Source organism: Salvelinus fontinalis, chromosome 10, assembly GCF_029448725.1.
Source record: "Salvelinus fontinalis isolate EN_2023a chromosome 10, ASM2944872v1, whole genome shotgun sequence".
NCBI lineage: Eukaryota > Metazoa > Chordata > Actinopteri > Salmoniformes > Salmonidae > Salvelinus > Salvelinus fontinalis.
Window position 1 is genome coordinate 28165438 of NC_074674.1, and position 72089 is coordinate 28237526.

At 42.9% G+C, this 72089-nt stretch overlaps 2 protein-coding genes and 1 pseudogene across 4 annotated transcripts; 2 read left to right on the forward strand and 1 right to left on the reverse strand.

Annotated features, from left to right (window-relative positions):
• The first annotated feature begins 14045 nt into the window (after nucleotides 1-14045).
• Nucleotides 14046-32671, forward strand: LOC129863923 (WW domain-binding protein 1-like). Its single transcript, XM_055936352.1, has 4 exons — nucleotides 14046-14286; nucleotides 23420-23522; nucleotides 23770-23937; nucleotides 26551-32671. The coding sequence occupies exons 1-4, from the start codon at nucleotides 14224-14226 to the stop codon at nucleotides 27057-27059; spliced, it is 843 nt and encodes a 280-aa protein (XP_055792327.1). The 5' UTR covers nucleotides 14046-14223; the 3' UTR covers nucleotides 27060-32671.
• Nucleotides 32672-33960: 1289 nt separating this feature from the next.
• Nucleotides 33961-38910, reverse strand: lman2la (lectin, mannose-binding 2-like a). 3 transcript variants are annotated; one of them, XM_055936351.1, is made up of 9 exons: nucleotides 38683-38910; nucleotides 38323-38441; nucleotides 37945-38062; nucleotides 37772-37854; nucleotides 37345-37377; nucleotides 36880-37041; nucleotides 36055-36169; nucleotides 35599-35721; nucleotides 33961-35024 (listed from the first exon to the last, which is right to left on the reverse strand). In XM_055936351.1, exons 1-9 carry the CDS (start codon nucleotides 38810-38812, stop codon nucleotides 34942-34944), a joined length of 966 nt encoding a protein of 321 aa, XP_055792326.1. In that variant the 5' UTR covers nucleotides 38813-38910; the 3' UTR covers nucleotides 33961-34941. The 3 variants fall into 3 exon arrangements, with proteins under 3 accessions (XP_055792326.1, XP_055792324.1, XP_055792325.1); XM_055936349.1 differs by having other exon boundaries at nucleotides 33961-35130; XM_055936350.1 differs by lacking the exon at nucleotides 37345-37377 and having other exon boundaries at nucleotides 33961-35130.
• Nucleotides 38911-54096: 15186 nt separating this feature from the next.
• Nucleotides 54097-66308, forward strand: LOC129863268 (mitochondrial fission process protein 1-like; annotated as a pseudogene).
• Nucleotides 66309-72089: the final 5781 nt, after the last annotated feature.

Consider the following 72089-nt stretch of genomic DNA (forward strand, 5'->3'; position numbering starts at 1 on the left):
ATTTGACTCAGTTTGTTTCGATGTGCTACGTGCATGCAATTTAACAATGCCAAAGGAACACCTCGGAAACCAGGTCACTTCCCTACGCCAAGAGGACCATTTGTCCATCTTGCCATGGATTTGATAGATCTTGCAGAAAGACAAGAAAGGAAAAGCCAGACAGTCTGAAACAAGAGGCAGAAGCAGATGTGAGTCGAGACCAAAGACTTGAAAAAGATGAAGGGCAAGACCAAAGACTTGAAAAAGATGAAGGGCAAGACCAAAGCCCTGAAGAACAAACTGTTTTACATGATCAGCAAGGTTATGTTGTAAATAAACAAACTGTCACGTCTGCTCCCGCTCCCCCCCGGCACTTGAGGGCGCCAGCATGCCCTGCATCACGCACTCCTGCCATCTATTACACACACACCTGCACTCCCTCGTCACGCGCGTCAGCGATATTTTTTATTTTTTATTTTACCTTTATTTAACTAGGCAAGTCAGTTAAGAACAAATTCTTATTTTCAATGAGTTGGGTTAAACTGCCTGTTCAGGGGCAGAACGACAGATTTGTACCTTGTCAGCTCGGGGATTTGAACTTGCAACCTTTCGGTTACTAGTCCAACGCTCTAACCACTAGGCTACCCTGCCGCTAAAATCACTCATCACCTGTTTATTACCTCCCCTATATTTGTCAGTCCCATTGCTCTGCTCCCCGCTGCTGCATTAATACACTGCTCAAAAAAATAAAGGGAACACTTAAACAACACAATGTAACTCCAAGTCAATCACACTTCTGTGAAATCAAACTGTCCACTTAGGACGGAACACTGATTGACAATACATTTCACATGCTGTTGTGCAAATGGAATAGACAAAAGGTGGAAATTTATAGGCAATTAGCAAGACACCCCCAATAAAGGAGTGAGTCTGCAGGTGGTGACCACAGACCACTTCTCAGTTCCTATGCTTCCTGGCTGATGTTTTGGTCACTTTTGAATGCTGGCGGTGCTCTCACTCTAGTGGTAGCATGAGACGGAGTCTACAACCCACACAAGTGGCTCAGGTAGTGCAGCTCATCCAGGATGGCACATCAATGCGAGCTGTGGCAAGAAGGTTTGCTGTGTCTGTCAGCGTAGTGTCCAGAGCATGGAGGCGCTACCAGGAGACAGGCCAGTACATCAGGAGACGTGGAAGAGGCCGTAGGAGGGCAACAACCCAGCAGCAGGACACTGTCTCGTTCCATGTTCGTTCTATATTAAATGTTAGACTCCCCATACCTGCTTCGTCACTCTAGCGTCATACATGTGACACAAACCCTTAAGGGGTATAAGAGAGGGAAGATGACAGCATGTGGTCGTTGGTGGTTGATTGTGTTGGCTCTATCCACACTACTTGTTTGTGTGGGTGAAGCCGGCCCTGTCAACACGTGGGTAAAGTTTGTTCGAGACTTAGGTAGAAAAGTGTCCCCAAACGGGACTGCGGTGTTAATTTTGTCTAAACCCAAATCCATGAGAGAGTTGTTTGGTTCAATGAGTAGACCAATGGCAGAGACAGATCAGGCCTGTGGAATGTTGTATTTTATGAGGAGGGCAAAAGACAAGCTGAGCCAGAGTAATTGTACCATAGGACTCTTTAATGGACATGAGCTAATTGATCAAGGTAATAAGAACGTATCGAAAGGGACTGGGGGATACAAGATCTGGGGAGGGTGTTTGACAAATGGGAATCCAGAATCTGTGGATAGAATAGGGACTGTAACTCGTGGGTTTTGGCCACAGCATAATCCCCGGGATGATGATAACTGGAAGAGTTAGGAAAAGGCTTATATGTACTCACCCAACAATGTATGGTTGGAGTGAAAACCTGGGGACCACTGTGGCTGAACCAATTTTAGAGAATCTGAAGGAAGAACGTGTTCCACCACTATGTATCTGTAACAATGTGTGTGTAACAGTGTGTGTGGCTGTGTGTAACAGTGCATATCATATGCAGGCTACCTCCCTGAAGAAGAGCGCAGGCAAAATTTTAGCACACCCTATGGGTGGCATTTAGTGGATGTCTCATATTTAATTACTAGAGTGATCTATCTTGCTCTAAACGATGGTATGGGATCACCCTGGGGGTTTATGTGGATTTGCGGCGGTAGAGGTTATCTGGTAATTCCAAATAACTGCAGCGGGTGTTGTTTCCTCAATGAAACTCTTACCAATGCTCTCAGACCCCACATCTGCTATACTAACTAACCGTTCCACTGATTCCATTTCCACACGTATGAAAAGGTTGATTCCAATTAACAATGAGGCGTATGGCCATGTCCTTAAACCAGCTGAGATATTCGGTATCTCCATTATTCCTAGCATTGGTGTATCCATTTTAGGTAAATGGATTAATAATTTGACTTACTTGCTACAAGCTCATATTAATTTGACCTGCAAGAGTTGTAGCCAGTACTGCCTAGATGTCCAGAATCTTAAGGCAGTTACGGCTAGGCACAGTTTGGCTTTGGATTACCTGCTGGACCTCGATGACGAATGCGTAATGTTACTTCCTGACTCCCCCGATAACATGACCAAAATCCTGCTTGATATGTCTAAAGTCTCTAATACTCTCAGCCCTAGTGACGATGATGTTCTGACCAGGATGGGTAAATGGTTCACTGTGAAATTTGGAAATGTTATGGGCATCTTATCATTTGTAGTTCCTGTGTTAATAGGCTTTTGCCGTGTTCAGATTTTTTGTTGTCTTGGTAAATGGGGAGTGAAGAAGTCTGCCTGGTTTAACCTCTCTGGGATATGTGGGACGCTAGCGTCCCGCATGACCAACATCCAGTGAAAATGCAGAGCACCAAATTCAAATAAATTACTAGAAAAATTTAACTTTCATGAAATCAATACACCATTTTAAAGATACACTTATTGTGAATCAAGCCAACATGTCAGATTTCAAAAAGGTTTTACGTAGAAAGCACACCAAACGATTGTTAGGTCAGTACATCGCCACAGAAAAACACAGCCATTTTTCCAGCCAAAGAGAGGAGTCACAAATAGCATAAATAGAGATAAAATTAATCACTAACCTTTGATCTTCATCAGATGACACTCATAGGACTTCATGTTACACAATACATGTTTTGTTCGATAAAGTTCATATTTATATCCAAAAGTTGCAGTTTACATTGGCGCGTTACGTTCAGTAATGTTTTGCTTCCAAAAGATCCGGTGATTTTGCAGAGAGCCACATCAATTTACAGAAATACTCATTATAAATGTTGATGAAAATACACGTGTTATGCATAGAACTTTATATAAACTTCTCCTTAATGCAACCGCTGTGTCAGATTTCAAAAAAGCTTTACCGAAAAAGCACACCATGCAATAATCTGAGTACGGCGCTCAGAGCCCAGCAAGCCAAATAGATATCCGCCATGTTGTGGAAACAAAGTCAGAAATAGCATTATAAATATTCACTTACCTTTGATGATCTTCAATCAGAAAGCACTCCCAGGAATCCAAGTTCCACAATAAATGTTTGATTTGTTCGATAAAGTCCACCATTTATGTCCAAACACCTCCAATTGTTTGCGCGTTTAGTACACAATCCAAACTGACGACACGCTGGCAGGTCCAGGGGAAAGTTCAGACGAAAAGTCATATTACTGTCCGTAGAAACATGTCAAACTAAGTATAGAATCAATCTTTAGGATGTTTTTATCATAAATCTTCAATAATGTTCCAACCGGAGAATGCCTTTGTCTTCAGAAATGCGATGAAACGCAAGCTACCTCTCATGTGAATGCGCGTGACCAGCTCGTGGCACTCTGCCAGACCTCAATCACCGCTCATTTCCCCCTCCTTTATAGTAGAAGAATCAAACAAGGTTCTATAGACTGTTGACATCTAGTGGAAGCCTTAGGAAGTGCAACATGACCCCATTTCCACTATCTTGGATAGGCAAAGAGTTGAAACACTACAAACCTCAGATTTCCCACTTCCTGAATGTATTTTTTCTCAGGTTTTTGCCTGAGATCATTCAAACAGTTTTAGAAACATCAGAGTGTTTTCTATTCAACTCTACTAATTATATGCATATTCTAGCTTTTAGGACAGAGTAGCAGGCAGTTTACTCTCGGCACCTTTTTATCCAAGCTACTCAATACTGCCCCCCTGTCCCAAAGAAGTTAATGGTTTTGGCTTTACCTGCCTCCTATGATGAATACTATGATGCCACTGGTGTTGACCCCATCTATGACCCTCTTGCTTGCCCAACTGACCCAGAGGATGATTACTATACTACCTATATGTGAATGGTTAACAGTTCTAACACGATAGCAAATTTCAATTTACAAAAAAAAAAATGGCGTTTTCATCTTTTGAGCTTCTAGTCATGAAATCTATGCAGCCTACTCAATCACTTTTTATAGCTACTGTTTACAGGCCTCCTGGGCCATATACAGCGTTCCTCTCTGAGTTTCCTGAATTCCTATCAGACCTTGTAGTCATAGCAGATCATATTCTAATTTTTGGTGATTTTAATATTCACATGGAGAAGTCCACAGACCCACTCCAAAAGTCTTTCGGAGCCATCATCGACTCAGTGGGTTTTGTCCAACATGTCTCTGGACCTACTCACTGCCACAGTCATACTCTGGACCTAGTTTTGTCCCATGGAATAAATGTTGTAGATCTTAATGTTTTTCCACATAATCCTGGACTATCGGACCACCATTTTATTACGTTTGCAATCGCAACAAATAATCTGCTCAGACCCCAACCAAGGAGCATCAAAAGTCGTGCTATAAATTCTCAGACAACACAAAAATTCCTTGATGCCCTTCCAGACTCCTTCTGCCTACCCAAGGACGTCAGAGGACAAAAATCAGTTAACCACTTAACTGAGGAACTCAATTTAACCTTGCGCAATACCCTAGATGCAGTTGCACCCCTAAAAACGAAAAACATTTGTCATAAGAAACTAGCTCCCTGGTATACAGAAAATACCCGAGCTTTGAAGCAAGCTTCCAGGAAATTGGAACGGAAATGGCGCCACACAAAACTGGAAGTCTTCCGACTAGCTTGGAAAGACAGTACCGTGCAGTACCGAAGAGCCCTCACTGCTGCTCGATCATCCTACTTTTCCAACTTAATCGAGGAAAATAAGAACAATCCAAAATTTCTTTTTGATACTGTTGCAAAGCTAACTAAAAAGCAGCATTCCCCAAGAGAGGATGGCTTTCACTTCAGCAGTAATAAATTCATGAACTTCTTTGAGGAAAAGATCATGACCATTAGAAAGCAAATTACGGACTCCTCTTTGAATCTGCGTATTCCTCCAGGGCTTAGCTGTCCTGGATCTGCACAGCTCTGCGAGGGCCTGGGATCGGGAGAGACACTTAAGTGTTTTAGTACTATATCTCTTGACACAATGATGAAAATAATCATGGCCTCTAAACCTTCAAGCTGCATACTGGATCCTATTCCTACTAAACTGCTGAAGGAGCTGCTTCCTGTGCTTGGCCCTCCTATGTTGAACATAATAAACAGCTCTCTATCCACCGGATGTGTACCAAACTCACTAAAAGTGGCAGTGATAAAGCCTCTCTTGAAAAAGCCAAACCTTGACCCGGAAAATATAAAAAACTATCGGCCTATATCGAATCTTCCCTTCCTCTCAAAAATTTTAGAAAAAGCTGTTGCGCAGCAACTCACTGCCTTTCTGAAGACAAACAATGTATACGAAATGCTTCAGTCTGGTTTTAGACCCCATCATAGCACTGAGACTGCACTTGTGAAGGTGGTAAATGACCTTTTAATGGCGTCAGACCGAGGCTCTGCATCTGTCCTCGTGCTACTAGACCTTAGTGCTGCCTTTGACACCATCGATCACCACATTCTTTTGGAGAGACTGGAAACCCAAATTGGTCTACACGGACAAGTTCTGGCCTGGTTTAGATCTTACCTGTCGGAAAGATATCAGTTTGTCTCTGTGAATGGTCTGTCCTCTGACAAATCAACTGTACATTTCGGTGTTCCTCAAGGTTCCGTTTTAGGACCACTATTGTTTTCACTATATATTTTACCTCTTGGGGATGTTATTCGAAAACATAATGTTAACTTTCACTGCTATGCGGATGACACACAGCTGTACATTTCAATGAAACATGGTGAAGCCCCAAAATTGCCCTCGCTAGAAGCCTGTGTTTCAGACATAAGGAAGTGGATGGCTGAAAACTTTCTACTTTTAAACTCGGACAAAACAGAGATGCTTGTTCTAGGTCCCAAGAAACAAAGAGATCTTCTGTTAAATCTGACAATTCATCTTGATGGTTGTAAAGTCGTCTCAAATAAAACTGTGAAGGACCTCGGCGTTACTCTTGACCCTGATCTCTCTTTTGACGAACATATCAAGACTGTTTCAAGGACAGCTTTTTTCCATCTACGTAACATTGCAAAAATCAGAAATTTTCTGTCCAAAAATGATGCTGAAAAATTAATCCATGCATTTGTTACTTCTAGGTTAGACTACTGCAATGCTCTACTTTCCGGCTACCCGGATAAAGCACTAAATAAACTTCAGTTAGTGCTAAATACGGCTGCTAGAATCCTGACTAGAACCAAGAAATTTGATCATATTACTCCAGTGCTAGCTTCCCTACACTGGCTTCCCGTTAAGGCAAGGGCTGATTTCAAGGTTTTACTGTTAACCTATAAAGCGTTACATGGGCTTGCTCCTACCTATCTTTCCGAGTTGGTCCTGCCGTACATACCTACACGTACGCTACGGTCACAAGACGCAGGCCTCCTAATTGTCCCTAAAATTTCTAAGCAAACAGCTGGAGGCAGGGCTTTCTCCTATAGATCTCCATTTTTATGGAACAGTCTGCCTACCCATGTGAGAGACGCAGACTCGGTCTCAACCTTTAAGTCTTTACTGAAGACTTATCTCTTCAGTAGGTCATATGATTGAGTGTAGTCTGGCCCAGGAGTGTGAAGGTGAACGGAAAGGCTCTGGAGCAACGAACCGCCCTTGCTGTCTCTCCAGGGCCGGTTCCCCTCTCTCCACTGGGATTCTCTGCCTCTAACCCTGTTACTGGGGCTGAGTCACTGGCTTGCTGGTGCTCTTTCATGCCGTCCCTAGGAGGGGTGCGTCACTTGAGTGGGTTGAGTTACTGACGTGAACTTCCTGTCTGGGTTGGCGCCCCCCCTTGGTTGTGCTGTGGTGGAGACCTTTGTGGGCTATACTCGGCCTTGTCTCAGGATTGTAAGTTGGTGGTTGAGGATATCCCTCTAGTGGTGTGGGGGCTGTGCTTTGGCAGAGTGGGTGGGGTTATATCCTTCCTGTTTGGCCCTGTCCGGGGGTTTCTTCGGATGGGGCCACAGTGTCTCCTGACCGCTCCTCTCTCAGCCTCCATTATTTATGCTGCAGTAGTTTATGTGTCGGGGGGCTAGGGTCAGTTGGTTATACCTGGAGTACTTCTCCTGTCTTATCCAGTGTCCTGTGTGAATTTAAGTATGCTCTCTCTAATTCTCTCGTTCTCTCTTTCTCTCTGAGAACCTGAGCCCTAGGACCATACGTCAGGACTACCGGGCATGCTGACACCTTGCTGTCCCCAGTCCGCCCGGCCTTGCTGCTATTCCAGTTTCAACTGTTTCTGCCTGCGGTTACGAAACCCCTACCTGTCCCAGACCTGCTGTTTTCAACTCTTAATGATCGGCTATGAAAAGCCAACTGAGATTTATTCCTGATTATTATTTGACCATGCTTGTCATTTATGAACATTTTGAAAATCTTGGCTCGCTCTAATTTTCTCCTTCTCTCTTTCTCTCGGAGGACCTGAGCCCTAGGACCATACGTCGGGACTACCGGCCGTGGTGACTCCTTGCTGCCCCCAGTCCGCCTGGCCTTGCTGCTATTCCAGTTTCAACTCTTCTGCCTGCGGTTATGGAACCCCTACCTGTCCCAGACCTGCTGTTTTCAACTCTTAATGATCGGCTATGAAAGCCAACTGAGATTTATTCCTGATTATTATTTGACCATGCTTGTCATTTATGAACATTTTGAAAATCTTGGCTCTCTCTAATTTTCTCCTTCTCTCTTTCTTTCTCTCGGAGGACCTGGGCCCTAGGACCATGCGTCGGGACTGCCGCCCGTGGTGACTCCTTGCTGTCCCCAGTCCGCCTGGCCTTGCTGCTATTCCAGTTTCAGCTGTTCTGCCTGCGGTTATGGAACCGCCACCTGTCCCAGACCTGTTGTTTTTCAACTCTTAATGATCAGCTATGAAAAGCCAACTGAAAATTATTCATGATTATTATTTGACCATGCTTGTCACTTATGAACATTTTTGAACATCTTGGCATAGTTCTGTTATAATCTCCACCCGGCACAGCCAGAAGAATCTCTGAAACTGGAAACACCTATCTCCCTCACTAGCTTTAAGCACCAGCTGTCAGAGCAGCTCATAGATTACTGCACCTGTACATAACCCATCTACAATTTAGCCCAAACAACTACCTCTTTACCTACTGTATTTATTTATTAATTTATTTTGCTCCTTTGCACCCCATTATTTCTGTCTCTACTTTGCACTTTCTTCCAATGCAAACCAACCATTCCAGTGTTTTTTTTAGTTTTTATTTTACTTGCTGTGTTGTACTCACTTCGCCTCCATGGCCTTTTTATATTTTTATTTATTTATACATATATCTGTTTGCCTTCACCTCCCTTATCTCACCTCACTTGCTCACATTGTATATAGACTTATTTTTTTTTCTATTTTTTTTTTTTTTCACTGTATTATTGACTATATGTTTGTTTTTACTCCATGTGTAACTATGTGTTGTTGTATGTGTCGAACTGCTTTGCTTTATCTTGGCCAGGTCGCAATTGTAAATGAGAACGTGTTCTCAATTTGCCTACCTGGTTAAATAAAGGTTAAATAAAAAAAAAATAAAAAAAAGAGGACTGGCCACCCCTCATAGCCTGGTTCCTCTCTAGGTTTCTTCCTAGGTTTTGGCCTTTCTAGGGAGTTTTTCCTAGCCACCGTGCTTCTACACCTGCATTCTAGCTGTTTGGGGTTTTAGGCTGGGTTTCTGTACAGCACTTCGAGATATTATCTGATGTACGAAGGGCTATATAAAATAAAATTGATTGATTGATTGATTGATAACATCGATTTCTGTACATGGTTATATGAGACTACCTAGTGTTGGGGGTTACCCTGGGGGTCAGGTGTGGGGCTACACCAATGCCATGATTACTGTATATATGTGATAACCTTATATGCTTGCAATGTGCAATGATGGAAAAGTACTGGGTAATGGAGATGTACTGCTTTAGTTCTCAGGCTGAGAACTGCCTGCACCTGCTGATAGTCATGCAGCCTCAAGGCCGAGATGTTCCGAAAGTAGCAAAGTGCCTGAGACTACACAGGTGTGGTTGATGGCTTATAGTAGAGCGAGAAACCACAGTCCAGACATGTTTTTCTCATCTTAGATACTTTGTATCTAATCCAATGCAACAATGTTAATGTAGGATTGACGGTAGGTTATCCACACCAACTAGTATAAAGACTGTTGTCTCCTGTTTCGCCACACAGGTCTTTACTATGGATTGAGGTATTCTGTATGTGAATCTGTCTGCAATTGCATTTTATTACGAAATAATTTTATACCAAGGTTCTTGAAGGAAACTTACATCACCCCAAGCAAAGGACCACCCAACAGCAAGCAGTAAGAGGTAAGGCGTAATTGAGCAACCTTGCCTAATTCCCTTTTTCAAATCTAGGAGAAGTGCCATGCTTTAATTTAATGGTACTGTTCCCATTCATATAAAGAGTTTTAATAGTACTACAATAATTCCCCAAAAACAAATTTCTCAAGGGAGAGAAATAGAAACTCATGTTCCACTGTATCGAAAGCTTTATAAAAGTCTAAGAAGACAATAAAACTCTGAGGATTAGATCAGAATAGTCAATAAGGTCTAACACCAGTCGGATATTATTAGATATATGTCTATTTCTCGTGAAGCCAGGTTGGGTCTCTTCTATTACTGAGTCCAATACTGCCTTCATTCTTTTTGCGAATATAGAGGATAAGATTTTGTAGTCATTATTGAGCAGACAGATTGGACACCAATTATCGAGGAGAAGCAAGTCTTTCTTGGGCATAGATATTAATATAATCAGACCTTGAGTCAAACTGGATGGGAGAGCATTATTTGCAATGCTTTCAGAAAAGACCTGCAACAGAAATGGGGCCCAACTGTTGAGAAAAGGTTTTGTAAAACTCAGCAGATATACCATCAGTCCCAGGAGACTTATTCTTTTGAAGGTGTTCAATAGAATAAATGATCTCTTCAACTATAATAGAGTCATCACACTGTTCCCTCTCAGCTTCCCAAATTGATTTCACATCCCCCAGAGAGTAAAAAAAACTAAATTGTTGAGGAAACCTCACAATACGAACTATATAAATTACTGTAGAAGTTGCAACTAAAGTTATAGATTAATTTGGGATCATCTGTGATGAGACCATTAATATTTAGTTGTTGAATTGTATTATTTTAGAGTGGTATTTTTCTAACAGGAAAAAACAAGATTAATTTTGTTCACCCTCCTCTAGCCACTTCTTCCTAGATCTGACAAAGGCTCCCTTCTGCTTTCAGTTTATACATATCATCCAACTTGTTTTGTAACTCAGAACAGATTAGTCCTCCTCAGAGACTTTCAACAGGCTTTTGAACAAGAGAGGTGATCTTTGTAATCACACTTTCTTCTTCAGCTCTCCTCATCTTGGCAAGAAAACTTCCATATTTTCTTAAATATTTTCCATTCTCATATTTAATGTATGAATTGTCATTTATAGCTTTGTTCCAAAAGTGTGTAATGAAATTGTTTATTTCCATCTTGACCAACTCATGTTTTAATATAGAGCTATTAAGCTTCCAGTAGGATGCTCTGCCAAGGCCATTACCAGTGATAAAAAGTTCAATGTCAATATAAATAGCTCTATGATCAGTAAGGGGAGTGGCCAGGATATTAACAGAAATACACTGTTAATCAAAACATTTAGACACCAGCCAAAAATCTATGATTGATTGTCTGGAGCGTTCCTTATTACTCCAAGTGAAAGACTTGTCATTAGGAAACTTTACTCTCCAAAGATCTATAATATCAAACCTTTCCATAAACTGCCTAAAACTTGTATTCATAGAAGTGGACTTTCCCGGAGGCCATCTATCAAATAATTATTTGTAGAAATATTAAAATCCCCACCTACTTTAAGTAAAGCATTAGGCAATTTGGTTAGCCAATGGAGAATACGCTTTTCTAAGGATTCAAGTCAGTGATCAATTTCAAGTTTGGAATTGTACCCATAAATGTTGGTAATAATAATGATAATGTTGTTACAGTTGATAACAAGACAAAGAAAGTGACCGGAAGGTTCAGAGTCAGAGTGCAAAATACTTCCATTGAATTGGTTCTTTAGAGTGGTAACTCCAGCAGAGAGTTCAAAACCATGAGATACATACTGCCCTACCAAGCAAAAAGGCAGTAGCTGCTCATTTGGTCAAAAAATGAGTTAGTCATTTTTGCTACATTAAATACATGCTTAATCACCTGGACAAATATACTGCCTCTATTGTATTGTGTTTTGGAGAAAATGGCGGTAATGTTAGCAGTAACTGCATAAAGTTACTGTGAAACCAAGGTAAATAAAAGCCATTTTTCTCAGTTCCACGCTATGAGCAGTTAATGGCTTTTCGCTTGGTAGGGCAGCATACATCATTACCCCACTGAGATCTCCAGAAGTTGACGTCGGTAGCAACTGAATGAGACTCTTGAAAAAAACAAATCTGTTTTATAAAAATAAGGCTTTGCGCTTTACAATATTTCTTAACCCCCTAGCACTGAGTGAAACTATAGACAACGACAAAGTGGAATTTTGAACAAAGTACAACGAGCTAAACAACAATCGCAAATCAAATAAGAATGAAAGGAAACCAGCGTTGCACACCATATAGATATAAATGATTGAGTGAGAGTAGTTCAGCATAAAAGCTAACCGCCAGAACAAAAAACAACAAAGAGCTTGCTCACGGACTATACTGCAGGTAAAAAATATCAGAAGTGAGAGAACAAATGAAATAGTAAATATCCAATACTCCAGTAGTACTGTGCAGTTAAAACGAAGGTTATATCACCTTAGAGCCGGGAGTGGGATCTGCTCACATCAGAGGTAGACATCTAGGTAGCCTATGTTGACCAACAGTTCAAGGAGTAAGGTTGATTTCGGATCAGTTGATGAAAGCTCGCCCTACGATGAAGTAAGCCGCTTTCACTTCTTTTCATGCTTTTTCCACAGCTGGCCAGAGTTTCTCTCTCCTTTCTCTGTCTGCTTTCGAGAGGTATTCAGCAAACCGCAGATTGTTATCGCTTAGGAAAGTAGATTTCTTGTCTGCTTTCCAAATGGCATCCCTGTAGATCCATGATGTGAACTGGAGAATGACACCTCTGGGCTTGGAGTCACCCTGCCTTCTCGTGCCGAGACGATGTACAGTGTTGACAACATCTGCTAGCTTAGCCTTCTCCACAGGTAGGATAGATTGGCAGACTTTAATTTGCTCTTGCAGCACGTTTGATGGTCTCTTGTTGCACGCCTCGGGAACTCCATACAGTCTTAGATTCCACCGTCTGGAATAGCTTTCGAGTTACGCGATTCTTCTTTGGCACAAGTCCATCTTTCGACATGCTTTTCAATGTGGGCGACCTTCTTCTTAACGTTCTTGATTTCCATGCATGCGAAGTCAAATGTTTTTTTTAAGCCCTCGATTTTCATTGCGTTGTCGCCAACCATTTTCTCTATGGTATCGGACCTTGCATTGATGAGCCTGGAAAGAGTGGCGATAACATCATTATTGGCAGCGGCATCTGGGCCCAGTTCAAACATGCCTTTCTTGGAAGCTGGAGGTTTGCTTGGGGTTATAGGCAAAGAAGGAAAATCATCATCTGACACGCAAAGTGTCATAGTCTGTCAGACCAGTATAGTTGTGACAGTTGTCAATCAAAGCATTTGCCTCCTGTGTAATGACATTAGATGATGCCTGAGCATTGCTAGCTGAGGAGGTAGCCATAAGATTTCTCTTTGTCAGCGCGCTGTGACATTTTGGAAAATATCATCTTAAATCACCAATAACCTGGTGTTTACTTTCAGGAACTCACCTGGTTTTCTAGGCCTTAATTTAAAGGGAAAACCTGCAGACACTCTGCTCACCATGGAATGAGTTTGACAACCCTGCCCAACTCCTTGAAGTTTTCAATTGTCAAATTTGTTGTTGTTGTTATTGCTTAAAACATATGTGTTTACCCTTTAATGTGTGTACTTTACTGTAATAAGTTTTCAACAGGAAAAATAAATAAAAATATTGGAGGACATCATATGTACTGGTAGTAAAGTTCATGATTTTCAGACAAGCAACAATAATAGCAAATGCTATGGAAAAAAATCCCCAAATGTTAGCGTTACCTGTAGACCAAGGGTAAGCAACGCTGGTCATGTTTTTGATTTAATCAACTTGGAAGACCAGGTGTGTTGAATTTAGGAAATCACTGAACTGATCAATTAGCTCAGTTGATCAGGTGTGGTAGCTAGTTGGAACAAATCCGAGAAGGGGGTAGCTGCCACTCAATATGGCGACCGGAGTATGGGCGAGTCGAAAGGAAAGTTGAGTTGACCTTAATTCATCAATCAAGTACAAGGGGGAGAAAAAAAAAACACATACTTGGCCCTCTGTGAAATGAGTTGGACACGTGGAGTAGGGCATTCAAGGAGTTGGTTTGATGGGAAGTCGTAATGCCATCGGCCTTTTTCCCAATATGTCAAGACTTAAATGGACCACCTATTGAGATGTTCATTTTGTTACACACACCTTTTAAGTAAATCCGACTTATCACCTCATGTTAAACACACCTTTTAAGTAAATCACCTCATGTTAAATGAGGTGAAAAGGGGACAGGAGTGCCACTTCAGAATTTGCCCAAAATACTTCTCCAGGTGTATGACAACACCGCCACCCAGTGGCTAGTGCAACATCCCTGTTTCTGGTTCAGGTTTGAGTCACTGAACGCCTTCCGACAGAGACAAAACATGTCACGTACGTAACGGTTTGAATTAGCTGTTCATTTCACAAGTTGTGGATCAACTGCTATATGATTCCCGTCGTGTTGTTGGCCAACAACCCAGAAAGATGCCACAGAAAACACTGGGATCCATTGTAGGTCTGCTTTGCATCGGGACCTGTTTGGTACAGGTAAGCTGCAGTTTGCGTTCATAGCGCGGTAAGCGCTTTTAACCAAGCCCGTGGATCGCAGCTGGATCCTAGGCCTTCTATTGTGCCTTTTTGTTTCCCCACAAAGGAACTTGGGCATGGCTCGCTAGCAACTCCAACTTTGGGTGACGTCAGTTTGGACAAATCGTGTGTTTGTTGATATATTTATAGCTTCTATGTTTATAGCTTGAAATATTTAAGATATTATCCGAAGTTCTGAAAGTATTGGTAAGATTAGTTGATAAACCACCCATAGCTAGCTACCCTAACGTTAGGTTATTTTGTCTGGTAGAGCACCGCAGTATATTTTTTTTGCTTTCGATATTTTGAATTTGCTAATTTGTAATTTGTTCCAAGGATGATGCCAGTTCGAATCAGATGATGGTAGAGAAGAAGGTTCACACTTTGTTTTTACCGATAGTTGGGTTTTTCCTTAAGAGGGTAAAAAGAAGAAAATATGCTGTTTTCTTGCGCTCCGGTGGTGTAGGGGACCTTAGTAAAAGTACAATACCGGTGATTGCGTGAAAGTAAAAAAAATATATACATTGTGTTCCAATTCAGGAGAATTAGACCTAATATAAAGATTATACACACTGTTTCGGGCCTCCAGTAGCTGAAGGCCCAATATTTTGTTGGGATTACCTTTTGGTTACTAAGAGTGTTATATTTAACCCCCCCTCATCCATGCTGTATTAATGATATTTCTAGTTCACCACTTCTCAGATTTATTAAAAAAAAGAAAGATGTTTTTTTTTTTTTTTGGCATATTTCTTGTGATAGTTCTAAATGTTAACTCCCTATTCATATGATCTACAGACAAGTGTGGTGGGTTCCTTTACCTCATATGAAAGGTACACTTAATTTTTCCAAAATTCCTTTCCTTAATTTTTTAAAAGCAATTTATCCTGTTATAGCTGTGTTTTTTTGTTTGCATACAGATTTAATTTTCAATAGTTTCTTATCCAAATGACCTATGTGTAAAACCACTTGACGTTAGGTCAGTCCCTCTTACAGGCTAGGTGGAAGTTTCAAACTGCTTATACCAGTCTCCACAAGCTTTGATCTCCACAAGTGCATATGTTTTAGGTGTTATTTTATTTTTTATTTTACCGTTATTTTACCAGGTAAGTTGACTGAGAACACGTTCTCATTTGCAGCAACGACCTGGGGAATAGTTACAGGGGAGAGGAGGGGGATGAATGAGCCAATTGTAAACTGGGGATTATTAGGTGACCATGATGGTTTGAGGGCCAGATTGGGAATTTAGCCAGGACACCGGGGTTAACACCCCTACTCTTACGATAAGTGCCATGGGATCTTTAATGACCTCAGAGAGTCAGGACACCCGTTTAACGTCCCATCCGAAAGACGGCACCCTACACAAGGCAGTGTCCCCAATCACTGCCCTGGGGCATTGGGATATTTTTTTTTTTTTAGACCAGAGGAAAGAGTGCCTCCTACTGGCCCTCCAACACCACTTCCAGCAGCATCTGGTCTCCCATCCAGGGACTGACCAGGACCAACCCTGCTTAGCTTCAGAAGCAAGCCAGTAGTGGTATGCAGGGTGGTATGCTCATGACATTCCTGTGGAAGATGTAGTTTTTCAGTTTTTCAGAAGGGGCAAGAAATTGGTATCTTGGCTCTGGTTATTGAATAGCTTAACATGGTAGGCCTACTTCTCGTGAGAGAATAGGTTCTTACCCCGGTGTCTTGGCTAAATTCCCAATTTGGACAATACCATAATGTTTGTAATCATTCCTCTGACAACTAATTATAGCTCATTCAATCAACTCTCCACCCTATGCAACTAACACTTGTGTTGGATGCAATTTTTTAAATTTTATTTAAACTACTAATAAAATATTTACGTTTCGGGCTTCATCAATGGCGTTCATCAAAACAATGACAGACGGAATGGACAAGTACATAGGGATTAGGGAAGACAATCAGCTGGTGGTGCCAGTGAGAGGTCTGTCAATACAAGTAAGTCCACAGGGTAAGAGGTATTGTGGTCAATGGCTCCACCTAGTGGTGTATATACATGATGTGAAGTATGTGCAATATTGAAAATATTTTTCAGCTTTAGATTTCAAAACCATCTTCATATAGAGCTACAGAAATGTTGATCTGTATGTGAACAAATATCCACAGCTGTAATAGTATAAATATCTGTAAAAAAAATAAATAAAAGGTGTACCCTGAAAACAGGTTATAGCTCATGGACAGTGAATTATTGAAAAAAGGACCAACAATTGGAAATATTCATGAAATCAGAGCAATGGAAATTCTAATGGGTGTACTATGAAGGAGGGAGGTCTGTGACTTAACATCAAGTGGTTTTACAGGTACAGTGCCACAGACAGCGGTTCACCACGCTGTCTGTGTAGGTGGACCAATTCAGTTTGTCTGTGATGTGTACGCCGAGGAACTTAGATATAATGTTTACATACCCTACATTACTCTTCTCATATGTATATACTGTACTCGATACCATCTACTGCATCTTGCTTATGCCGTTCTGTACCATCACTCATTCATATATCTTTATGTACATATTCTTCATCCCTTTACACTTGGGTGTATAAGGTAGTTGTGAAATTGCTAGGTTCGATTACTCGTTGGTTATTACTGCATTGTCGGAACTAGAAGCACAAGCATTTCGCTACACTCACATTAACATCTGCTAACCATGTGTATGTGACAAATAAAATTAGATTTGATTTAGTAAAGTATTCCGACCCTTTGACTTTTTCCACATTTTGTTACAGCCTTATTCTAAAAGGGATTAAATATGTTTTCCTCCAATCTACAAACAGTACCCCATAATGACAAAGCAAAAACAGGTTTTTAGAATTTTTTGCCGATTTATTAAATATTACATTTACATTCAGACCCTTTTGCTATGAGACTCAAAATTGAGCTCCGGTGTTCCCATTCATCATCCTTGATGTTTCTACAACTTGATTGGAGTCCACCTGTGGTAAATTCAATTGATTGGAGAGGATTTGGAAAGGCACACACCTGTCTATATAAGGTCCTACAGTTGACAGTACATGTCAGAGCAAAAACCAAGCCATGAGGTCGAAGGAATTGTCCATAGAGATCCGAGACAGGGTTGTGTCGTGGCCCAGATCTGGGGAAGGGTACCAAAACATTTCTGCAGCATTGAAGGTCCCCAAGAACACTTAAATGGAGGAAGTTTGGAACATTTAAGTCATTTAGCAGACGCTCTTATCCAGAGCGACTTACAAATTGGTGCATTCACCTTATGGCATCCGGTGGAACAGCCACTTTACAATAGTGCATCAGATCTTTTAAGGGGGGGGGGGGGGGGGCAGAAGGATTGCTTTATCCTAGGTATTCCTTGAAGAGGTGGGGTTTCAGGTGTCTCCGGAAGGTGGTGATTGACTCCGCTGTCCTGGCGTCGTGAGGGAGTTTGTTCCACCATTGGGGGGCCAGAGCAGCGAACAGTTTTGACTGGGCTGAGCGGGAACTGTACTTCCTCAGTGGTAGGGAGGCGAGCAGGCCAGAGGTGGATGAACGCAGTGCCCTTGTTTGGGTGTAGGGCCTGATCAGAGCCTGAAGGTACTGAGGTGCCGTTCCCCTCACAGCTCCGTAGGCAAGCACCATGGTCTTGTAGCGGATGCGAGCTTCAACTGGAAGCCAGTGGAGAGAGCGGAGGAGCGGGGTGACGTGAGAGAACTTGGGAAGGTTGAACACCAGACGGGCTGCGGCGTTCTGGATGAGTTGTAGGGGTTTAATGGCACAGGCAGGGAGCCCAGCCAGCAGCGAGTTGCAGTAATCCAGACGGGAGATGACGAGTGCCTGGATTAGGACCTGCGCCGCTTCCTGTGTGAGGCAGGGTCGTACTCTGCGGATGTTGTAGAGCATGAACCTACAGGAACGGGCCACCGCCTTGATGTTGGTGGAGAACGACAGGGTGTTGTCCAGGATCACGCCAAGGTTCTTAGCGCTCTGGGAGGAGGACACAATGGAGTTGTCAACCGTGATGGCGAGATCATGGAACGGACAGTCCTTCCCCGGGAGGAAGAGCAGCTCCGTCTTGCCGAGGTTCAGCTTGAGGTGGTGATCCGTCATCCACACTGATATGTCTGCCAGACATGCAGAGATGCGATTCGCCACCTGGTCATCAGAAGGGGGAAAGGAGAAGATTAATTGTGTGTCGTCTGCATAGCAATGATAGGAGAGACCATGTGAGGTTATGACAGAGCCAAGTGACTTGGTGTATAGCGAGAATAGGAGAGGGCCTAGAACAGAGCCCTGGGGGACACCAGTGGTGAGAGCGCGTGGTGAGGAGACAGATTCTCGCCACGCCACCTGGTAGGAGCGACCTGTCAGGTAGGACGCAATCCAAGCGTGGGCCGCGCCGGAGATGCCCAACTCGGAGAGGGTGGAGAGGAGGATCTGATGGTTCACAGTATCGAAGGCAGCCGATAGGTCTAGAAGGATGAGAGCAGAGGAGAGAGAGTTAGCTTTAGCAGTGCGGAGCGCCTCCGTGATACAGAGAAGAGCAGTCTCAGTTGAGTGACTAGTCTTGAAACCTGACTGATTTGGATCAAGAAGGTCATTCTGAGAGAGATAGCAGGAGAGCTGGCCAAGGACGGCACGTTCAAGAGTTTTGGAGAGAAAAGAAAGAAGGGATACTGGTCTGTAGTTGTTGACATCGGAGGGATCGAGTGTAGGTTTTTTCAGAAGGGGTGCAACTCTCGCTCTCTTGAAGACGGAAGGGACGTAGCCAGCGGTCAAGGATGAGTTGATGAGCGAGGTGAGGTAAGGTAGAAGGTCTCCGGAAATGGTCTGGAGAAGAGAGGAGGGGATAGGGTCAAGCGGGCAGGTTGTTGGGCGGCCGGCCGTCACAAGACGCGAGATTTCATCTGGAGAGAGAGGGGAGAAAGAGGTCAAAGCACAGGGTTGGGCAGTGTGAGCAGAACCAGCGGTGTCGTTTGACTTAGCGAACGAGGATCGGATGTCGTCGACCTTCTTTTCAAAATGGTTGACGAAGTCGTCTGCAGAGAGGGAGGAGGGGGGGGGAGGGGGAGGAGGATTCAGGAGGGAGGAGAAGGTGGCAAAGAGCTTCCTAGGGTTAGAGGCAGATGCTTGGAATTTAGAGTGGTAGAAAGTGGCTTTAGCAGCAGAGACAGAAGAGGAAAATGTAGAGAGGAGGGAGTGAAAGGATGCCAGGTCCGCAGGGAGGCGAGTTTTCCTCCATTTCCGCTCGGCTGCCCGGAGCCCTGTTCTGTGAGCTCGCAATGAGTCGTCGAGCCACGGAGCGGGAGGGGAACCACCAAGACTCTTCCTAGAGCTGGCCAAACTGGGCAATCGGGAGAAGGGCCTTGGTTAGTGAGGTGACCAAGAATCTGATGGTCACTCTGACGGAGATCCAGAGTTCCTCTGTGGAGATGGGAGAACCTTCCAGAAGCACAACCATCTTTGCAGCACTCTACCAATCAGGCCTTTATGGTAGAATGGCCAGATGGAAGCCACTCCTCAGTAAAAGGCACATTACAGCCCGCTTGGAGTTTGCCAAAAGGCACCTAAAGACCATGACCATGAGAAACAAGATTATCTGGTCTGATGAAACCAAGATTGAACTCTTTGGCCTGAATGCCAAATGTCATGTCTGGAGGAAACCTGGCACCATCCCTATGGTGATCCAGGGTGATGGTAGTATCATGCTGGGTCTGAATACTTATGTAACTGACATTTCAGTTGATTTGTAATTAACAAAATGTTAACTTTTTTTGCTTTGTCATTATGGGGTATTGTGTGTAGATTGATGTGGGGGGAAAATCTATTTAATACATTTTAGAATAAGGCTGTAACATAACTAAATGTGGAACATGTCAAGGGGTCTAAATACTTTCCGAAGGCACAGTATGTCATTTGGATAAGAAATTATTTAAAAAAATATCTGTATGTGAACAAATAACCACAATTGTAATAGGATTAAATATGTATAACATCTAAGGGGAATTATTTTTGGGGAAAAACTAAGGTGTACCTTTCATGAGAGGTAAAGGAACCCACCGCTCATATGGATAGGAAGGTATTCAATGTTAGGTATAACTTAATAAAAAATGGCAAGTTACAACGTATATTTGTAGAAAACGGTGAGCACTGGCGCAAATGAGAGCCATGAGCGTACAGCCGTCGCTTGCGCCTCATCTCCCTACAGTGCTAATGGTGTGCGTCAGTTATTTCAGATGGTGTCAACGTAATGACATTTTGAGAGTAGAATGTTTTTTTTAAGTCACAAGAAGTGACCTTGTCAGTCGTTCTATTAAAAATCTCCCCCAGCAAAGAACCCACCCCTAACTTTCCCACCGCTGCTGAAAAATATGCTAGGGGAAACACTGAAGATCATAGGCAGGGGTGGGTTCTTTGCTGGGGGAGATCTTGTAATTTTTACATAACACATTCAAAATAAAGTATCACATTTAAAAATGTAATTGTTGTGGGGGGGGACAAAGTTGGCTTAAGTGCTCTAGATCATTTAAGATGCACTATACAGAAATCTAATAGTTTGCCTACAGTAATTTCAGTTTGTAACAAAACAAGTAAGTATAGTGTAGAGAATAATTGTGCCATCTAATCTGCTGTGAAATATATTTTCCATAACAAAAAAATATTGTATTTCCAACTATTTGAAGCTGGTGTACAAAAGTGAGACGGGGAAAAACTAAACGGGAAGCATAGAAATAGCGCACTTAACAGATCTACGGCTTGGTTTCAATAAGAATGACAGATCTATAACTCACTTTTCTATGTGATTTTTCAGTTCTCCAAAAAGAACATTATTGCAGCTTTAATTGATTAAATCCTGTAAACACCAGGTTCTGCTGATGGCACTTTTTTAAAGATGGTCCTTTAGCCTCAAATGTATAATATTCCCCCTTTTTTTTTTTTTTTTTTTTTTAAACCAAAAAATGGGATGGATTTGAAAAAAGGTTTACCCTTGCTCTCTACCGTCATCTGATTCTACTTACCACTCATCGTCCTAGGACCTTCAGTGGGCGAGGTACTGACGAGCAAACTTCGAATATCCAAACTGAAAACAAATTTGATGTGGCGGTCCACTAAACTAGCTAGCTAATGTTTGCAAGCATAAGATTTTGTAGACATACAGTGAGATTTTATCTGTAGCTACTGGACAATTTACTATTTTGAAGTATACAAGTAACTTCGATAGCTGGCTGTTAGCTACCACCAGTAAACACAGCGCGCAAAATTACTGGTTAGCTGGCTAGCTAGCTTTCTAGCTAAGTAACTGCACTTTTCCTTTTATGTATTTGTTGGTAGTGGTGCATATAACTTGCTGTAACTGTTAGCTAGCTACTGGCCACAAACCAGTTTTATTTAGCCTATTACAGTACCTGGTTAAAATGCTACTCCGCTAGACTTAGTTAAAACAACTTGAGTGCATTTGGTAGCTTCTATGATATGTTTGTATAATCAGGGGATGTCACTTACCTGTCAATGCAACACCTACAGTGCATTTGGAAAGTGTTCAGCCCCCTTGACTTTTCCCACATTTTGTTACATATACAGCCTTCTCCTAAAATGTATAAAATTATTTCCCCCCCTCACCAATCTACACAATACCCCATAATGACAAAACAAAAACAGGTTTAGAAATGTTTGCAAATTTATCAAAAAGAAACAACTAAAATATCACATTTACATAAGTAGTCAGACCCTTCACTCAGTACTTTGTTGAAACACCTTTGGCAGCGATTACAGCCTCACTGTCTTCTTCGTATGACACTACAAGCTTGGCACACCTGTATTTGGGGAGTTTCTCTCATTCTCTGCAGATCCTCTCAAGTTCTGTCAGGTTTGATGGTGAGCGTCGCTACACAGCTATTTTCAGATCTCTCCAGAGACGTTCGATCGGTTTCAAGTCCGGGCTCTGGCTGGGCCTTTTCAAGGACGTTCAGAGACTTGTCCCGAAGCTACTCCTGTGTTGTCTTGGCTGTGTCCTTAGGGTCGTTGTCCTGTTGGAAGGTGAACCGCCATCCCAGTCTGAGGTACTGAGCGCTCTGGAGCAGGTTTTCATCAAGGATCTCTGTACTTTGCTGTTCATCTTTCCCTTGATCCTGACTCGTCTCCCAGTCCCTGCCTCTGAAAAACATTCCTACAGCATGACGCTGCCGCCACCATGCTTCACCGTAGGGATGGTGCCAGGTTTCCTCCAGACGTGACGCTTGGCAGTCAGGCCGAAGAAATCAATCTTGGTTTCATCAGACCAGATAATTGTTTCTCATGGTCTGAGTCCTTTAGGTGCCTTTTGGCAAACTCCAAGCGGGCTGTCGTGCATTTTACTAAGGAGTGGTTTCCGTCTGGTCACTCTACCATAAAGGCATGATTGGTGGAGTGCTACATGAACTGTGGGACCTTGTATAGACAGGTGTGTGCCTTTCAAATCATGTCCAATCAATTTAATTTACTACTGGTGGACTACAAGTTGTAGAAAAAGGATGATCAATGGAAACAGGATGCGCCTGAGCTCAATTTCGAGTCTCATAGCAAAGGGTCTGAATACTTTAATGTAAATTGGGTATTTCCGTTAATGTTTTTATTTGCAAAAATTGTTTAAACCCGTTTTCACTTTGTCATTATTCAAAATTTTTTTGTATATATATATATATAACTAAGCAAGTCAGTTAAGAACAAATTCTTATTTGCAATGATGGCCAAACCTGGGCGACGCCGGGCCAATTGTGCACCACGCTATGGGACTCCCAATCACGGCCGGATGTGATACAGTTATGGGGTATTGTGTGTGGATTGAGGCTTTTATTTAATCAATTTTAGCATAAGGCCATAATGTGGAAAAATGGAAGAGGTCTGAATACTTTCAGAATGCACTATTTTCTCATTTGATTTAACGCATTGAATGCTATTTGAATGTTCATCCACAGTGAAAGTGGGTCTGTGACTTTGCAGGCTTGCTTGTTAGTGTTTTGTGCAGTAAATGCCAATGTAACTTTGTCAAACAGCTGAGCATGTTTGCATAATCCTGAGATTTTCTCCCAGTTGTGTGTGTGTGTGTGAGAGATGTCACTGAATTGCATGCCTGTGTGTTTGTGTTTAGGGTAAGGAGTTCTGTTTTGGAGTGAACAATGAGCAATACCGGTGCGAGATGGGGTACTGCTGCGGGGAGACGGAGTGCTGCACCTACTACTACGAGCTGTGGTGTATGTTCGGAGTTTCCTCTTCTATCCTTGCCTTTCTAGCACCACTCTGTCCCTCTTCCCATTATTTATTTTCCTCAGATTTTTACATGATGTATTCTTCATTATGGGAATCTCTGAATTTGTCACTTTCATTGAGTCACTCCAATTTGACAAATAATCATGTAGTAATGCTGAAATCAATAGCGCTGAAACAAATTAGCATTGGCCAAAATGAGTTGATTGAATGTAACTACATGATTTTATGCAGGGTTCTGGCTGGTGTGGACCCTCATCATAATGCTGAGTTGCTGCTGTGCCTACCGTCACCGTCGGGTCAAGATGCGGCTGCAGCAGGAGCAGCGCCAGCGCGAAATCAGCCTTATGGCCTACCAGGGTGCTTCTAGCTCCTTCATCTCCCCTCCACCCCTCAACCTAAGTGAGTTTCTCAGCACCAACTGGATACTTATTGCACCTACTACATCCCTGAAATGACTTCACTTGTCCCTCGTGAGTTAACTGTTTAGAGTAATTAGGCCTGGTGGCTTGGAGATGCTTCTTATCAGATTCAGAACCACACCTGACAATTAGTTATTTAGTTCAACACCAGCTAATCCTATCTTGACCGTGTTAACCCTTTACACTTGTGGGAATTGGCCTAAATGGTTAGGGCTAAATTTAAATGTTCTTACAAAATAAATATTAAATGCATAAGCATGGTAGCATTTGAAAGGGAACAGTTTGGAGATTACAGGAAAATTATTAGACCAAAGTTGAGGACACAACAGATCACTTGAAACCAGACTGAATCCAAACATTATACTGTTGATTTTATGTGCATTTTGATATTTACTTTTTTTCGCTGCATTTCTTGATAATGAAATCTGAAAATACTCTGGATACATTCAGTAACGTGATAAAAATATTCCTGGAAAATCTGGGGTAGGTGCAACAGACAAAAAAATGACAAGGATTTGAGTGAGAGGATTAACTGGTGTCTCCATGTGGCCACACACCTCTCCAAAGTGTGAACAGTTCCTAGGTAATTTCAATGCAATTTTGACTAAAAGAAGAGTCTTCCACTAAAAAGTTATATATTTTTTGCTGTGCTGTTGAACTAGAGCAAGCACACTTCTAGTTGTTTAGAATACTGCATCCCCGCCATCACACAATTACTTTTTACGCAGTCCAAAAGCAGCCCATTTTTATAAATCACAATGGGGTCAGGTGGGCATCATTTGAAAGCTTCTTCTATTACCAAAATGACAAGTTTATAGGGTTGTCACGATGGCAGAATTTTTACTTGGATACCAGGTTTAGTATCGCAATACTCGATAGCATCATAATTCCCAATACCAAAATGATACCACAGCAAAAAAACAAGGCATATTAGCCAAAGTCACGGGAATGGTACTTGATCTAGACAGATTAAGTCAGCTACAGCTCTGTTCAATCATTGCATCTTTTGAGTTTAAAATCATTGCAGTTGCATTTAATTACGTCGACATTTGAGACGTCTGTGTATGCATTAATGAATCAATTATACAGTCAATTTGACTTAGTTTTTACCAATTTAACGACATAATGGGAATCATTTATTTGAATGGTAAATCTCTATTGATAAACTAGGTACATCAAGATGTAGCCTAGGCCTATCCACAATACAGGTCAATTTATATTCAATAGGAGTGTGCATGCATTGAGTTAGAGCTTGTTTTGGCTGATTTCATGGGGCAGTTGACAAGCTGTTTCCCTTCCATGTGGCATTTTATTGTACTGATCAGCAACATTTGCCTAGACGTAGCTTATTTTATAAAACTGTGTGCTGTCTCTTTAGCTAGTAATGACGTCATTTGCGAAGCAAGAGGGGGGCGGCCTGTCGGAGCACAGTCAGTTCGCTGAGGCAATAGATCATCTTTGGGAGAGACCGAATAAGTGAATGAATGAAGTTTTTGGTGGCAATCAGCATATTTTGCATTATGGTTTGCAGATTATGACAAAGTACTAGGGTAATGAATTGATTTTAGCTGTCAGCTAGCAAGGACATTTAGCCTACAAAGCTGGAAACTACGGGTATCTTCGTCCATTGTAAAGGGTTGTAGCCTGTATGGACATTGTTTTGCGAACAGTAATTAACAGTTCTACATGCTGTGTCACATTATTCAAGCGTGTCAACTTCTGTGGCGCATGAGCGGGGAGCTAACATGATGCAGCCCAGACTCCCAGTGCAGGCTAGCAATGAAGTGGAGCAGGTACGGTACGCACTATAATAGGGGTTGGCTGCGCTGATAGACAGGCTTGACACGTTTGACGGAAGTAAAAAAAAAAATAAAAAAAATAATAATAATCTGGTACCGAACCATTTTTCATGTTCTACTATCAAAAAAGTACAGAAGTTTTGGTTTACTGAAAACACCAAGCTAAGTTATAAAATACGATCTTAGTGTCAGGCTTTTACAGGGCAATTCAGAGAAACAGATTGTCTATTGTGAAGAAAATTTGCAGCAGAACATGCACGAATCCTTTCTACGCGTATCAAAATTACAAACGGGCTCATTCTGTTCAGAACAACCCAGGGTAAGACGCCATGTCATCTTGTAACTGTACATCAAACATAGCGATCAGAGACGTTGACACGGTATATGATATGGAAATGTGAAGTTCGCATTTGGACTCATGGCTGTTTGGCTTGATTGTATGACATCGAAAACGGGATTTATTATAATCAACGTCTCATCTTTCAAAATACAGAGTCCTTTTAATTTACAGCTTTTCCCTCAGACAACAAAATGTTGCAAAAGTTGCCCAATTTGCAGTAGGGATGGGGGCAACTTGTCATGTGCTGTGCTCAAGTTTCAGAACGGCGGTCAGTCAAAACCTATACAGCGTAGAGCTTGAGCTCTGCTGTCATTTATAGCATATTACTGTACAGCCACTTCAATCCAATTCAGGTGGTATCGGTGCCCAAATCTGCAATTTTCAAACCATATATGGGTATGAGTGTAAAGGGTTAAGATGGTTGACTCCTTTGTGTTTGTTTATTTACACCCAGGGTTCTGGACAGACTGCAAGCTTCCTGACTATGAAGAGGTGGTGGGTCATCCCCCGACTCCCCCTCCGCCTTACTCCGAGATTCCCCCAGAGACCACCACTGCTATCCTGCTGCCCTCCATCCAACCAGAAGCGGTCGTGGTGCTGGAGGCCCCAACAGAGGACGCGCCTAGAGAGGAGCAGACCGCCAATTCGTCATCAGACGAAGAAGCCGCGTCTGTGCCCAGCCAATCAGAGCGACCGGTGGAGGTGGACCCTGAAGGCCCATTGGAGGAGCTGCTGACCCGGCGCAGGCACGTGACGGGCGACTCAGGGATTGAGGTGTGCGTTTGCCAACTAGATGAGGGATCTGGGCCGGAGGAGGACGAAGAGCGGGTGTGTCAGGGGGCCACGGGGGACTGCTGCTCTGCCTCTGATCACCACCACACTCTCAGACACAAAGCGAGAACCCCTGAGCCCCAACCTCAGCCCCAGGGTCAGACCACCAGCACCGGAGACCGCCTGGTCTGAGTTCCATCACCTACCATCCCAGAGGCTGCTGTTGCTGCCCGATCTGTGCTTTAGGGAGGGAGACCCAGGAGAGCTCTTGTCATTGTCATCATAACAATAACTCCGACACCACCAGCAAATGAAATGCCCCACAATAACTCATCAAATTAACCAGGTTGTCCTGTTGGTTAACATCTTTCTCAGTTATGATCCATATAATGACGATGACAAAAAGAAAAGCCCTTATTTGAGAAATATGATTTTTCGTGTGGCTAATTGTTTAATACCCATGGTCCCTCTGCTTTGTTTAGTTCTTAACAAGGGGATGATGAGGAAAAATGCTAAGTCTTCCTGTATGGGGGAGGGGCTGAGACTTCTAGAGAGACCACCAGGTGGTAAGAAGAGGTTGACGCTGGCACAGAATTGACTACATCTACCCACCCCCACTGTCTGGCCTGGACATTTTCTTCTGGTCCTTCTAACATTTCACCTACGTGGGGACAGGACAGTATACCGCAACAGTCACCAACCCACAGGCCTCTAGGCCCCAGCACATAAGGGTCAAAACAGAAGATAATGCTTCAAGACACAATCCTGACCCAAGGGGACTGAACAAAGTGTACGAACTGTGACAAATGGAACTTGTTTTGTTTTTGTAAGGGTGTGTACTGTGTAATCTAGGAGACAGCTGCAAAGTGATGTCACCCCTGAGTCATCTTAGCCTGTGCCTGGTTTCCTCGCGGAGGGACAGCAGGGCTATTTGCATCCAGAGAAGAGGCTGGGAAGGGGAAGTGAAGATGTGCCTGTCTCTTATAGGCTCTCCCTCTCTGGACTGTGTCCCAGTAACATCAGACTCCTCCCCCTGAATCCCCCCCGCTTCCCATCCCTCGTGACTCCTCCAGTACTCGGGTCAACACTTGGCCAGACTGAAATGTATTGAATGGACTGGAACAGACGTTTTGATGTGCGGCCAAGTTCTGTCTGTGGCCAAGTGAACTCAAGACTGTAAGCTGTGACATTATCCCATCGCTGTGCCTGCAACTTGGTGTCTATAAAAAAGCCTCGTGGTGGTTGACCGTGTGTGTCCCAGCCCGGCAGTGATATTACCAAGAATACTGAAGGTTCAGCTCTATAGTACTTTGCTCCTTTATCATTTTCTTGTCATTGTTTTACTTCTCTCTAAAACCAGCTTTGGCTGAGGCCATCTTACCCACATTAATAGCAACACAGCTCTACCAAGGTGCTGCTGTGGGTGTATTGTGTTTTATAGGATGTGTAGAGGAGTAGTCTTATTTAGCGTAGCCACAAAGTGCCCTGGCCCCTGGTGTAATGCACTCAACTCACCAGGCTTTAGACCACTTTTATAAACAATGCACTAGGATATTGCATAGAGTCATTTGTTTGTGTCTGTGTGTGGGTAGTGTGTTTTGATTCGTCGTGTCTGAAACATAAAGCGACACACACCCAGGCCATTGGCCCCAAGCTGGCACTTATGAATCGGCTGCTGTTTTGATCCAGCAACAGCCAGAGCCTGATAGTGACGCAGCTTCACCACGAGTCTCCTGGTCGTGTGGGGCTCAGACTGAGTGAACCAAGGTTTTAAGTATAGACACCCTGTACCTAGTTTCATCATGTTATGACTGCACTGGGCCTGCAGTGTGCTGTTGCGTTCACCCTTGGCTTGCGGTGGTGTGTGAACCCTATAGGAGCAATGCTAGGGATTTGTGGTGGTATTTTCCATTCAGTGGGGTGGGGGTGGCTTTGCTATGTGTGTAGTGTTAGCATAGCTGCACACTGATAAACTGCATGTTCCTCGGTGTTGTGCGTCGCTTGCCTAAGCATGTGTGTCGAAGCGTAGTTGTAGAATCGGGTGTGGAGTGCATGTGATCTTACTGTTCCACCAAGAAGAAGAAGAAGCACCACAAGTCCAGCTGCTTTTTTGTTGGGGGGGGGGGGGGTTGTTTAAATGGCAGTTATGTTTTATTATTTAGGGTATTGATTTGCTTTCATACAGCACTGATCAATTAGGTTATGGACTGACGCACTGTTTATTATTAACATCTAATGAAAAAGGAAATTGACAGATTTATTCTGAATATCTATCCATAAATATGTAGGATCTTAATTTGATCACTCTGTTGCAGGTTAACTTTCCTGCAATTCAGGAAATGTAAAACATTTGGTGCATTTGAGATTTTAAAATTCACATGGCACTCACACATCTGAGTTATCTTTGTTGCAGGTGCATGGTAACAGTTGAGAAAAAATAAGAAACCTGCACACTGCTCTGGCTAGTAACACTGCTCTTTATTAAGCTTTATGTATCAGCCTTAAGGCCTTTTGTACTACAAACTTTAATAGAATACTTATGAAATGCACATTGTTATATTTGGTGACATGTTTATTTTCCCTCGACTCCAACCCCATTCGATGCATTGTACTGGGTGGAGTGCAGCAATGTCTACATAAGGGTGCAAATTAAAAATACAAAAGCTCTGGGGAAAAAATTGCCTTGAGGCAGATATGTAAAGCTTAATAAAGAGCAGTGGTACTTTTTTTTCTTTCGTGTATTTGAGATTTAAAAAGGATTCTGCAGTTTTGTAATTTTCACTTTGAAATTTCAGACATGATTGTATCAACCCCTACAAAAATGTCCATGAATTATATTGTCACATGTCCTGTTGCTGAATGATTATTTTCCTGCTGTAGCAAACTTGCTCAAATGTAAGATCCTACACCTAAGTTGTATGTCTTCAACAGTGTGAAGCCTTGATACTGTAAAAGTAATGTTTCAAAAGTCGTAGAGCATTGTCATGCACACAGTCCTGTTCTCATTCTCACATTAGGACAACATGTTTTCTATAAGACACCTTAAGCTGCCTTGGTAGGTTGCTAGGGAACAGACATGAGGATCGAGCTGCAGAAGGCCTATGAACAGACTCCATTTAGAGGTCATTCTGAGGCATAGGGAAATGCCTTACTACGGTGGTCAGTTGGGTACAGGTAGACTAGATGTGTTTTAGGCTTCTGTATTTGATGAGTAGGCGGTTATATTTCAGACCTATGCTTTTTGAAGATGGCAAAAATGTTTGAGCATGTATTTTTTCCCCCCTGGTAGTCCGGAGGAGTCCTCTATACAAATGGAGTCGGAAGTGTAAGCGTCTAACATGTATTGGTCAGCGCAACTTGTTGTTCTAGGATGTGGTAAACTCAGTGAAACCACAAAACAATATCATGACTCCCATATGTCGCAAAAACTGTGGCCTGTAGAATACGCAACATTTATTTAGTCAAACGTGTATGAGAAATTCCCTTATCTGTGGTCATGTAGAATTTTTATCTTAGGTACCCCTATTTTGCGTAGAAAAAAAAAAAGTTTAGTTAAAGGATATGATGGAAATTAGTTTGATATTTGAACTGACCTGAAAGCATGTTGAATTAGTAAATGGAAGATTTATTTTTTTCATGAATGCTTGTTTTGTTTTCTTGTGATTTCATATGGGTTTTTTTAATGGTTGGGAAAAATCTCCCAACTGCAAATGTAGAGGCTAAAGTGCATTCATTTTGATGCAGTATAGATGAAGGTAATGGAAATTGAAAAGGTGTTCTTGTTTTTGAAATGAGGATAATGGGGACCCATAGTTTCAGTCCCATTGCGCACTCTGCTTACTGGTCAAGATTATTGCCAAACAAACTTCTTTGGCTTTCACATGTTTACCTAGATAAAGGGCTATCAGTCAATCATGGACAAACATCCTTCCATTCATCTGTTCTGTAATTTTCTTCTTTGCCTACAGTTGCAGACACGGTAATATCTGAACATAATTGTTTGGATATCTTTTCTGTAGTAAATAATAGGCTATTTGTAAAAAAAACTTTCTTTACAAATAGCCTATTTTTTCTTTTGGTTTCAATGTTCAGAAGCGGTTATCTCTCTTTTCCTCTCAAGCCCCCCACCTGGTCCACATGGCCTCTCCAGTATACCAGCAAAGAGGGCACAAGCTAGGTTCAGTGGCAGGTTGGGTATATGGTCCCTGGTGAGGTAACTATCCCCAGGTGTGATGATTGGGGGGGCTTAAGTCATGGCTCATTGAATCCCTCTGGATCACGAGGAACCCCTCCCCCTCCAGGGGGCCCGAACATGGTAACAGAGTGCGTGGCAACCCTCACCAATGTTTGTCTTTTTTGAGGCAGGGTTCTTGCCCACGCATGTACTGCAGGCACAGTGCACAATTTATATTTTGGAGATTGTTTGCCAGTACCAACCAATTACTGTACTCAACCCACACGTGACGTCTCACTTACATATGCATACTGTCCTATTGTCATGAATAGCAAACATGTGTTTTTTTTATGGACATCTGTATTTGACACTGATCAGAAATCTACTATTGGCACCAGTGCCATCAGTTGTCAGCTCAAGTTTCATTTACCTTGCTCACTAGGCCAAAGCTCTGTCATTGTATAATATCCTCCTTTTACCTGAAGTGTTCCTCTTCATTTCAGCTACACACGCCTCTGTAATATACTGTACCTGACTAGGCTATGCAAAAACATAAACCCACTGATGTATGCTGCAATAACTCCTGTCTGTAGTTGCCAGTACAAGCAATATCTCTGTCACAATGTACCTCAGTTGGTATGTGTAATGTCTTTGTTTAAAAAATATATATTTAACAAAAATGAATGGTTATTATTGCTACTGTCATTTGTGTGTGTGCTTTAAAAGTAAATGTGTATCTACATGTTACCTCTTGGTGTGTGGGGAGAAAAGATGAAGCCATTCTAGTAAATGTTTCACCTTTCTGTTCATCTTTAGTGACAGTGGATAGAATGTGTTGCTCTCATTCTAATCTGCTAAGAATATTACTCTTGCTTTTATTATTATGGGGGATACATCTGTTTTGGTTGTTAAAGTAGTGTTTTGAATGCTTTTTGTGAGATTAATGCCATTTTTAATCTTTCCTCAGACTAACATTATTCTGTTTGCTCTGTGGGTACTTTTGCCACTGGTTCATCCCTTGTGTGTTGCATTGTCATGGCGCATTGGGTGTCTTTGTAAACCGCAGCACATCTGTCCTTTGTTTTTAGTGTTTGAGGAATTTAATGACTAAATAGTAATAAGTTCTTGCCTTTTTCTCCTCGATTGCCCGACCTTTTGATATAGATAGCGACTGCGACCTGTATCAAGTATGGAAGCAAAGATAACCCAATGCTAGATGGCAGAGTGGTGACACCTCCAGCTAGCTCAGAAGGTTTTTAATTTTTAGATGGTCACACTTAGGGGTGGGTTGCACTTGAATTATACGGCAACAATGTACTTGCCCCATAATCAAGGATGCCCTGTAACCCAGATGTTGCTTACATTTCTCCCTCAACCATAGTTGGATAATGTTAAGCGGATATTGATTCGCGTGGTAAGACTTTTCCAAAACGGCACAAATACCGACGCTTGAAAAGGAAGTGGTTGTCCAGAAGTGCATATCCCTTTCATTATAACAAGCCAAAAACAATTGGGGAATGCACTGAAATGTGTGGTACATTTGAATGCTTTGGTTTAGTGGGGGTCTGCTGTGTACTCTCGGGGTCATTTGTATTTTATTTTTTATAATAAAACAAACATTGGCACTCAACTGAAGTTGTACTGTCGTTTTTTGCTTTGAACTTTCTAGTTGATTGCTGTTGTTTCTCAAGCCTATAGTGTTGGCGTTTTGATATGCTCTCAGGTAGTCTAACATACTCCACAGTAAGCGGTTCCCCACCCAGGCATCTGAACCAGTTGAGCTATTGCTCTTGAGGAGCATCAGAAGGCAGAGTGAGATGGTGCCTGAGGCACGTGGCTCAGTCATTATTGAGGAGTACCCAAGACAGCCTCTAACATGCTCTTCTTTAGGGACAAAGTCACAAATGTAGTAGTCCCACATTGCCAGATATGCCTAAACGGATGGGGGCAAGAGTTCCAAGCATAATATTAGTGCAGAACACAAACTTAACCATGTGTGGTTTCATGATATACAATCGCATGACTTGAGTAGAATATTTCCTTCAATCTTCAGTGAAGGTAATACAACATTACCTGCTATCATTCCTACTTTGACACCCATTTGGTTGAAACTAGGCCAAAGATATGATGGGACTCGTTCGTCTCTACAGTATATGTTAATGATCATTATCCATTTTATTTACCTACTTTCCCATATCCCGAGCCGACATCACTAAGGGTTGTAACTTAATGGCAAGAAAAACAAGTTTACCATCAATATAGTAAACAAGCTCCTGTATTTTACATAGTGGAAAGATGAGGCACAGACCCGAGTGGCTTAACAGGAGTAAAAGACTGCCATACAGTGAAGACTGGGGAAAAGGCAGCATGTGCAATGCACTGTCTTCAAACACTGCTCATGAGACGAGACAGTTTAGATACAGTGTGAGGCGCAGTGGATTGTCTTGTTTTTCTCAGAACGTGGAATTAAAATGGATTGTGCAGTATCCCGTTTAAAAACTATCCATTTCAGAGGGACGCTATAATTCAATGTTCCCAACCTTTTTTGGTTACTGTACCACCAACTGAATTTTGTTCTGCCCGGAGTACCCCCTCTTGCATTTTACCAGTAGGCCGATGGTCTCATGAGTTAAGTACCCCCTCGGGGTCCAAGTACTCCTGGTTTGGAACCACTGCTATCATTTATTGAAATTCCTTTGAAATGTTAATGGTTAAAATTCTGAGGTCAGGTCTGGGGAAAAACAGTAAAGTACACATTGGTTTCGAATCGAAACCACTGGCGAGGGTGCTCTGGTAATATGCCACAAAACCAAAACAGTTTGGGTGGGTGCAGAAAAGCAAAGGGGCACACCCTAACTTGAAGTTAAGTCTAAGTCTGTAAGATCAGGCAACTCAAATAAATGAATGCAACCAAAAGGAGAGGGATTGGTCACCTTTTCATTTCATATACAGAATAAAAGAAAAATGACCTAATCAATCTTGACATAAATAATGGTAAAAAAATGACTAGTCTAGCACCTTCATGCATTCTACTTTAGATTCAGTTTGACAACAAAAGCATATTCTCTGCAACCATACATTTTTCAAACTAATAAAATTGAGTATAAGAATTAATTGAAACCGTCTGAATCAATTGAAATGCACAAAGACTTACATTGATTGCAAGCACCATAGAAATATGACATGATGCTGTTTCTAGAGCGAAGCAGAAAAGCGACGGATCAATTGCCAGATTGGCCCCTGAAAACATCTTTGGTGTGACACGGTTCAAGAGCTGATGGGACCTGGTCATGTGGGCTGTAGAGTTAGAACACATTGGTTACTTTGTCCCTTTGACATTCAAAACCCTAAAACTGAGTATAAATCCATCTCCCAAGACCCTTAAAAAGACAACCAAACTATTAACCAGCAATGGCACTGTCTGACAACACAGAGGTCATTTTCACACAGTAAGTACATAATGTAATGAAACAGGCAGGGAGCAGGTCTCGAACCCTCGACCTTCTAGCCCGAGGTCCAGCGCGCTATCGACTGACGCAAAAGTATGCTCGTGCAGCAGAGTCGATTTACGCGCTTATAAACCCAGGGTCGTTACAATAATAATAATAATAATAATATGCTCTCTATATTTGTGTAGAGTAAGGCCTGGTTGGTGAGAGTAGGCGTGGGGACAGACAAACGTTCTGTATGTCTACTCATGGCAGGGGTCAGTGTGGTTGGCTACTGTAGTTGAAATGCATCCTTCCGCTGCTCAGTCTTTCCCAGGATTCACTAGTGTTGTCCCAAGGGTACCTCTGTCCGTCAAGCATATTGGTCTACATTGGGAGGTCAGTTACATTGTCTCCATCTTGCCAGTCATTTCAGTGTCTCAGTGCAGTTGTCGTCAGACTACAGTAGTGGTTATGATGGGAGGCCTCCCTCCCGCTCTTTTTCCCCTCTCTCCGTCTCAGTAGAAGCGTTTGCGTCTGTTCTCGTTCCAGTGGCTGTAGACGATGAGGCCAACCACGATGAGCAGGAAACAGCCCAGCATGGAGAAGAGGATGGTGAAGAACATAGCAATACTACTCCACCCTTCTTCATTCTCACCCACTGACACAGAGAGAGAGATGTTAGTATGGATAGAAAGTGAAAAATAGTGACAAGGAGCCATAATAAGTAGGCCTTGTCTGAGCCAGAACAGCCCATAGGGGCAGTAGCCTATCTCCTGTTTCTGTAGCATGAGGCAGCTTGATGTACAAGTACACCCCCTGGACAGGAAGGTAGTTTATCACATGGCCTTACCCCCAATCCATCTCTTTAATGCTGAATGACAAGCAGAAAGGCATCCGGTCCCATTTTTAGTGTCTTTTTGGTATGACCAGGGATCGAATCCCCAACCTTCTGCCAGTCTCAGGGTAGACACTACATGCCACTGAGTTGGTTAAAGAGCCCTAATAGTATAACATCATTTGATAGTATAAGTATTTGAGCTTTTTATCAAGAATAACTATGTTATTTGAGTAGAGTAACGCCAATGAAGTGTATGTTCTTCTGTTTGTGTGAGGTAGTGAGCCTTACTCTTTAGTAGGTCCATGTTATCTACACTGGGTAGAGTGATCTCATCTTCCTCCTCCTTTTCCTCTGTCTCACTGCGTAACACAGTCAGCTGGTACAGTTTCAGGGAGATCACATCGTGATTGTCTGTGGAACAGACCGTTTCAGTCATTCAAAGAAAACTGCAGCAAGAACACCTTCAAATGGACCAAAATACAATATCTTAGTTCCCTATTAGACCACATGCCCTCAATTTGCCTTATGTGTGACATGAATTTCATTCTGGGCAGTGTAGACACAATGAGTACATCAAAATAAATGATAGTGATAATCTGGGATGGTCACGTCTCACTTGAAATTAGAGACCTCAATGAAATACCACGTAGATGAAGTAAATGAAAACTAGGCGCTAATTCATAGCAATAAAACAGCTGATTTCATTAATGCTACTATGTAAAACACAGTAGAGGGGAGTACTACCAGAGAGATCTCCAGTGACGGCCGAGGCTCCAAAGTAGTAGCCCTGGGGCAGCCGTACCCCCGGTATGTCCAGGCAGTCCCTCCATTCATGCTGCCCATCAATGTCAATCATAATCTAGTAGAGATAGAGATTAGGAGTATGGTTAACAGGGTCAGCCAGGTTACCCGTGATACAAGTCAGTATTCGACATCCATCTATGTCTGACGACGCAGGAAGATGACGTGGAAACCGACCACTAGGTTCAAGTACAGCGTAGGTCTTGGTTTTGCTAGGGTGCTGTGGACAGGGATGTCATACAAGCAAGCCAATACAGCAAGCATCTGCCTCTGGTGCCAAAGGTTGTAGGTTCGAATCCAGCAATATAACATATATATATTTTTTAAGCCTATCCCAAACCTTAACCATTCAGACTTAATGCCCAAACTTAACCCTAACCTCAAATGTTAGTTAATGCCTAAACTTAACCTTAAACACATTGAAATTTGACATTTGGAACAACTTCGAAATTTTACATTTTGAGAAACATGGATGAACATCTAATTCTGACGTGAGACTGTGAGAGCTAGTTGAACAGAGTATGCCCAGGCACTACCTAGCACAGTCAAAGCATCATATCTCTGACATTCTCTTGCAAAGTTGAGTTAACGGGTGTGAATGAAACAATTCACTTCAACACAACAGATTTCTGTTTGTATAGAAGTGACCCAATATGCATCTTGGATGAAATTAGGCATTACATTATTATTTAGTTAATACACAATAACTTGGATAGTGATAACATCGTAGAGTCGTTAAAATGTATGTGTGTGTGTGCCTGCTCTCACCGTGAGCCTGCGACGGACATATCTGATGAAGATGAAGGTGTCGTGGTTGAGGTTGCGCACCATGGCGTTGCAGCCGCCCAGCTCAGTGGGACGCCCGTCTCGTTCGTGGTCGTAACTAATGCTTCCGTTCCCCACCATGGCCAACACGAAGGGGAAGATCCTCTGGTGGAAGGTGGGAAAAAAGAAAGGAGGTACCAAATAGAGAGAGATAGAATCAGAACAACAGGTAAAAGATGCAGCATCCACAACAGTACAATACTGCTGGTAATATTTGCCTGAGTGACCTCATTCTCTACCTGATCCCCTACTCATTCAAATGCAAATTTTAATTCAAGGTGCAACCAATTGTTAATAGGTAGTAAACAACAACAACGTGGGGCAGCATGTTCATTAGGGGGTTGATGAGAGTAGCTAAGGAGAGGGGTATGGGGGGCATTTGGTATGGGTGGTCCAAACATGGGGTACCTGTGTGCGTGTGGTGTACCTCGTCTTCTGTGCCTGTCTCCATAGGGATGCACAAAACAGAGAAGCACAACACAAGGCCCATTACACAGGTCTGTGAGCCCTGCCCAAAACAAGCCCTCCCAACAAAACCTCATAAATATTCCACTGTATTGGCTTGCTTGTATGATTCAGGTCTGTTTTGAGGTGGGAAGTGTTGGTTGTCAGTTAGCTAAGGCCCCTCTCAGAGCACAGGAAGATCATGACATGTTGACCCAGATTTGACAGGATATGACACAAACATTGCTGCCAGACAGTACAATAAAATAAAAAGGAAGTGGTTGAGATAAAGTCCTATAATTTGTGACATAACATGTAACAGTATTGTAGCTACTCCTTCCCTCCACAGAAACACATAGAACAGGTTGACAGGTATATGCACATACTGTACCTCAAGGTGTTTTTCCTCATTGGGGTACGTGTCCACAAATACACCCAGCCCTGTGAAAAGGTCCTGATTCCCAAACACAGGACCTACACAATGACAGAAATGCATTTATACAGTTGCATTGCATTGTACCAACACTCTGGTATTTCTGTTGGAACTACATTGTGGGACAGTACCTTTCTGCATGCGCTCCTTGGTGTACCAAATTGCCAGTCCATCCCCATTCAGATTCTTCTTGCCTTGGCCATGAATCTTAAAGTGCACTTGTAACTCCCAGTCCCTTAGGTGACAGGGCTGGCCACACAAACATACATAGATAAGACCATTTTGGCAAAGCCATGCAAAATGTGACATGCATAGAGAGCAGTGGAGGCTGGTGGGAGGAATGGCATCAATGGAACGGTATCAAACATATGGAAACCATGTTACACTCTGTTCCATGAATGCCATTACAATAAGCCCATCCTCCTATAGCTCCCTCCACCTGCCTCCTCTGATAGAGAGAATCAGTATCAGTGATGTAGACTTAACAGTATGCAATGTTCTGTACTCACAATGCGACTCCACACTGCCCCCTGCTTGCTCTGCATGTCTGTTGTGAGGCGCACCTGCTCTGTGGTTACCATGGCATCGCCCATCAATTCCCAATGGGAGGAGCTGGACGACCCCACACCTAAGCACACATTATTTGTAACACACATAGAACAGAAAAGACGGAGGGTCAGTTGTCATATTATATAAAACAAGTTGTACATAGCGTAGAGCCTTGATGTAGTGGCAGCAAAAAACGATCTTACGAGTATCAACACTCCACAGTCAGTATAACATTGTTGCAATGTCGAATATACAGCATTCATTTCAGCGTTCTCACATTATACTATAATAAAAGGGTGATACAATGGCGCTAACGTTACCTTGATAGGGTTTTGACAATGAATGCTCCCTTTTCAGAAACTCCTCCATTTCATGATTATCATCGTCGGCAAAAGATCGACAAGTTGTAATAAGAATAATCACAAACGTCCAATATGTTTTTAGAGCCATGGTCTGACGAAGAAAAATATCGGAGAGAATATTAATATCTGTCAGTTGTTGTTTGTGGCGGCGGCCATTTTAGATTACGACTCCTCCCATTCAACCAAACAACGCCCTATGGCTTGTGATTGGTTTGTAGGGCTGCATTGCGTCTGGTTATTTGTTCACTCTGCTGTCAATCACTTTCCACTTTCCAAATCAAATACAATTTTATTTATCACATGCGGCAAATACAACTGGTGTAGACTTTACAGTGAAATGCTTGCTTACGAACCATTCCCAACGATACAGAGTAAAAACAATACACATATATATAATAACTAACACGTGGAATAAAATTAAATACACAAGAATGGCGCTATATACAGGGAGTACCAGTACCAGATCAAAGTGTAGAGAGAGGTACAAGGTATTTGAGGTTCACTCTTAAGAAAAAAAGCGTTCCAAATGAGTTATTCGGCTGTCCCTATAGGATAACACTTTTTGGTTCCAAGTAGGACCTTTTGGGGTTCATGTAGAACCCTTTTGGGTTCCATGTAGAAACCTCTGTGGAAAGGGTTCTACATGGAACCCATAAGGGTTCTACCTGGATCCAAAAACGGTTGTTCACCCTATGGGGACAGCCGAAGAACCCTTTTAGGTTTTAGATAACACTTTTTTTCCTAAGAGTGTAGATACAGTATGTACATGAAGGCAGGGTAAAGTGACATTGTGATAGATAATAATAAGAGTAAAATAAACAGAGCAGCAGCAGCAAATGATGAGTGCAAAAGTGTATGTGAATGTACGTATGTCATGTGTATATGTGTTGTGTCGGTCTATGTGTGTGTGTATGTAGTGTATGGGTTTTGTGTGGGAGTGTCAATGTAGAGTGTGTGAGTGAGTGTGTATATAGTTTGTACACTGAACAAAAACAAAGATTTTACTGAGTTACAGGAAATCAGTCTATTGAAATACATTCATTAGGCCAAAAATCTATGTAATTAAAAAGAAGTAGGGCATCGATCAGAAAACCAGTCAGTATCTGGTGACCACCATTTGCCTCATGTTGTGCGACACATCTCCTTTGCATAGAGTTGATCAAGCTGTTGATTGTGGCCTATGGAATGTTGTCTGACTCCTCTTCAATGGCTGTGTGAAGTTGCTGGATATTGGCGGGAACTGGAACCCACTGTCATACACGTCGCACCAGAGCATCCCAAACATGCTCAATGGGTGACATGTCTGGTGAGTATGCAGGCCATGGAAAAACTGGGACATTTTTAGCTTCCAGGAATTGTGCACAGATCCTTGCAACATGGGGCGGTGCATTATCATGCTGAAACATGAGGTGATGGTGGCAGATGAAGGCACGACAATGGGCCTCAGGATCTTGTCATCGTATTTCTGTGCATTCAAATTACCATTGAAAAAATGCATTTGTGTTCGTTGTCCATACCTGCCCATAACATAACCCCACCGCTACCATGGGGCACTCAGTTCACAGTGTTGACATCAGCAAACCGCTCACCCACACAATGCCAGTCTGCCATCTGCCCGGTACAGTTGAAAACTTGATTAATCCATGAAGAGCACACTTCTGCAGCTTGAAAACGGCCATCGAAGGTGAGCATTTGCCCACTGAAGTTGCAGTCAGGCCAAGACCCTGGTGAGGACAACGAGCACACAGATGAGCTTCCCTGAGACGGATTCTGACAGTTTGTGAAAAAAAAATTTGGTTGTGTAAACCCATAGTTTAATCAGCTGTTCGGGTGACTGGTCTCAGACGATTCCGCAGGTGAAGAAGCCAGATGTGGCGGTCCTGGGCTGGCGTGTTTACACACGGTCTGCTGTTGTGAGACAGGTTGGATATACTGCCAAATTATCTAAAACGAAGTTGGTGGCGGCTTATGGCAGAGAAATTAACATTAAATTATCTGGCAACAGCTCTGGTGGACATTCATGCAGTAAGCATGCCAATTACATGCTCCCTCAAAACTTGAGACATCTGTGGCACTTTGTTGTGTGACAAAACTGTACATTTTAGAGTGGCCTCTTATTGCCCCCAGCACAAGGTTCAACTATTTAATGATAATGCCGACTATTTAGCAGTCTGGCTATTTAGCAGTCGTATGGCTTGGGGGTAGAAGCTGTCTCTGAGCCGAGAGCCATTGCGCCGGTACCATTTACCAGACGGTAGTAGTGTGAACAGTCTATGGCTTGGGTGGCTGGAGTCTTTGGCAATTTTTCGGACCTTCCTCTGATACTGTCAATAGAAACATGCAGAGATTGGCTAAATCAGATCAATATCTAGGACTATGTATGATGCCTATTTATGATGCTACAGTCAGAAAGGAAGAGGCGATCCAGTACCTCTGCTACAGTGTGATCCACTGAGGTAGCCTATATGAACGTGTGACCGATATTCCGCTAAATCCCAATTTCAATTATGTGTTCATCTTGGTTGTCACTAGTTACAAACAGCCACAAAGTCAAAATTGGCTATATTTTAAAACCTCATGAAAACAAAGATTCACTTTTTGGTCTTAATTTAAGGTTACATGCTGACCAGACCGGAAACTTCGCGTGCTCGAGCGTCGCAAAATAAATGTACAAATCCATGTTATTCAATTATTGCACCCACACTGCTCGCGTGCGCCAGCGAGCGTCTGCGACGCCAAGGACTAAAATATAACTTATTCCTATTGTATGTACCAGTGTACCAGTGTACCATGTACCAGTACATTTGAAGTCAGACAAATAGGCTACAGTAGGCTTTTTTTCACTTTCTGAATAGCACCCTACAATTTTAGACACTCCCTCAGTGTGTCGCAATGCAAGACTTGACTCGCACAACTGCTAGTTGTGGGACTGTCCATATACAGTAACGTTATATACGTAAGACAAAATTCTATACATTGTGTGAAGAAGAAGCATGGATCCCATTCAAGAAAAACAGCGCAAGGAGGTCGACATTTATCGTGACACATGGGTCCGCGATAATAGTTGTTTAAATTTGTCTTGAACGAGGGACTATCCCCGTCTCAACCCTCTCATCATTGTCAGACCAAGTGTAGGTAGCTAGGTAACTAATCGGAAAAAGATGGAGCTCGAGCTGGGTTGCTAGCTAGCCAGTTGGTCTAGTATGAATTTGATTTATTTATAAATAGCGCTCCTTTACTATACGTGGTATTGCTTTGTTATTGTTGCATTCGACCAATTCAAAACTTGGCAAAACCATCAAATAGTACTGTAGTCAAATAGCTAGTTATTTCAAACAGCTATAACTAGCTAGCTAGTTTAGTGGGATTGGGTTAAATTCCATGGTACTTCCTACGTGACTCATTATTGACAAATAATTAAACGCCCATAACATATGCATCAGTTCCGTTACCGAGGTAAAGACAGTTTCAAATGGGATATTCGACGTATATTCACGCTTTCAAACCTCAATAGCTTTCAAACCACTTGAGCCACAACTCCAAATAAGTGTCATTATGTTGGAAAAATTGCGCACAACATTGCACAGGTCTTATTTTTACGATTGGGACATTAATTCGCTTTCCAAAGCTAATAAACGTGTAAATGTATGCAGCATTTTGTATTCCTAGTTGAATTAGTTAGGGAGCGTAAACAAAGTATAAACGTTTTTTTTTTTTTACATTCGAATTAAAATAGCTCATTGGTCATGTGACCTACTTGAAACAAGGTCCAGAATGTCCACTGACTACCCTTCTACATTGCACACCCTTTAGTTTGTCCATTTTCATCTCACAAGATTTTACATACATTTTTCAGTGTAAAATTTCAATAGCTCCTTGGTCATGTGACCTAGTGACTTCAAACAAGGTTCAGAATGTCCACTCAGTGGGCCTACACATTGCACACCCTTTAGTTTGTCCATTTTCATCTCAAGATTTCACATACATTTTTCAAAATGTAAAATTTCAATAGCTCCTTGGTCATGTGACCTAGGGACTTCAAAACAAGGTTCAGAATGTCCACTCAGTGGGCCTACACATTGCACAGCTTTTAGTTTGTCCATTTCCATCTCACATGATTTTACATGAATTTTTCAAAATGTAAAATTTCAATAGCTCCTTGGTCATGTCAATTACACACCTAAGAAGCGTGCAGTGGATATACATCCATATTGCATAACCTCTAGTTATGTCTCTTCTATATTGTACATTAATATTAGTTTGACAATTAGGAGGTTCAGTCCAGTGTTGTGTTTATCCTTTTCTTTAATATTTATCTATAATAATTGGTAGTTCTAAGTACTTATTTTCCCAGTTTTTTTTTTCCCCCACAGTATTTAACAGTGGTACACAATAGGAGAGAGACAGATAATATCTCCTTTCGTCGTTAATATCAACCATAAAGGAAAAGGGCAAAGTACGAGAGTCATGCTATTAATTGTCCAAAGCAGGGATGGAGAGTGAGGTAGGCTGCAGTGGGTTTGCTGGTCAATACATTTACTGAACATGTAGATAGATAAATCCCTGCCTATTACTGTGATTAAAAAGAGCACATGAAACATGAGGCCTACCTGTGCGCCTTCCTTTAAGCACCTCTGTTTGAACACCTCTCCTGTCCTTGATCCATACCACATACAGCCATTTGCGGATCTTTTCAGTGTCCATGTGAAAGATAGTTATTGCGAGGCTGGAACATTTGTTAAAACTTCTTATGGCTGGGGGCAGTATTGAGTAGCTTGAATCTATAAGGTGCCCAGAGTAAACTGCCTGCTACTCATTCCCAGTTGTTAATATATGTATATTATTAGTATATTTGGATAGAAAACACTCTGACGTTTCTAAAACTGTTTGAATGATGTCTGTGAGTATAACAGAACTCATATGGCAGGCAAAAACCTGAGAAAAAAATCCAACCAGGAAGTGGGAAATCTGAGGTTGGTTGTTTTTCAACTCATTCCCTATTGAAGATACAGTGGGATATTGGTCATGTTGCACTTCCTAAGACTTCCACTAGATGTCAACAGTCTTTAGAACCTTGTTTGATGCTTCTACTGTAAAGTGGGGGCGAATGAGAGGGGAATGAGTCAGAGGTCTGGCAGAATGCCTTGAGCTTGTGACGCTCGTTCACGTGAGAGCGAGCTCTGTTCCATTGCATTTCTACAGACAAAGGAATTCTCCGGTTGGAACATTATTTAAGATTTATGTTAAAAACATCCTAAAGATTGATTCTATACTTCGTTTGACATGTTCCTACGGACTGTAATGGAACTTTTTGACATTTCGTCTGCTCCTAGTGAACGCGCTTCGTGAGTTTGGATTTGTTTACCAAACACGCTAACAAAAGTAGCTATTTGGACATAAATGATGGACATTATCGAACAAAACAAACATTTATTGTGGAACTGGGATTCCTGGGAGTGCATTCTGATGAAGATCATCAAAGGTAAGTGAATATTTATAATGTTATTTCTGACTTCTGTTGACTGCACAATATGGCGGATATCTTTTGGCTTGTTTGGGCTCTGAGCGCCGTACTCAGATTATTGCATGGTTTGCTTTTTCCGTAAAGCTTTTTTGAAATCTGACACAGCGGTTGCATTAAGGAGAAGTGTATCTAAAGTTCCATGTATAACACTTGTATTTTCATCAACGTTTATGATGACTATTTCTGTAAATTGATGTGGCTCTCTGCAAAATCACCGGATGTTTTTGGAACTACTGAACAACGCGCCAATGTATACTGAGATTTTTTTTATATAAATATGAACTTTATCGAACAAAACATACATGTATTGTGTAACATGAAGTCCAATGAGTGTCATCTGATGAAGATCATCAAAGGTTAGTGATTAATTCTATCTTTATTTCTGAAAAATTGCGTATGTTGTTTTTCTGTGACTTGGCTCTGACCTAACATAATAGGACACTGTGGTGTGATTAACAAGATGTGTATCTTTAAAATGGTGTGAAATACTTGTATGTTTGAGCAATTTTAATTATGAGATTTCTGTTTTGAATTTGGCGCCCTGCACTTTCACTGGCTGATCCCATTAACGGGATCTCAGCCATAAGAAGTTTTAACTTCAAATTTTTTTTTAACACCAATGTGAAATGAAGACCTGCAAAGCTTACAGATTTAAGTCTAATAGCATGATATGACAGTAGACAAACATCAGAGTGTGCGATATGAAGGTATAGTCAGTGGACATTCTGAACCTTGTTTGAAGTCCCTAGGTCACATGACCAAGGAGCTATTGAAAGTGTACATTTTGAAAAATGTATGTAAAGCCGTGTGAGATGAAAATAGACAAACTAAGGGGTGTGCAATATAGAAGGGTAGTCAGTTGACATTCTGAACCTTGTTTGAGTTCAGTAGGTCATATGACCAATGAGCTATTGAAATTCAAAAACGTAAATAAATAATAAAAAATGTAAATCGACAAAAAATACGTGTGCAATGTGTGTCTATGTCATCGGGTTAGGTAGAACCAGTTTTGAAAGTTTTAGGAGTAATGGTTAAATAGCTATTGACATTTAAAAATTTTGATTTGTCACTGTTGACGGCCCCTAACTGCTGTTGGTGGACGTAAGGAAGTCTACAGGTGAATATCCGTTGAATATCCAACCTGAAACTGTCTTTACCTCAGTAGTTCCATTGAAATGATACCATGTCTGGAATCTAATAATAACTTTAGTATAGTTAGTATAGCTGTTAGTATAGCTGTCCCTTCATTGCAATAACATTTATCCATACTGATCAGTTTGGGAGCTGCACTTAATTTGATCAGTATAATAGTGATGTGTTGCCCATGTGAATGAAGCTCCATAATGTTAATTGTTGACTGTGTAATCATTGAGAGGATAAACAGGCTTACATGTTGACCAGACCGTTCGCTCGCGTGCGTCCGCGTATTTTGATTTTGTCCACCCACACCAGACGCACCAGGACTTTGAAATATCAAAATGAACTCAGACCCAACTATATAATAATTTGAGAACAGGTTAAAAAGCATCAAACATTCATGGCAATTTATCTAGCTAGCTTGCTGTTGCTAGTTAATTTGTCCTGGGATATAAACATTGGGTTGTTATTTTACCTGAAATGCACAAAATCCTCTACTCTGACAATTAATTCACAGATAACAGTGTAAACCGAGTTTGTTTCTAGTAATCTCTCCTCCTTCAGGCTTCTTCTTCTTTGGACTTTATATGGCGGTTGGCAACCAACTTTAAGGTGCATTACCACCACCAACAGGACTGGAGTGTGGACCTGAAATTAGCTAGCAACAGCAAACTAGCTAGCTAAATTGCCAGACGTGTTTAATGCTTTTTCTGACATGTCCCCAAATTAATATAGTTGGTTCAGAGTTTGTTTTGATATTTCAACCTGCTTGTCCTTATCTCGTATGGTGTGGGAGAACAAAATCAACATGGAGCGAGCGCGAGCGGTCTGGACTGATGTTAGTGCTCAGCTGTTCTGACTCTGTCTTTAGTTCTACAACATCATGACCTGAAAGTGTACAGGTATTAGCTATGACTTCTTTCCTTCTCCTCATAAGATTTATTTCAAGCTAAATGGGCCCACTACATTATGGGATCAATAACACTAGCCATTGACACTGGCAGAGAGTACATTTGTCTGGCGTGTGCAATGCATTGACATTTTCTGCAGGGTTCTTATTGGCCTGGGGTGACATTGAAATGTACTGTGTTACTAAACTAAATGCCAGGGCCAGCTGCAGATCGGTGACTGTTTACGGCCTGCATGCACAGCCTTCTGTCTTTCTCTCTCATTCTCATATACCTGTCTCCGACCACTTCTCTCCTTGCCCTCTCCCTGTCTTCAAATCAAATGTTTTGTCACGTGCGCCAAATACAACAGGTGTAGTAGACCTTACCGTGAAATGCTTACTTTTCAAACCCTTAACCAACAATACAGTTAAGAAAAACAAGAGTTAAGAAAAATAGTTGCTAAATAAACTAAAGTAAAAATAAAAGATCAACAATAAAATAACAATAACATGCCTATATACAGGGGGTACCGGTGCTGAGTCAATGTGCGGGGGTACAGGTTAGTCGAGATAATACATACATGTGTAACGGCTGTCTAATGCCTCCTCCCCGAATGAGGAGGAGGAGTAAGGGTCGGACCAAACGCAGCGTTGAATGAAGACATAATGATTTATTTAAACACGAACACGAAAACACTTGGAAACTACAAAACAACAAAACGACGTAGACAGACCTGAACAATGGAACTTACATAATAACACGAAGAACGCATGAACAGGAACAGACTACATACACGAACGACAACGAAACAGTCCCGTGTGGTGCGACATACACAGACACGGAAGACAATCACCCACAAACAAACAATGTGAACAGCCTACCTTTATATGGTTCTCAATCAGAGGAAACATCAAACACCTGTCCCTGATTGAGAACCATATAAGGCTAATTACCAATGAACCTAAACATAGAAACACATAACATAGACTACCCACCCAGCTCACGTCCTGACCAACTAAACAAAGTAAAACAAAGGCAAATAAGGTCAGGAACGTGACAGTACCCCCCCCAAGTTGCGTACTCCGGCGGCAAAACTGAACCTCAAGGGGAGGGTTTGGGTGGGCATCTGTCCATGGTGGTGGCTCCAGCGCAGGGCGAGGACACCACTCCACCACTGTCTCTGTCCCCCTCCTTATAGCGTCCTCCGAGTGGCGATCCTCGCCCCCGACCCTGGTCTAGGAACCTTAACACCGGTCCCCCCTAGATAACTCAGGACATAGAGGTAGCTCAGGACAGAGAGGTAGCTCAGGACAGAGAGGTAGCTCAGAACAGAGAGGTAGCTCAGAACAGAGAGGTAGCTCAGGACAGAGAGGTAGCTTAGGACAGAGGGGCAACTCTGGACTACTGGCAGCTCCGGGCTGAGGGGCAGCTCCGGGCTGAGGGGCAGCTCCGGGCTGAGGGGCAGCTCGTGACTGGAGGGCAGCTCGTGACTGGAGGACAGCTCGTGACTGGAGGACAGCTCGTGACTGGAGGACAGCTCGTGACTGGAGGACAGCTCAAGACTGGAGGGCAGCTCATGACTGGAGGGCAGCTCATGACTGGAGGGCAGCTCATGATTGGAGGGCAGCTCATGACTGGAGGGCAGCTCATGACTGGAGGGGCAGCTCATGACTGGAGGGGTAGCTCAGGACAGAGAGGTAGCTCAGGACAGAGAGGTAGCTCAGGACAGAGAGGTAGCTTAGGACAGAGGGGCAACTCTGGACTACTGGCAGCTCCGGGCTGAGGGGCAGCTCCGGGCTGAAGGCCAGCTCCGAACTGAGGGACAGCACCGGACTGGCTGGCGGATCCTGGCTGGCTGGCTCTGGCGGATCCATGGCTGGCTGGCTGCTCTGGCTGCTCATGGCTGGCTGGCGGCTCTGGCTGCTCCTGTCTGGCGGAAGGCTCTGGCTGCTCCTGTCTGGCGGAAGGCTCTGGCTGCTCCTGTCTGGCGGAAGGCTCTGGCTGCTCCTGTCTGGCGGAAGGCTCTGGCTGCTCCTGTCTGGCGGAAGGCTCTGGCTGCTCCTGTCTGGCGGAAGGCTCTGGCTGCTCCTGTCTGGCGGAAGGCTCTGGCTGCTCCTGTCTGGCGGAAGGCTCTGGCGGCTCCTGTCTGGCGGAAGGCTCTGGCGGCTCCTGTCTGGCGGAAGGCTCTGGCGGCTCCTGTCTGGCGGACGGCTCTAGCGGCTCCTGTCTGGCGGACGGCTCTAGCGGCTCATGACAGACGGGCGGCTTTGAAGGCTCAGTACAGACGGGCGGCTTTGCAGTCTCAGTACAGGCGGGCGGCTTTGCAGGCTCAGTACAGACGGGCAGTTCATGCGTCGCTTGGCAGACGGACAGTTCAGACGGCGTTGGGCAGACGGGCAGTTCAGGCGCCGTTGGGCAGACGGGCAGTTCAGGCGCCGTTGGACAGACGGGCAGTTCAGGCGCCGTTGGGCAGACGGGCAGTTCAGGCGTCGTTTGGCAGACGGGCAGTTCAGGCGCCGTTGGGCAGACGGGCAGTTCAGGCGCCGTTTGGCAGACGGGCAGTTCAGGCGCCGCTGGGCAGACTGCAGACTCTGGCCGGCTGAGGCGCACTGTAGGCCTGGTGCGTGGTGCCGGAACTGGAGGTACCGGGCTAAGGACACGCACCTTCAGGCTAGTGCGGGGAGCAGCAACAGGACGCACAGGACTCTGGAGGCGCACAGGAGGCTTCGTGCGTGGTGTAAGTGTAACGGATGTGAAATGGCTAGCTAGTTAGCGGGTACGCGCTAGTAGCATTTCAATCAGTTACGTCACTTGCTCTGAGACTTAAGTAGTGTTGCCCCTTGCTTTGCAAGGGCCGCGGCTTTTGTGGAGCGATGGGTAACGACGCTTCGCGGTTGACTGTTGTTGATGTGGGCAGAGGGTCCCTGGTTCGCGCCCGTGTCGGGGCGAGGGGACGACGTAAAATTATACTGTTACATTGATGCTGTTGACCCGGATCACTGGTTGCTGTGGAAAAGGAGGAGGTTGAAAGGGGGGTGAGTGTAACGGATGTGAAATGGCTAGCTAGTTAGCAGGTACGCGCTAGTAGCATTTCAATCAGTTACGTCACTTGCTCTGAGACTTAAGTAGTGTTGCCCCTTGCTTTGCAAGAGCCGTGGCTTTTGTGGAGCGATGGGTAACGCTGCTTCGTGGGTGACTGTTGTCGATGTGTGCAGAGGGTCCCTGGTTCGCGCCCGTGTCGGGGCGAGGGGACGGTTTAAAGTTATACTGTTACATAGGCACTGGTGGTAATGGGCAGGAGACACGCACCATAGGGCTAGTGCGTGGAGGAGGAACAGGGCTCTGGAGACGCACAGAAGGCTTGGTGCGTGGTGCCAGCACTGGTGGTACTGGGCTGGGGACACGCATCTCAGGGCTAGTGCGGGAAGCAGTAACAGGACGCACAGGACTCTGGAGACACACAGGAGGCTTGGTGCGTGGTGTAGGCACTGTCTTAACCAGACGGCTAGCACGCACCTCAGGACGAGTATGAAGAGCTGTACTGCTGGGAATGCCTATTATTTGCAAGTGATCGATTTGGTGTTTGGAGCCACACTGGCTTTGCAAACTTGAGTTGTCTAACCAAGGCAGCAACGAGACACCAAAGTACAGCTGGGCACTTACAAGCAATGGTGCTTTTGAAAACTTTTGGGGACACCGGAGTGGATCTACAGCTCAAAGAACAAGCGCGCAGGGCAACGGAGCTGCACAATGAAAAGGTGAAGGGAAATATTGAAAAGACTCATTGATTGTGTCATGTTTTTGGGTAAACACTGTTTACCCAAAAATGTTAATTTGTCAATTTCAAGGTGATGCAACGCCTGGTTATACTGCGTTTCTGTCTAAATGTATAGTGTCTAGAGCCATGGCATCATAATGATGGTAATAAGAGGTGGATTAATTCGGGTGGGACTGTGTAGTACCTCACTGAAGGCCCAGGCCCCAGGCCCATGGCACGCCACTGCCTGGTATAGAGGTCCTGGATGGCTGGACGCTTGGCCTCAGTGATGTACTGGGCAGTATGCACTACCCTCTGTAGCGCCTTGCGGTTGGAGGCCGAGCAGTTGCCATACCAGGCGGTGATGCAACCAGTCAGGATACTCTCGATGGTGCAGCTGTAGAACGTTTTGAGGATCTGAGGACCCATGCCAAATGTTTTCAGTCTTCTGAGGGGGAATAAGCGTTGTCGTGCCCTCTTCACGACTGTCTTGGTGTGTTTGAACCATGATAGTGATGTGGAGACCAAGGAACTTGAAGCTCTCAACCTACTCCACTACAGCCCCGTTGATGAGAATGGGGATGGGGTAGGCCCTCCTTTTCCTGTAGTCCATGATCATCTCCTTTGTCTTGATCACGTTGAGGGAAAGGTTGTTGTCCTGGCACCACACAGGTCTCTGACCTCCTCCCTATATGCTGTCTCATCGTTGTCAGTGATCAGGCCTACCACCATTGTGTCGTTGGCAAACTTGATAATGGTTTTGGAGTTGTGCTTAGCCACGCAGTCATGGGTGAACAGGGAGTACAGGAGGGGACTAAGCACGCACCCCTAAGGGGCCCCCGTGTTGAGGATCAGCGTGGCAGATGTGTTGTTCCCTACCCTTACCACCTGGGGGCGGCCCGTCAGGAAGTCCGGGATCCAGTTGCAGAGGGGCGTGTTTAGTTCCACGGTCCTTAGCTTATTATTATTATTGGTGTTGAACGCTGAGCTGTAGTCAATGAACAGCATTCTCACGTAGGTCTTCCTTTTGTCCAGGTGGGAAAGGGCAGTGTTGAATGCAATAGAGATTGTTTCATCTGTGGATCTGTTGGGAAGGGGGGTATGCAAATTGTAGTGGGTCTAGGGTTTCTGGAATGATGGTGTTGTGAGCCATGACCAGCATTTCAAAGCACTTCATGGCTACAGACGTGAGTGCTACGGGTCGGTAGTCTTCTTGAAACATGTAGGTATTACAGACTCGGCCAGGGACAGGTTGAAAATGTCAGTGAAGACACTTGCCAGTTGGTCAGCACATGCTCGGAGTACACGTCCTGGTAATCCATCTGTTGACCCGTTTTAAAGTTCTTGCTCACATCAGCTAAGTTAAGCATTATCACACAGTCGTCAGGAACAGCTGGTGCTCTCATGCATGCTTCAGTATTGCTTGCCTCGAAGTGCGCATATAAGTAATTTAGCTCGTCTTTCAGGCGTGTGTCACTGGGCAGCTCGCGGCTGGGCTTCCATTTGTAGTCTGTAATAGTTTGCAAGCCCTGCCACATCCGATGAGAGTCGGAGCCGGTGGAGTAGGATTCAATCTTAGTCCTGTATTTACGCTTTGCCTGTTTGATGGATCATCTGAGGGCATAGAGGGATTGGGGTACGTACGGTCACTGTGGGGACAATGTCATCAATGCACTTGTTGATGAAGCCGGTGACTGATGCCATCGGATGAGTCCCGGAACATATCACAGTCCGTGCTAACAAAAGTTCCGTATTAAGCGAGTCACTGGTACTTCCTGCTTTAATTTTTGCTTGTAAGCGGGAATCAGGAAGATTCGAATTATGGTCAGATTTGCCAAATGGAGGGCGAGGGAGAGCTTTGTACGCATCTCTGTGTGGAGTAAAGGTGGTCTAGAGTCCCCCCCCCCCTATTGTTGCACATGTAACATGCTGTTAAAAATTAGGTCAAACGGATTTAAGTTTCCCTGCATTAAAGTCCCCGGGTCACTAGGAGTGCCCCCTCTGGATGAGCATTTTCTTGTTTGCTTTTGGCTATATACAGTTCGTTGAGTGCGGTCTTAGTGCCAGCATTAGTTTGTGGTGGTAAATAGACAGAATATAGATGAAAACTTTCTTGGTAAATAGTGTGGTCTATCATGAGATATTCTACCTTAAGCGAGCAAAACCTTGAGACTTCCTTAATATTTGATTTCGCGCGCCAGCTGTTATTGACAAATAGACAGACCCGTCACCCCTTGCCTGATCGGAGGCAGCTGTTCTGTCTTGCCGATGCACGGATAAGCCAGCCAACTGTAAATTATCCATGTTGTCGTTCAGCCACGACTTGGTGAAACATAAGATATTACAGTTTTTAATGTCCCGTTGGTAGGATAGTCTTGAACAGAGCTCATCCAGTTTATTCTCCAATGATTGCACGTTGACAAATAGTATGGATTATTGAGGTGCGTTACCCACTCGCCAACGAATTCTCACAAGGCACCACGACCTGAGTCCCCTGTATCAGCGTCTTCTCTTCATGCGAATGACGAGGATTTGGGCCTGGTCGGGTACCTTGAGTAAATCCTTTGCGTTCGACTCGTTAAAGTAAAATCTTTGTCCAGTTTGAGGTGAGTAATCACTGTTCTGATAACCAGAAGCTCTTTTCGGTCATAAGAGATGGTAGCAGAAACATTATGTACAATAAAAAAGATGAGCTGGCTCACTCCCAGAACAATTATTTTGTGTGGAGGTGCTGACTAATGGCAAATAAATTATAAACTATAAAAAATAAAGAGAGTCGCACACTCCATATATAAACTCCCAGTAACTTATTGGAGTGTTTGACTTTTTATTTTTATAGAAACATTATGTACAAAATAAGTTACAAACAATGCAAAAAAACACGCATAAAACAGCACAATTCATTCTAATAAAACTGTGTCTTTCTCTATCTCTGTCACTCACACACACACACACACCTCTCCCCTTTGCTGAGCAGAAGTTGTGTGTTACAGCAGGATATCTGAAACCTTTATCCTGTAGATGTGCTGGAGCAGTACTAGTAGTAGTAGACAACTCTGTTTACTATACCAAGGCACAGACAGACAGACGGACGGACGGGCGGATGGACGGACGGACGATATCAAGAATGCAGCTCTGGGACATAGACTTGATCTTGTCTTAGCTGTTTTCATGCAGGTTGTTTGATTGTGCCAATAAAGCACTTTGATTTGATTTACTTATTATCTCAGAAGCACAAACGGCTCTGGAGCCTCCTTATGTAGCCACATAAACACCTAGCATATAACTAGAGCTTCATGTTTAGCAAATGAAGCGTCTTTATGAAGTTATTACACCACCAATCAATTGTCGATCAGTGTATTGTAAAACACATTCAGTAGCCTGTGTGGTAGTTGAAAAAGGGAAATGACAGATACAGTGTTACAGAATATGTCATTCATGCTCAGAATGTACTGTTCTGGCTTAATGAGTACCATAACCTGTTCCAGGTAAAGATGAACTGAAGTGGCAGAATTGGACTCTGTTCACCTGATAAGAAAGATAGGGAATGGCTGCTGTGTGCATTGAATGATTTTTTTAGTGCTGCCAGTGTGTTAGGAGAAGAAGGCTACAAGCAGTGCTCTAAATTCTAATTTTCTTTGGTAGCACTGGTAGTCTGGTCCCAGTGGTCTCTGTCCCCTGACCAGGCTCAAACCAGTGGTCCTCTGATCGCAAACACCTGTGGCAGCTCTCCTTGACAACGTACAAACCAGTTTGCTAGCTCCATTGGCAAGATTTCAAGCTAGTGAGATACTATCATGCCAACTCCTTTTGATACCATGGCATGACAAAGAGTGGCAAGTACTAGAATGTTAGAAAAAACAGACTGGGGTACCCAGGATATAGCTCTGGTGCTCCCAAGTTCTAGCACTGGTGCTCCAAATTTACTGGTACTCCCAGCACCAAACAGTATAGGAACACCAGAGAAGGAGATTAGGCCTAAGCACATCTCCTGGAGTAGCTATCCAGCTCCTTTCCTTTCTTCCAAAACCATCTTAAACCATAGCCTATTGGCCATTGGTCACATGACCAAGTTGTTAGACAGCTACATGACTGGACAAGGTACCAGGTCAACAAATAGTTGGCGGCCCATTAGGAGGCTAGTTTAACACGGCCCACGACATGGTTTATGAAATTACAAAATGTGATGCACCACAAATGTAGCTCCAGTAATATGAATCATAACTTTTGAACAGTTTGCCTAGCCTAGTTTTCTGCATTGCATCTAAGGTCTTCGAAAGCCAAGTTAACAAACAGATTACCGACCATTTCGAATCCCACCGTATCTTCTCCGCTATGCAATCTGGTTTCCGAGCTGGTCATGGGTGCACCTCAGCCACGCTCAAGGTCCTAAACGATATCATAACCGTCATCGATAAGAGACAATACCGTGCAGCCGTATTCATCAACCTGGCCAAGGCTTTCGACTCTGTCAATCACCACATTCTTATCGGCAGACTCAACAGCCTTGGTTTCTCAAATGACTGCCTCGCCTGGTTCACCAACTACTTCTCTGATAGAGTTCAGTGTGTCAAATCTGTTGTTCGGACCTCTGGCCGTCTCTATGGGGGTGCCACAGGGTTCAATTCTCGGGCCAACTCTCTTCTCTGTATACATCAATGATGTCGCTCTTGCTGCTGGTGATTCTCTGATCCACCTCTACGTAGACGACACCATTCTGTATACTTCTGGCCCTTCTTTGGACACTGTGTTATCTAACCTCCAGACGAGCTTCAATGCCATACAACTCTCCTTCCGTGGCCTCCAAATGCAAGTAAAACTAAATGCATACACTTCAACCGATCGCTGCCTGCACCTGCCCGTTCTGACTTAGAATATGTGGACAACTACAAATACCTAGGTGTCTGGTTAGACTAAACTCTCCTTCCAGACTCACATTAAGCATCTCCAAACCAAAATTAAATCTAGAATCAGCTTCCTATTTCGCAACAAAGCATCCTTCACTCATGCTGCCAAACATACCCTCGTAAAACTGACTATCCTACGATCCTCGACTTCGGTGATGTAATTTACAAAATAGCCTCCAACACTCTACTCAACAAATTGGATGCAGTCTATCACACTGCCATCCGTTTTGTCACCAAAGCCCCAAATACTACCCACCACTGTGACCTGTACGCTCTCGTTGGCTGGCCCTCACTTCATACTCGTCGCTAAACCCACTGGCTCCAGGCCATCTACAAGTCTTTGCTAGGTAAAGCCCCGCCTTATCTCAGCTCACTGGTCACCATAGCAGCACTCACCCGTAGCACGTGCTCCAGCAGGTATATTTCACTGGTCACCCCCAAAGCCAATTCCTAATTTGGCTGCCTTTCCTTCCAGTTTTCTGCTGCCAATGACTGGAACGAACTGCAAAAATCACTGAAGCTGGAGACTCATATCTCCCTCACTAACTTTAAGCACCAGCTGTCAGAGCAGCTCACAGGTCACTGCACCTGTACATAGCCCATCCAACTACCTCATCCCCATACTGTATTTATTTTGCTCCTTTGCACCCCAGTATCTCTACTTGCACATTCATCTTCTGCACATCTATCACTCTAGTGTTTAATTGCTATATTGTAATTACTTTGCCACTATGGCCTATTTTTTGCCTTACCTCCCTTATCTTACCTCATTTGCACAGACTGTATATAGACTATTTCTACTGTATTATTGACTGTATGTTTGTTTATTCCATGTCTAACTCTGTGTTGTTGTATGTGTCGAACTGCTTTGCTTTATCTTGGCCAGGTCGCAGTTGTAAATGAGAACTTGTTCTCAACTAGCCTACCTGGTTAAATAAAGGTGAAATAATAATAAATGTTTTAAATTGTAAAGGTGCAACCATGACGGAAGTAGCCAAGTACCACAACTCCACAAAGATTTAATCCACAGAGTTGAGAGCAGACTAGAGTTGAGACGAACCTCAGACACCCTTGAATCGCTATGCAGTCGATACTTAAAACCATTCAAATCTTAAACCGTAACCGTGTATCTACGTTTGTTGTTGCATGTATTTTTTGGTTTGCTGAAATACAAACTCTAGTCTGAGCTCAACTCTATGGATGGAGTTGAGTCAGACTTGCCCGTTCTTATGGTTCTCATAGGTGAAGCGTAAAGGTAAGTGAACACTGCTGCTACCCCGCTCTCCAACCAAGGTGCATGAATTGAGGAGAAAAATTCAGCAACTCTTTGAGGACAGTGAAAGTTGATAAAAGTGATTATTGTTTTTAGTTTAAAAAAAAAATATTTTGTCCCTTAAGGGCTTTTCAGACAGGAAGCAGCGGCGGCATTTCCCGTACATTTTCCGTCAAACATTTTATTCTACTGTCAAAATTGCAAATAGGATAATTGGTCATAAAGTCAATCTCATCCAAAACATGTAGAGTTTTGTGAGACTTGTGGTCATAACTGCATAACAATGTGAATGAAGGTTGGGTTTGTTTAAATCCTGCCCACTGCTGGCAGCACACAAGTAATAATCAATTCAGAGTGCAGCTGCATGTGACCCAATCGTAATGCCTATGGTCAATTTGGGTTAACTTCAGATATCCCTATGGGGCTAGTTTGGGACCATCAGTAAATTACACAATGTACATGGGACAATATGTTAAAATTCCAATAGCTCCAAATGTCAATGACTTCAACCTCAAACCAACTATAAATTGTAGAAATTAATTCACAAATATTGAAAGCATTTAATGAGAAAATTTAAAAGGTTTGCAACATTAAAATAGACTAATTTACATTGTGCCATTTATTGACACTCCCTAACTAACCCCAGAGATAGGCTATCCAAAGGCAAACCAACATTTCCACGGTTGCACACCAGCTGGCTGAAGTTACAGTAATTGGCGAAATTATTTGGCTAACTCGTCCCACCTGCGAACACACAACTGAAAACAACTCAGTCATGGCCAATAGCATTTTTAATTAACCAAATCAGGAATTACAGTCGCCCTTTAAAGATGCAGTCTTATCAAATCCCACTGTCCTCCGAGGGTTGTTGAATTTCCTGTAAACTCTCTCAATTTATAGAACCATCTCTCCGGCCAAATATGATACAAATGTAAAAACAACCGGAGCGCGTCGGACACAAAACACTAAATTGAACAACTGCTTATTTCCAACACCACAAATATGTTGCCATTCAATGTATTATGTGGGTAAATATTTTTCTAGGCACACTGATCAAATCAATATTCCAGGTCGTACAGCGAAGTGTTTTTGAGCATATGCGACCAGGAAGGTCGCAATTGGAGCCCAGAGTACAACACTATTGATACCATTTTATTTATTTTCCTTTTCACAGTACTAGCATATATAGGCTGTCAACACAATATGTCATGATGACTAGGGGTATGTTCTTAAACTAAATCTGGAGTGCCAGAGTGTGCTCTTGGCGTTCGTAAATTCTGACCATTGTCAGATTGTCCGTTTTATAAATACAGAACGCACACTGGACGCTTATGCGGAGGAGTAGGGTTGCTCCCGGCTAACGTTGGCTAGTTACTTCCAGACACAAATGAGAACATCTGTGTCCATTTTACTCGTCCGAGCAGAGCTGTTTAGGCTATTTCCATGTTATCCAGAACGTTGGTGACCGTGCTGCTGGCAACGATTTAATTACGCTTTTTTTTGCCGATGTTTACTGACAGCGGCCATAATTCAGTCGGTGTTGAGGCTGAGCGTTCGTAAATTCATCAATTCTGCGCCCTGCACACTCAGGCAAAAGTGCTCTGAAATTGGAGTAGATAGCCAGAGCGAATTTACGAAGGTTTGACTGATTCTCGCTCAAAAGTAGCTATTTTTAGAAGTTAACCCCTATCCCATTTAATGTAACTCCAGGTATATCACAAGCATAACCTGTTCAAACGACACAAATTAACAGGTTGTTGAGACATATCGGGTAACTACTAGAATCAACGACGTCATTAGTTTGCATTGCCTTGTGTACCATGTGGCTATCGACCATTAAATCGGGGAGGGGTCTGTTCGTAAATTGGTCACACGCGATATCTCAAGACGGCACTGGTCCGATTTTGACGAAATTTGGGTGAGTCTCGGCATAGCGACCCGGCAAACTTGCACTGATTTACGCCATTTTGAATTTCGTTTGGGGAAAAAAACTTAAACTGCTAATATTCTGGCACCGAATTACCGAGTTGTATGAACTTTCATATGTTATCTGGCAGACCACAGGTCTCTCTGCAATATTTTCCAGACTAGTACCTAATAAACAGTTGTGTGGTCTGCCACATAAATGCATATACATCAGTCAAGGATATTCGTATTGTAACTCAACTTGGTACACGTTGCAAACACTGTCAAGACTCAACATATGCGAGAACATTCATATCAACCACACGGTGGCGTTATAAAGGGCACATGTTTATTTCTTGATCAGTTTGACTGGCACGATTTTGACTTAACGTGGTTAGTTATGTCTTGCCATAGATATCCACGGGGGGCGCTGCGTCATTCGTGTGGACGACATTCTGCTTTGTTTGCTGTTGTATTTAAAATCAAATTGTATATGTCAATTGTATTTTGTGCCGAATACAACAGCAGGTGCTTACTTACAAGCCCTTAACCAATAATGCAGTTGTGCTGTTGCTATTTTTTAATTTGTTTTATTTAACTAGGCAAGTCTGTTAAAGTCAAATTCTTATTTACAATGACAGCCTACCAAAAGGCAAAAATAAAATAAAAATATAGGACGAAACACACATCACAACAAGAGACACCACAACACTTCCCGGGCTCCCAAGTGGCGCAGGGGTCTAAGGCACTACAGACCCTGGTTCGATTGCAGGCTGTATCATAACACGCTGTGATTGGGAGTCCCATAGGGTGGTGCACAATTGGCCCAGCGTCGTCGGGGTTAGGGTTTGGCTGGGGTAGGCCGTCATTGTAATAATAAGAATTTGTTCTTAACTGACTTACCTAATTAAATTAAAAAGGCCTACAGATCTAACGTGAGCCTAATGTTTGCCCACAGGGTGGCAGTACAGTTCGGCAGCAGCCAACAGCTGCGTTCTAATGACAGACCAAGGGCATTATTAGTCATTCCAACCCTGTTGGAGCAGACGGTGCATATTGCTCCAAAGGTCACCGCCCATTCTAGGGAAAGAGTTGTGTCAGGGGGGTTATTGCTGCTAAGCAGAACACTGAACAAAAGTCTATATTAATGTACCCCCCTTTATATGGCAGAGGTCCAAGAGGGAAATTTGAATTATTATTCTAATACATTATGTTTTACCTCCCCAACTCTCCTCCGGTGAGGGTTGGCTATGATTTGTGTAGAGGTCTCTCACAACAGCGAGGCAGTTAAAGCCTTATTGCGCTCGTATCTTACCCTGGCATGTAATCTTGTGCCGACAGGCTATGCCAATGAGGTGGGGGAGGCCTTCGGTGCCCTGGTGCCAGTGAGCGCTGTATGGGCCACACGTGGTTGCCACCGTGTATGTTTTCCGCTGATGCTTTGGACAAGGGGAAGAAGGCTGCTGTGGTAAGGAAGGACTTTTTGTAAAAGCAAAGCTTTATGGTCTCATGGGGCGGCAGGTAAACTAGCAGTTAAGAGCGTTGGGCCAGTAACCGAAGGGTTGCTGGTTCAAATCTCCAAGCCGGCAAGGTGGAAAAATCTGCCGTCCTGCCCTTGAGCAAGGCAGTTAACCCCCAACGTTGACGTCAATTTAAGGCACCCCCCTGCACCTCTCTGATTCCGAGGGGTTGGATTAAATGCGGAATATACATTTTGGTTGAATGCATTCGGTTGTGCAACTGACTAGGTATCCCCTTTCATTCATACCTCATGTCTTCATTTATATTGATGTACACTACCATTATTGTAAGGGGTCATGGAATGTATTCAACCTTTTCAGTTATTGCCCTGTGAAGCATTTATATTATGAACTTGAGATTCCAAACACGAAGAAAACACTCTCTGAATACTGCCAAATGACATCGTCTTTTTCAACACATGCCAAAGGAAAATGGAACGTTTCCAGAAAATCCATAGAGCATGTTTCATAGAACAAAACTCAATTCCCACACTGAAACATAGTGATCTGAAGTATACAATGTCATAATCCTGTCTTTGTCTCTCCCTGTTCTGTAGGAGCATGGTGACAACACAGGGAAGAGAACCAAGGTAGCTGCAGCGGTGGTGGACACGTTTTGTATGGCATGCCCTGGCTTCGGTCGCTATCCCAGGCTTAACCATCAACCGTGTGTGTGCTGCCTCTCTCTACCTCCTAGGAAGAACCACGCACCTGCCCCTCTCCGTACGCAAGTGGACCACCATGGCCATCGGCCTCTCCACCATTCCCTTCATCATCCACCCTATCGACAGGTCAGTGTGTGTGTTGGTGGGGGGTTAGTGTGTGTGTACATGTGTACCAGATATACACTAAGTGTACAAAACATAATGAATCCAGGTGAAATTTACATGGATTGTGTATGTTTGCCATTCAGAGGGTGAATGGGTAAGACAAAATATTTAAGTGCCTTTGAACGGGGTATGGTAGTAGGTGCCAGGCGCACCGGTTTGTGTCAAGAACTGCAACGCTGCTGTGTTTTTCACACTCAACACTTTCATGTGTGTATCAAGAATGGTCCACCACCCAAAGGACATCTAGCCAACTTCACATAACTGTGGGAAGCATTGGCAACAACATGGGCCAGCATCTCTGTGGAACGCTTTCGACACCTTGTAGAGTCCATGACCCAACTCAATATTAGGAAGGTGTTCTTAATGTTTTGTACACTCAGTGTATGTGTCAGAGAGACAGCGAAGGACTTTGTATGTTCGAGAGAGAGAGAGCATGATAAACGTGTGTGAGAAAGAAAGGAGGTAGAGCGAGAGAAACTCTGCGAGTGAGAGGGGGGAAGAGTGTGTACTTAGGGACGTTTGCAATTCAATGTTTATGGCCCAAGTTTGCCAAGGTATTAGTTTGCAGTTAAATGTCTCAGCCTGCCTGTGTGTGTGTGTGTGTGTGTGTGCACCAGCCCATTGAGATGAAAAATTCCCACATTATCTTACTTAACATGACCTTTTTTAAAATGAATGCATCAATTTAAGTGTCATATTACGAGTCACACACCTTTGCTTCTGTCATAGATTTTTCAAGGCTTGGTAGACTACTTTATGTAATGTTAGATGTGTAGCCACCATTCTTATTTATCTCAATCCATGAGGTGTCATTGAAGAGGTATATTCAGGGTTCAGTTTGTAGGGGGATGGGAGGGATTCCCCCTGTCTGCTTCCGCCATCCCTTTGGACTTCCCCACCTCTGGTATGCATTACATTTATTTAGAAATTACAGGTCATTGGCTTCCTAAAAAAAATATGCTGTTTTGTTTTATCACTTGAATGCAATTTGTTCTGTCGGGAAACCTGCAATTTGGGCAGCCCACAGCTTTTCTCAAACAGCTGATTGTGGAGTTGCACGGCTGTCACGAACAGCAGTTAGAACAGCAGACAACATGCGATTGTGGGAAAAACACTGTTTTGAAAGCAACCGGCTTCTGCTGAAAAGCAGAGAAATTCCAACTCCCTGTATTGGCTCCACTGTTACAACCGGAGTATCTTGCATGGCTTTGAGATACAACCTACAGTTGAAATCGGAAATTTACATACACCTTAGCCAAATACATTTAAACTCAGTTTCACAATTGCTGAAATTTATCCTAGTAAAAATTCCCTGTCTTAGGTCAGTTAGGATCACCACTTTATTTTAAGAATGTGAAATGTCAGAATAATAGTAGAGAGAATGTGAAATGTCAGAATAATAGTAGAGAGAATGAGTTTTCAGCTTTTATTTCTTTCACCACATTCCCAGTGGGTCAGAAGTTTACATGTGCTCAATTAGTATTTGGTAGCATTGCCTTTTAAATTGTTTAACTTGAGTCAAACGTTTCAGGTAGCCTTCCACAAGCTCCCCACAATAATCTGGGTGAATTTTGGCTCATTCCTCCTGACAGAGTTGGTGTAACTGCGTCAGGTTTGTAGGCCTCCTTGCTCGCACACGCTTTTTCAGTTCTGCCCACAAATGTTCCATGGGATTGAGGTCAGGGCTTTGTGATGGCCACTCCAATACCTTAACTTTGTTGTTCTTAAGCCATTTTGCCACAACTTTGGAAGTATGCTTGGGGTCATTGTCCATTTGGAAGACCCATTTGCGACCAAGCTTTAACTTCCTGACTGATGTCTTGAGATGTTGCTTCAATATATCCACATAATTTTCCGTCCTCACGATGCCATCTATTTTGTGAGGTCCCTCCTGCAGCAAAGCACCCCCACAACATGATGCTGCCACCCCCGTGCTTCATGGTTGGGATGGTGTTCTTCGGCTTGCAAGCCTCCCCCTTTTTCCTCTAAACATAACGAAGGTCATTATGGCCAAACAGTTCTAATTTTGTCAGACCAGAGGACATTTCTCCAAAAAAGTACTATCATTGTCCCCATGTGCAGTTGCAAACTGTAGTCTGGCTTTTTTTAATGGTGGTTTTGGAGCAGTGGCTTCTTCCTTGCTGAGCGGCCTTTCAGGTTATGTCGATATAGGACTCGTTTTACTGTGGATATAGATAATTTTGTTCCTGTTTCCTCCAGCATCTTCACAAGGTCCTTTGCTGTTGTTCTGGGATTTATTTGCACTTTTCGCACCACAGTAGGTTTATCTCTAGCATCAGAACGCATCTCCTTCCTGAGTGGTATGACGGCTGCGTGGTCCCATGGTGTTTATACTTGCATATTATTGTTTGTACAGATGAACTTGGTACATTCAGGAGTTTGGAAATTGCTCCCAAGCATGAACCAGACTTGTTGAGGTCTACAATTTTTTCTTCTTAGTTCTTGGCTGATTTTCTTTTGATTTTCCCATGATGTCAAGCAAAGAGGCACTGAGTTTGAAGGTAGGCCTTGAAATACATCCACAGGTACACCTTCAATTGACTCAAATGATGTCAATTAGCCTATCAGAAGCTTCTAAAGCCATGACATCATTTTCTGGAATTTTCCAAGCTGTTTAAAGGCACAGTCAACTTAGTATATGTACATTTCTGACCCACTGGAATTGTGACACAGTGAATTATAAGTGAAATAATCTGTCTGTAAACAATTGTTGGAAAAATTACTTGTGTCATGCACAAAGTAGATGTCCTAACCGACTTGCCAAAACTATAGTTTGTTAACAAGAAATTTGTGGAGTGATTGAAAAACAAGTTTTAATGACTCCAACCTAAGTGTATGTAATCTTCCGACTTCAACTGTATATCATAAAGCCTTACTCCAATGGCCTAATTTTACCCTAACAGTTTTAGGAAATTCTTGGATTACAGGCCACATCAGGCCTGCAAGTCACATTTTGCTGGCTTTCAAAGTGATGCGTAATTCCTATTGGAATCCATCCAGAGTTAGGATATCCAACAGTTGGAATTTTTATTCACCTGCATTCAGAATGACAGTCAGGGTTAGGAAACTTGATAAAAAAGACTACCTAAACTATTTAAACTGGAACAACCATTTCAGTAACGGGTGCAATAAATCTATCTAACTGATTGGATTAGTTAGGAAAATGTATGTTATTCATCTTTGTGCAGCATCAGATTAACCAATCAATCAATGTACCTACAAAATCCCAGATATTAAAAACAATCTAGCTGCAGTAGAGCATGCTGGGAAATATGATAATGATGGGACTGTTTAACACTACAAAGTGTAAAACAATAACTCTGGTTATTAACACCAAAACTGGGGGTTATTTTACACCACTGAGTGTTACTTTCACTTTTATAGAGTGAATTTATCCCCTTAATCAAAACTAGAAATGTTACACTGAAAAATCAACGCTGGCCAATTTGTTGTGTATTCACCCACCTAGTGCGGCCATTCGCAGTGAGTGCATAGTTAAATCCATATCTATCAGCCTATATGCACTTGGTAATGGCTGTAGGGAGCCAGGAAACTTTATTAACAAATGTTCCCCCCTTTATTCTTTCAACATATGGAACTCTGGGTTCATGAGTGGCTTTGTAAATTGTAATGGTCTTCACAGTGTCTGAGGTGAGGTCCCATCCTTGCTATCCTCAAACCCTAAAGCCCTTCTCTGTCTCTATGCTCCACAGGGGAGTGGACTTCCTACGGTCATAGGAAAGAAGCACGACTAATAAGGACCATATCCATCCTGTAGCCTGGCCTGGACAGGTTAGCTCTACCAAGAAGTTCACCTTCTGACCCAGACAGGACTTCCTCCCAGGCCAGCTGAAGCCTCTGCTGATCACTCTACTAACATCACTGTGAAGCTAACACAGCAGAGTTACTCAACTCTAGTCCTCCAGAGTCCACAGTTGTCTATGCCCCTCTCTTTCAACCCTATTGTCTTCTTTTTATTTTCAACTCCTAAGTTAGAGGGACTTAGGACTCCTCGGCCCGTCAATTACATTGTATCAGGGAGAATAGAGATCCAGTAGACAGTGTTTCCCTCCAGGACTGGAGTTGAATACCCCTAGCTGCTACTGGCCTGCAGTGCCCACCTGTTCATGTTCAGACCTCCACTTGGCATGTATCCAGGTAGCTCTTGCTGTTAGCCATATTCAGGGAACATTCGGGTCAGTGTCAGCATACCTGGCATTGAGAGCCTATTTTCATTACAAGAAAACATTTATCTTAGTTTTTTTGTTTATTACAGAAAGAATGGCAATGCACAGTTGTCTGTCACTTTGAATAAAGCTTGACAGAGTATAGTGTGATGCACTTTTCAATGTTCACTCTTAAGATTAACCTCAGAGCTTTTTTGCCCCTTGTCATTCAAGACTGAGTTGAACAGAATATATGTTACGTTTTTGTTAGCACTTAAGATTCAGTTCCTTTTGTGACATTTTAGGTATAGAAAGTATTGTAATAATTGTGTAACATGGCCTATGCAGAAAGCGTATGAAAAGATTATGCATAAAATACATGTAATTATTGCCAAGGCTACCCATCAGTATGCATTGTTGTGCTGCACTATGCAACAAAACCAAGTCATCTTATACAAAAATGGGAATTGCGATTGGAATGTGTAAATGAATGTGACATACTGGGAAATGTTGCCAATTGTTCATACACCAGAACTAACATTCAGCAATAATTGTTATTTCAATTTTGTAATAAGTCAATTTCTGTGTTTGTTATATATTGTTTAATTCTTAGTGAATGTGAAAAAGCCAAAGGCACCAAAATGCAACAGCTTTGCGATAGTTTGTGAATGTTTTCTCTTTCATACACTGCTCAAAAAAATAAAGGGAACACTTAAACAACACAATGTAACTCCAAGTCAATCACACTTCTGTGAAATCAAACTGTCCACTTAGGAAGCAACACTGATTGACAATAAATTTCACATGCTGTTGTGCAAATGGAATAGACAAAAGGTGGAAATTATAGGCAATTAGCAAGACACCCCCCAAAACAGGAGTGATTCTGCAGATGGGGACCACAGACCACTTCTCAGTTCCTATGCTTCCTGGCTGATGTTTTGGTCACTTTTGAATGCTGGCGGTGCTCTCACTCTAGTGGTAGCATGAGACGGAGTCTACAACCCACACAAGTGGCTCAGGTAGTGCAGTTCATCCACGATGGCACATCAATGCGAACTGTGGCAAAAAGGTTTGCTGTGTCTGTCAGCGTAGTGTCCAGAGCATGCAGGCGCTACCAGGAGACAGGCCAGTACATCAGGAGACGTGGAGGAGGCCGTAGGAGGGCAACAACCCAGCAGCAGGACCGCTACCTCCGCCTTTGTGCAAGGAGGTGCACTGCCAGAGCCCTGCAAAATGACCTCCAGCAGGCCACAAATGTGCATGTGTCTGCTCAAACGGTCAGAAACAGACTCCATGAGGGTGGTATGAGGGCCCGACGTCCACAGGTGGGGGTTGTGCTTACAGCCCAACACCGTGCAGGACGTTTGGCATTTAGTTTGGAGTTACATTGTGTTGTTTAAGTGTTCCCTTTATTTTTTTGAGCAGTGTATGATTTGTCCACCTAGTCACAAAATCAAATGTCATACTGTATTTCAATGTCATTTTTGAATGTATTTGTTTTCATGCTGGAAACATAAGGGAATGTTTAACTGATGTTTCCACAACATCCTCAAAGATTTAACATTTGTAAAAGACACTTATTTAATAACAAGTGCCACTATCTAGTTATTCCCCTATTTTGAAACGGTTTTAAAATATACTCTAGAAAAACAACATATCCTATATTGTATAAATGAATGAATCAATAATGTCTCCTTATTTCTTTCCTCAAGCATGTGCAAACAATGTTCTACATATTTTAACAGTTTATAAGCGAGAATAAGATTATTTGTTTTAATGAATGGGCAACCCTTCATACACAGCCAAAACATTGTTGCAGAGAGTAATTTAACTTTCACAAACCCATATCACAGTATAACATTCCTTTTATGCTGCAGTGTCAGAAAAAAAATGAGTAACTATGGATGTGTTATGACAACACACTCACTGGCAACAAGTAGCACAGAACTGTCTCAGTTGCATTCCTCTGGGGAATTATGATTGATAACTCTTGCCAAGAGATATTGTTATGTGTTTGGGGTTAGTCACTAAGGTGTAACAAGTTGGACAAATTTCTGCATTCGTTTTAAACGACTTTGGTTGTATTTAGAAAAATATGTGCGGTTAATGGAGAATGATAGAGGCCTCTAGTGGCCAAAAGGCCATGCTAGCAGGGGCGCGCCATTGAGGGCTTCCTTGATGTTAATGTACTCAACTGGGTGGGACTTCCAGTTTCATTGGCTGATCCCTCTTGGTGACCCTGTTGGAGTCATGTCCAACCGGCTCATCAGGAGGGATCAGCCAGTCTTGAAAAATAAAATGTACTACTTCAAAATGGCACAAAATGGCACATATACAGAGTTCTCTATCTCTATGGTGCAGTCACCTCTTTCATTCCCTGCAGATTGTACTGCAACAATGCAACACAACATAGATTAACCAATAAAATGCCTAGAGTGCCACTGTCAAAACCAATCAAATCAAAGAGCTCAACGAGTTAAACTAGTGTTAGTAATTTGTCCTGATTGAGTAAGCGTTCCACAGCTGACAGCACTTGTTTTGATTAACTGCATTAGCTACTTACATAAAAAGTCCAGGTGGCCTGAGTGCAGTCATATAGTCAGAATTATGTTCTTTATCCACAGTGCTCTGTTTTTGATGCTTGTGGCCACAACTGTGGCCCAAACAGGTATGCAAACCAATTTGGTGTCTGGCTTTACCATTTTTAAAGCTTGCATTCATTTTCCTTTTGCTAATCTGGAAACTAAATAAGTACTTTTTTGTTTTTTATTTATTTTTTACAAAAAGCTGGTTAGTTAGGTGTGCCTCTGCTATGTTCTTCCCTCCACTACCTCTAGGAGTTCCACAATTAAGGTACAGTGTAGACCAGTGGACCATCTCTGTGGAGATTCCACAGACTTATGACTCGGATGAGCTGCAGCCCTATGACTCGGATGAGCTGCAGCCCTATGACTCGGAGGAGCTGCAGCCCTATGACTCGGAGGAGCTGCAGCCCTATGACTCGGATGAGACTCCTGGTGTAGAGGAACAAGGTGAGTTGATGTCCTCCCACTCATTCAGTAATCACCTTTTTTAGTGAGTGTGTAGACACTGTTTTGATCTGAGGGCCAGAAGTACATCTGTGATGTATTCATTCTGTTGTGAAATGTTTCTTAAATGAACAGGGAGGGACTTAATTTGTCCATTGTACTACTTTGCAACTGTTTGGCCTAATGACTACACCCCTGAATCCTTGGGTCAATGCTCGGCTGTCATAATGTGGTCAGTGTGGCCCCGGATATGTCTCAAACATACCTAAATCAAGGGATGGAAGAAACTCTATAATCCAAACTGACACATTGTAGATTGAAATACTGCTAGTTTAAACTGCCCTTTTCATCCTCTAGCTAGCTAAAGTTAGGCTATAACCAATTTGGTTCCATAACAGCTACCCCAATGCTAGGCATTGCATTTTCATGTAATCCAATTGGCTACCTTTGCCTAGCATGAGGATGAAAAGGGCAGTTCATCAAAGCTAGCAGTATTTCAATTTGTTCTTTTGGGTAATAAGGAGTACAGATCTTCCATCCCTGGACTTGAGGTATGTTTACAAGCCATATTTTGCGCTGCCCACATTATGGCTTAGCATTATTTGTAAGGTCCAAGTAGGTCATTGACTCAATTAAAATATTGTCTTTTCCAGGTGAACTGAAGGTGTCTCCAGTCTGGCTTTTGTTACTGGTGATCCCTCTAGTGTTGCTGACTGCTATGGGAGCTTTGTCTGTGGGCTACTACATGTGTGTGTGGAGGGTTGGTAGAATAGGCGACTGGCCCAGCAGAGACCTATTAACAAAATGTTAACAAATTTGCTTTCTGTTCTGATTGGTTTGACAATAAATGATTGCATAAATGTTTCCTCCTGCCATTGTAAAGTCCTATACTGATGTGTAAATAGATTACATGAAATGTCCACGAGGGCCTCGCAATTCACTGACTTGTCAGTGAACCGCTTGCTACTGGGAATTATATATGCTACAAATCATTTGCAATATTGACCTAGGAGATTCCAGGTGGTCAAAAGTGTTCCTTTGGGATGAGTTATGTTCATCTCCCATGTTAGGGTTGGTAGTTTGTCTTTTAGGACACTCATTGATCTTGTTTTGGTGATGGCCATGGGGTCACATTGTGGTGACAACTGGTGGTGCTCCTAACTGCTTAATAAACCTTCAGAAACTAGAACTACTGCAATCAATGTTTCTTTCTGCTGTGGCTTCAGGACAACTTTAAGGATACACTTGCATACCACCAGGGGTCACATTAACATGTGGTGTGCTAGTATCAATGAGACATCACTACCCAGGCACAAATCAGAGGAAAGAGGCAATTGGTGCGACGGATGAACAATGTCCCCCTTTTCCCAGCCCCTGTGAATGCCCCATCACATACACGGAGATTAATTCAATTCCTCAGCTGTCTCCTTTGGCCTCTTAATGCCACCGGATATTGGTCAAGGGTGCCTCATGTGTTTGCTCTAGGGCTGGTCCTCTCAACCCTGAATTTAAGCCTTACTAACACTGTGTACATGCACCGCTCTCCAACCTGTCAGTCACAACAGTTCTGATTTATGCTAATTAAGAGGACTCTAGACCACTAAAAATGCGTTAGGAAGGCGTAATTAATCTAGACCAGAGAATGGCTGATTTGTTGGTGTATGATGCTTTCCCTTGCAAATGGTGCTATGCTGTTTGACTGACAATAATTCAGCCCCCCTCGGCAGGCCACCAGCCATGCAAACACCACATACACCCTGACCCTACCTAGACAGGCAGTAGTGCTGACACACATTGGCAGTACAGCATAGCGTCTCAAACATTTCTGTACCAGAGAGACTGACAAGACACTTTCTTTAACCAGCTTGTTTTAAAACATACAATTATGTTTAACACCACTGGAGATACAAGACTATGTATAAAAAGTGGTGTATATTCTAAATGGTTCACCCGATATGGATGACAATACCCTCAAATTAATGCTGTCAGTCTAGTTACCTCAGTCGTAGCATTTCAAATCTAAAGTGCCCGAGTACAGACCCAAAACAACACTGTCATTGTCCTAATACTTTTGAAGCTCACTATTTTGCTTAACCTGTTCTAGGGATTGACATTTCAGGTTGACAATTAGACTATAATTGCTATATATTGTTAAAATAGAACTCTGGAATTTCCAGATTAGTTTTTTGGTCAATAGAGATGTAATTCATCTTCACATCCAGTAAATGTCATGTCCTAAAAAACGTAGGCTACTACCCATGAGACCTACAGTATTAGGCCTTTGCCCTCGCAGTGGCTGGTGTACATTTGTGTGCACGACCCTTCATATCTCAGTCATAACAAATATCTTGTCAATAAATTATATTACACCTACAGAAAGCTGAGACCATCGATTCATCAAGGACAAAGCTTCTAAAGCTGTTTCTCCCACAATTACATTTTGAAATGTAATATGATCAGAAGTAATTTTGCATGGGGGGAGAGGAGAGTGGCTCGCTCATCACAGCAGCATGCCCCAGCGACGCAGACACTTCTATTGCATGAGGATAATGCACTTTACTGTTTGATCAAATCATGGTTTTAGCTGTCCAAAACAGGACATTTTGAGTAAGGTGACAATGTAGAATGTGTCTTTCTACGTAGGCACCCTTTCCGTTTTGCTGTGTAACTGATGACAGAATCGGAGCAGGTCTCTTTGCTGATGCCATGTTTGCCTGATAGCTCAACTTATCAGAAAACTGGTCTGGCCCATCTTGGTAGGGGGGTTGGCTGTTGCCCATTGATCAGGCTCATTATTGATTATAACAGAAGTTGTGCAATAATCATAATTAATTATAATTATATTAAAAAATGAACAGGCCATGTCACATTTTTTTAATGTAACAAATATATTTGTGTGTCAATTTCGAGCTGCCCCCCCCCTCCCCACAAAGAACTGATCCAGCCCATCTGGCATTTTCCAGAATTGCCAGATGACCAATCTGACCCTGTGCACTATTTAGACACTATGTTGGCAAAGCATCAGACACCAACCAACAATCAGTACCTGTTTCTCCTTCCCTCTAATCCATTTTCACACCATGGTCTAGATTCCCCTCTTAAATGATCATAATCAGAAGTATGTTCTGATTGGCAGGTTGGAGCGAGGTTTATCGGTACACAGTGTGATAGTAAGGTTTTAATTCAGGGTTGTGAGAGGACTGGCCCCAGATCAAATACACATACGTGTTATGAGGCTGGCTCCCTTGAGCAATATCAGGTGGTATTAGGAGGCCAAAGGAAACAGAGAGCTGATGAATTGAATTAATTTCCCCGTATGTGATGGATGGGGGTGTTCACAGGGTCTGGGAAAAGGGGAGTATTGTTCATCTGTCACTCCGATAGCCACATCCCTCTTTGATTTGTGCCTGGGTAGTGAAGGCCACAAGAGAACCCCCGCCCCTTTAGCTCCCACCCAATCCCCACACCCCAGTCGTCTCACTCATAACAATGCATGAGAGAGGGAACAGTCAAAAACATGACAAGCCAACACAATTATTTGGTACTTTGGCTATAATTTTATATACTTCATGTTATTTCTTAAGTAGCCTAATAGCTAAATGACTAAAACAGAATTTTGTACAAACTTGCGGTATTAAAATTGTACTGATAATTTTGAGTACTTAATGCTTATGTTAAAAATAGAATATGGCATGTAGAATGAAAACTACTATCAATCATGTTGACTGATGACCTGTGGTTACTACAGTTAACTGTCAAAATAATGGAAACACTGCTATCAATACAAACTATATTGACAGCAGGTGCTTCCACACAGGTGTGGTTCCTGAGTTAATTAAGCAATGAACATCCCTTAGGGTCATGTATAAAAATGCCGGGCATGCCGGTATTTTGGCTACCATGGCTATGCCCCCATCCACAGGGCACGAGTGGTCACTGAATGGTTTGGTGAGCATGAAAACAACGTAAACCATACAGCGCCTTCAGAAAGTATTCATACACCCTGACTTATTCCACATTTTGTTGTGTTACAGCTTGAATAAACACAAAGTAAAAAAACTCCCACCCACACAAAATTCCCCCATAAAGAAAAAGGGAAAACATGTTTTTAGAAATGTTTGCAAATAAAGAAATACCTAATTTACGTAAGTATTCACACCCCTGATTGAACACTTTGTAGAAGCACCATTGGCAATTACAGATGTGATTCTTTTTGGGATAAGTCTATAAGAGCTTTGCACACCTGTATTGTACTGTATTTGGCCATTATTCTTTTAAAAACTGTCATGATAATCATTGCTAGACAGCCATTTTCAAGTCTTGCCATAGATTCTCAAGTCGATTTAAGTCCTCACTGTAACTGGGTTTTAGGTTATTGTCCTGCTGGAAGGAGAATTTGTCTCCGA

What these genes read in the sequence shown, in the direction of transcription:
- LOC129863923 (XM_055936352.1), top strand. Translation starts at nt 14,224, where the DNA reads ATGCCACAGAAAACACTGGGATCCATTGTAGGTCTGCTTTGCATCGGG. An exon ending in CTACTACTACGAGCTGTGGT is followed by an intron (nt 23,523 to 23,769) that starts GTATGTTCGGAG and finishes GATTTTATGCAG; the next exon opens with GGTTCTGGCTGGTGTGGACC. An exon ending in CCCTCCACCCCTCAACCTAA is followed by an intron (nt 23,938 to 26,550) that starts GTGAGTTTCTCA and finishes ATTTACACCCAG; the next exon opens with GGTTCTGGACAGACTGCAAG.
- lman2la (XM_055936349.1), bottom strand. Translation starts at nt 38,812, where the DNA reads ATGGCTCTAAAAACATATTGGACGTTTGTGATTATTCTTATTACAACT. An exon ending in ATTGTCAAAACCCTATCAAG is followed by an intron (nt 38,442 to 38,682) that starts GTAACGTTAGCG and finishes ATGTGTGCTTAG; the next exon opens with GTGTGGGGTCGTCCAGCTCC. An exon ending in CAAGGAGCGCATGCAGAAAG is followed by an intron (nt 37,855 to 37,944) that starts GTACTGTCCCAC and finishes GTCATTGTGTAG; the next exon opens with GTCCTGTGTTTGGGAATCAG.